The sequence below is a fragment of the Malania oleifera genome, chromosome 4 (genome assembly GCF_029873635.1).
Source record: "Malania oleifera isolate guangnan ecotype guangnan chromosome 4, ASM2987363v1, whole genome shotgun sequence".
Classification (NCBI taxonomy): Eukaryota; Viridiplantae; Streptophyta; class Magnoliopsida; order Santalales; family Ximeniaceae; genus Malania; species Malania oleifera.
In genome coordinates this window covers 87642182-87714270 of record NC_080420.1, presented here as the reverse complement: position 1 = coordinate 87714270, position 72089 = coordinate 87642182, and the positions used below count along the sequence as shown (strand labels likewise).

The window sequence follows — 72089 nt, the reverse complement described above, 5'->3', positions numbered from 1 at the left end:
GTCAGCCGACCGATGACTTGTACAGTCAACCGACCCTCACGGGTTGACTTTCATATGGCTTGTGTCGAACGACCGGCGAACCTCTCGGGTTTGGTAAAATTTCAGCACTAAAACAGGGTTACTTTCTAATTAAATAAATTATAAAATTCCTACTGTGTCCCTAACGGTCATAATTTTTGGTAATTTTATATATGCCTTTTATAAGCTGGATTAGCACTAAAATTAGGAAATATTTTCTCTTAAGCTTTTTGTGCTATTTCTTGCTATTTCACTCACATCCAAGCATACACTTTGAACTCTCTTCCACACATTATTGTTTTCACATTCATTTAAGAAAGAGAGCATAAATACTCACCTTCTTCATTTGCATATTGATTGCATCTTGAAGCTAGGTTGAGTGTTCATTATTGTGAGCATTTCAATATTTAGTTCAAAGCTTAAATTATCTCATTTTTGCATTGTTGAATATTGATTTTTGAGAGTAAGCTTGAGTTATTCCCATTGTATTTCATTCATAAATATCTTTTGGGAAAAACTTTTCATTTTATTGTGAATCTTTGCATCCTCATTGCAAGATTCAAAGGCTTGCATTGTGCTATTTAATAAACTCGTTTTTGCAAGCTTAAACTCTAGTATCTACTGTGCTTAATATTTGAGAAATATTGTTGAGGTATTGGGTTAGGGTTTTAAAGATCCTTTGATAAATACATTTAGTGAATATATTATCCTGATATCAAAGATCTTACTCTCACACACTCATATACACATATTGTTAAAAGATTGACATATAGTTTATCAAAATCTCATTAAGCTTAAATTCCCATCATTTATGAGTGTATTTGTGCCTATTGGTGTACATCATTTGCTTAGTATAGAAGCATTCTCTTTGTACACAAAATCTTTATTATTATTGTTGTATATTCGAAGTGTGGTCAGAAGAGGATTGCATTGGCCTGTAACGTGCACCGGATTGGTTCATATCCAGTTAGGAGAACTAGAAGCACCCTCCTGTAAGGTGTAGTTGTATAGATTAGGCTCAGCCCGGTTAATGTGAGCTGGGGCTTCCCTCGCCCAGTAAGGAGAGGGTATTGTAATCTGTGTCGCTCCACCCATTAAGTGAGCGTCAGTGAAATTCTCTTACTTGTGAGTTTGAGGCGGGGATGTAGACATTGTTGGCCAAACCTAGATAACATTTCTTGTGTCACTCCATCCCTACACTTTTTACTTTACAGTATTTACTTGCTCAAATTACCTGTTGACTCTATTGCATGTATGTTTGAATATTAAATTGTGATTAGTTGGGAATACTGGAACTTTTTTACTTGTGCAAATCATTCATCAATCCATATATCTACTGAATTCATACTTGTATAGATAGACTCTTGGTTGTGTATTACTGATTGCGATTTGAATTTGACTTAGGAGATAATTTTATAAATTCCCAATTCACCCCCCTCTTGGGGATACACAAATTCCATCATTGAACATGTACTAGCCAAGAGATTCTTTAAGTAAGTAGTTTGTTTTCATAGCCAAGCTCTACAAAGCCTTTAGATTGGCCCAACTCTTTTATCTAGCTAGGGTATACATCAATGATCTACTTTGAGTCCTTATCTTTTTGCTTTAGTGATGGACCAATTGACTAAGGGTATTCAAAAGGAGGTTCTATAGTGTATGTTGTTTGCAGAGGATATTGTATTAATTAATGAAACCAGGGACGGAGTAGAAGCTGAGTTAGAATTATAGAGAGAATCTTTGGAATCTAGAGGCTTTAGGATAAGTAGAAATAAAATAGAATATATGAAATGTAATTTTAGTAATGATAGGAGGAATATTGGAGACAAAGTTAAACTTGATGATGAAGAAATAAATAGCACTTATAGATTTTGATACCTTGGATCTATTATGCAAGCTGAAGGAGAAATTGAAGATGATGTAATGCATAGAGTTAAAGCATGTTGGGTAAAATGGAGAAGTGCTTCAAGTGCGCTATGTGATTGTAGAATACCCTTAAAATTGAAAGGGAAGTTTTATAAGACAACTATAAGACCAACTATGCTATATGGATGGGAATGTTGGGCGACGAAGAAACATAATATCCAAAAAGTAAAAGTAGACGAGATGAGAATGCTTAGATGGATGAGTGGTATAATATTGAAAGATAAATTACAAAATGAATATATTCGTGGTAAGTTAGGTGTAACTCCTATAGAAGAAAAGATAAGGGAGAGACGACTTAGATGGTATGAACACTTGCAACGTAGGCCATATAGTGCACCTGTGAGGAATAGTGACTTAGTTACTGTGGGGGGCAGTAGAAGGGGTAAGGGTAGACCTAAAATAACTTGGGAGGAGATAGTGAGTAAGGATTTAATATCTTTGAATCGATCAAAAGAAATGGTCCATGATCGCATAAATTGGCAGAAAAGGACTCATATAGCCAACCCCACTTAGTGGGACTTAGGCTTGGTTTTGTTGTTGTTGTTGTTGTTGTAATAGTAATAGTGCATTCCTAAGATGGGGGTGAATTGGGTATTTTTAAAAAACCTAAGTCAAATATGTCCTATTTAAAGCCACGCCAGTATTACGCAACCTAGGGTCTTTCTAAGGAATCTCAAATCCCTCAAATAATCAAGTATGCAAATATTTAAAACAAATATAGCATTCACAACTAATCAAATATTAGCATACAAGTGTGGAAAATAAATAGCACAGGGAAAGAGAGAACGACACAATTATTTTTACAAGGTTCGACTATACCAACCTATGTCCTAGCCCCAAGCCAACCCGCTTGAGGATTCCACTACCCTGCTTACTTAATTGGGCAGAGCAAAAAGTCATTTATAGCTCCTTACAGCGTGGAGTTGCCCTAGCTCCCTTAATCGAGAAGAGCCAAATTGTTACACACCTTACAGGATGGTGTTCTCCTAACTCCCTTAACAGGCAGGAGCCAAACTGTTACACACCTTATAGGATGGTGCCCTCCTCCTCAAGCGATACCCATGCCTGGAATACAATGATATGAAAATTAAAATTTTCATATAAAGATATGCTTCTCAACTAAGATGGGATGTACAATATAAAGCCAATGCACTCTTATATGATGGGATTCTCAATAGAGTTTTTAGTATTTCTCTCTCAAAAGTATATGTATATGAAATAATATGAGAGAAGATGATAAAACTTGATCTTTGATGTTATATGTAAAGTGTTCTATGAAAGCTTTCAAAGATCTTAAAATCCCAAATGAAATCTCCAAAAATATTTTACACAAGATAAGTGTGGGAGAATATAGGTTTAGCTTAAAATTAGATTTTTGCAATAAAAACAAGATGAGCTTTTGAATCTTGCAATGGGATGCTCAAAGATTCACAAGCTATAAAAAGTTTCCCCAAAAATATTTATCAACAAAATAAATAAGAGAAACTTTAAGCTTACTCTCAAAAATGATTTTCAAAATAAAAGATTAGGAGAGAGTAAATGCTTTAGAATAAATACTCAATAGAATGATTCTTCAACAACCTTTAAGAGCAATAAATTCGCAAGTAAAAGAAGTGAGAAATAATCAATGCTCTCTTTCAAAATGGATTTTTCAAAAGAATAAGAGAATGAGAGTAAAATATAGTACAAATAATTTGAGAGGATTTTCAAGATAATCAAGAGCTAATCAAATAAGCTTTGAGTGGGTTATTTATAGAGTTCTCTAAAAAATGACTGTTAAGGGACCTATTAGGCATTATTAAATTTGTTTTATTAAAATTTAATGACCTTTTTCAGCTAAAATTTTGCCCAACCTGAGAGGTACGGTCGACTAGGGAAGGCACCAGTCGACTGGGCCAAGTCGATTTACAAATCCTCAAGGTTTGATTAACTAGGGCTTAAGATCCGGTCTGCTGGATCAAGAGGTCGGTTGACTGGTATTTTTAGTTCATTTTTTGGGCTAGTCAGCTAGCCTTTGAATTCTGGCCAAAAAGCATGGTCTGGTCGACTAGGCTTTTCAGTTCATTTTTGGGCCAATCGGCTGGCCTTTGAATTCTGGCCAAAAAGCATGGTCCGGTTGACTGGGGATAAAAGGGCTTGACTTGACTAGGCTTTTTTAAAATGAGGTTCTGGCTATGTGGGCAAGGTTGGTTGACTGGGCCTTATAAAACATGAAGTGATTGGTCGATTGGGCTTAGTTAAATATATTGTTTTAGCCCTATTTTTTACCTAAAAACTTTTCAAACTTTTAGTGTGTGAGTATGACATTTTATGAAAAGTTTTTTTAGAAAATTTTTGGTTCCCTATGTTAGTCTATGGTTCTTTTTTGAGCATCAAATAACATCATGCAAGATATGCATATTACAAATCAAATCTAAGCCAAATGCATTACAAGTACAAAGGAGACATGTCTTCTCTTCTTTGCTCTTTGAATCTCCATCGATTACACCAGGCTATATATGCTTTAAGTCCCTTCTTGGCTTCCATCTTTCCTTTACCTCATGTGTATTGAATTGTAAACTTGTTCACATACTAAATACACACATAAGATACTTGTACTTTGTCATTATCAAAACAGAGATCAGACTCAAAAAGTCAACAATCTCCCCTTTTTTGATGATTACAAACATACACGAGTAAAATGGGTTTAGTCTGAAAAGGATCCCCTTTACAATATGCATAATTTATAGAAAGAACAATGTAGCTTAAGAATATCAGAGAAAGAAGACATTTCAAATTAATTATGCATTTCGTTTAAGCATTAAGGCACATATATGTAGCATTAAGGCTTAGACACTCATCCCATTTAAGATTTAAGATTTGGGATGGGGCCGCTATGTGGGTGGCTAACGACTCTTTCTGGAAAAAAAAAATATGTAGCATTAAGGCTCAGACACTCATCCCATTTAAGATTTAAGAAGCAGAGAAAGAACAATGTAGCTCAAGCATATCAAAGAAAGAAGATATTTCAAATTAATTATGCATTTAGTTTTAGCATTGAGACACATATATGTAGCATTAAGGTTCAGAAACTCATTCCATTTAAGATTTAAAAAGCAAGGAGTATAAAAAGCATTTAGATATTTTGCTAAGAAATCTCTCCCCCTTTTGGCGTCAACAAAAGGGTTAATCTAAGTATAATAGAATTTGAGCATAAAAAGTCCCTTAGCTTAAAATAGAACTCCCCCTTTGTGATACAAAAACTGGGCAAAGAAAATAGTCTTATAATTGTTTTGAAAAATTTGGCAATTTATGCACATAAAAATAGTATAATATGCCATTTGAGATTAAACACACACACACACACACACACACACACACACAAAACATTGTCAGACCAGAAACATCCACAAATCATTGCAGTTCAAATAATTTGCATAAGACGTGTAAAAGATTGGAGTTTAAAGCATACGACTTATAACGACAAGAGTAGGTTTGAGCATGATTTCAGTCTAACTAGTTAGCACATATTTCAACCATGCAATACCCCTTTTTTAAAAAAATTAATATTTTCAAACTTTATGACACTAAATTAGAGAATAGCACATGTCATGAAAGCATTTAGTTATATAGGCAAGAGAAAAGGAATTTTAGATTAACAAAAAAATTCTTGTCAATGAATTTCATTTTGAAAACACTTCCTGCCATAAAATATTTAAAAATATTTTTCCTTTTGATATTATCAAATATTATTGGGGATTATGCTTGTTGAAAAAAAAACTTTAACACAAAGGTTCAAGCAAGTTTCATTTTTCTGGTAAACACTTAAGCACAGAACAAAATTATAACCAGAAAAATCAATCATATAGATCCTAGTGATCAGACAATTCAAATGTAAGATCATATGACAATCCTGGAATAATTGTGCCTGAGCACTAATTTTGATTTGACTGTGGGCAAGAAATAATATATTGTGCTTTGAAAAACATATGCCACGGTAACCTATGAATCTAAGCTGAAAGTAGGGTGAGAATAAGAAACAGACTTTTACAACATCTCCCCCTTAAGAATTGAATGCTAGCTTAGATAAAATGAACTACTTATACTTATCAAATACTAATTCCACTAAGCATACTAGGTAGTACAAGCAATCATTTAAAATCATGTAAAGGAGCTATACTAGATAATAATTAATTCATATCAAACAAGCAACTAGTATAGTCTCCCTATGGAACACAAATGCATTAGAAATATAAACATCAAGGTATGCTATAGTGCTCATAACCTTGAGAACAATCCATATCTATACATAAAGCTATAAAAGTGGATATGATGTTCAGGATTTTTAGAAGAACCTCAATATTCAAAAAGCTAAATACGTAAGATGCATATGAGTTCCAAAGATTTTTAAATTAGACCCTATTTTCTAAGGGTCGAGCTTAGCTCCCTTGAATGTTCTCATGCATGCATTTTCAATCAAGGATGAAGATCAGATATCCACTCAATGTGCAATCATCCTTCAATTTGCATTTAGCACATAGATACTACATATTGCATGCCATTCAGAACTTGATAGCCAACAAGGCTATACTTAGATAATTATGCAATAATTGTGCAGTTCACACACGCATGCACCAAATCATAATTATTTTAGCATGTGGTTTATGGAATTTGATCATTTTAGGAAGAATCAATGCTAAAAAAATTTCGGCAGCGTGCCGTCTGTAAATAGAACATTTTTTCTTCTTACAGATAAGAGAGAATGCTCCAGATAGCCTAGCAGTTTCTACAGCATGCAATTCACAAATCACTACATCAGCCATGCAGATGACATTAAGTTTAGTCAGCATGCAACACCTAGACCAACTATCAACATGCAATACATAAGATACTGCATAAGTCATGCGATTAGCATTCAACAAAAGCATGCATTCCAGTAGTTCAGTCAATAAATTATATAAAATAAAATCATCCATCAAAGAGATTTAATCATTTAATACATTATGGATAGTAGGCCGCAATGCTATTCTTATAAAGACATATAGGCATAAAATATTATCATGAGAGCATTTAATTTATATAGTCATGAAATTACAAAGATAAATGCTCCCCCTCAGTTATGCGCTCAACTATCACCATCTTATACCCTTTTCATCTTGTCATTCTTCAAATACTTAGCCAAGACCACTTAATTTTCAATGACATAAACTTGACTTTGAATGCCTAGGCTTATAGGACCAGAAAGTCACAAGCAATGTCCCTTTAAAGAAATAAGCTTATTTTGCTACATGTGAAGGGCATAAGGTTTGAATGGCTTTCCATTTTAACTACTCGTGCATAGGTTTCTTAGTCATTTGTCTCTTCATCATGATTGAAACCTAGTGCAACCGTTTTAGCCATTCAACGCCAATCTAAGGATATGGAACTCTAAAAGATTTGATAGAAATTTGAGAGCTTGTGAGAGAAGTGAATACTTTTGAAGACTAAATTACTGTTGACAATATTCAAAATATCTTTGTGCTAGCAAAAATGTCCAAACCATTTAGGCAAAGAGCACTTAGGAGTATATGAATTTTATTGAACAAGCTCTTTAGTGAAAGCTGATTTGCCACAATTGGAGGATATCCTTTAAATATGATCACAAGATTGAGCAAGGATACGAACCAAAGATAGATGAATCTTAACCGGATTTGATCGTGGTTTGGTAAAGTTTTTCTATGGAGGAGGAAGCTAGAGCATGAACCAAAATTAGAGAACTTTTACAATTTTAGCACATAGGGAATATTTCAATTTTACCAATGAAAACTTGAAACCTTTAGTGGATGCCTCTAATTTGATTAAGAAAGGATGTCTTTAAAATAAGCATTGGGTATAATAGGAATTCATAATAATTGGTGCTTATGACTAGAGTGGTGACTAAAACTTGATCTATGTTTGAAATGAGTTTAGGGATAAATGATATATAGTATGAGACGAATTCCCTAAAACTCAAGTTTGTGCAATGGACATAATATGTTTAACTTAATATGTATTTAAACATAAATTAAGCATTAAGAATTATTTATCAAGCAAAGATGCTTTTGTCTATTAGGAAGAGGATTTACTCCAAGCATTCTTGTGATATATTTATTCAAAATATGATGATTCATGTTATTTATCTCAAAAGAATAAGGTTCTAGATATAAACCAGTTGAGCCTTGTTGACTCTATGAGTCCAATCCTGTTTTGATAATGACAAATCACTTGGCATTTGATCTGTGTATTGAGATTGTGAACAAGAAAAATATTTAGCATGCATGGAATGCTAGAAATTCATGGAAGCCATGAAGATTAAAGTATATACATCTTGGCACAATCCATGGAACTAAAAGAGTAGAAGAATGAAGATGCAAGCGGAAAGTTCAAGATCATCATGGGAATGAGTATTTAGAACTGAATGTATTTACATATTTCATATGATTTAATTCGAAATTCAAAATATACCCTAGACTGACCTTAAGACTCATGCATCTCATGAAAATCTTTTAGGGGTTATTCATTGACTTAGAGACTTTATTTAAAACTCCAAAAAATGATTTATCAAGAAGAAAAGCAAGAAAGCAAAAATGATTTTTGAAAAAAAAAAAAAAAAAACTGAAGTTGGACTGCCCAGATGACTGAGGATTACCCTCAAACGTCTGAAAATGCAACTTCAGATGTATGAAGAATTTCCTCAGAAGATTGAAGAATTAGTTCAGTCGTCTGAAGAATTAATTGCTAAAACACAGAACAGGCAAAACACCTTTAGATGTCTGAACCTTAAGTTCAGTCGTCTGAAGTAGGGACTTCAAAAGTCTGAACCTCAACTTCAGACATCGGACCCTGTGTCTAGTTCAATTTTTTCAAAGCTTTAAGAAACATCAGACATCTGAACCTTAGACATTAGTCATCTGAACTTGCGGGAAGTTTAAAATTTTAATCTTTAGCGAGAGAACACACGGGTTATACACTTGATCAATTTGATCCAATGCTCAAGACTTATCCTAAGGCTAAGTTTACCTATATAATCAACCTCTAAACCCTAGTGCCCTAACTTTTGGAATAGAATTGAGAGACTTGAACATATTGCAAAACGATTGCATTCACTCCAACTTATACTCATCAAGTTTGGGAAAATCATCTCAGCGAAACGAAGGGATTTCATTTACACATCTTGATAGCAAGCTTTGGTGATTGAGGTTTGGTAAACAAGGGATTGGTTTGCATTTTCAATATATAGATATCTTGAAGATTTTTCATATCTCATACTCATACATCTATTACTCTTATTGAAAAAGAAAAATCCTTGTGTTACATATAAATTTATTTGTGAGAGGATTTTCTAAACATTGAATATTTGGTGATCTTCAAGTTTTTATTTTCATTCAAAGACTCAATATTTTTGTTATTGCAAAATCTACTTGATTGAAAAGTCTAAAGGTTCTCAATATATATATATATATATGTGTGTGTGTGTGTGTGTGTGTGTGTGTGTGAAATATTGTTGTGACAAGTAGTGTTTAAATCTTTGCAATACTCAAAGTATTTTTTTTTATTCAAAGATTCAACTTCATAAATTCTTTGATAGCAAGAACTTAGATCTTCATAATATTCAAGACCAATTTTTTAATAAGATCGCATTCGGTATTCTTGCATCTAGTAAGTTGAACTAAAATCCTAAATTCTCCAAAGCATTTACTTATATAATTATTTTGGGAGATTTGATCAAAGGGAAATTTTGTGAAGCATATCATTCATATAACGATTATATCGTTACATACATACTGAGCTTCAAGTTTTATCATATGGATATATGTTAGGTTTTTCATTGTACTCACTAGTTTTGTTAGAAACAATGTTGAGTTATTTTGCAGATTTGAAATTCTATATTATAATCACGGTTCGGGTTGTGAACCAGGTGAGGAGGAAATTGTGCCTCTTGTAAGTAGCGGATGTAAGAGAAGCTCCGTCTTGGTTAAAGGAGCAGAGATTTAGTGGAATCCTTGAATGGGTTGCTCAAGGCGAGGACGTAGGCCGAGTTGGCTGAACCTCGTAAAAACTATGTTTGCCTTCTCTCTTCTTTTACTCCTTTTAATTTCTGCAACGCATTTCATTACCAATCTTGCATGTGTGTATGTTGAATAACTCCACACGCACTTATTAATTTTTTTGGGTAAAATAGAATTTATTGAGATAATAATTTAAATCAATTTCAAACCCCTGCAATTAATTTGTTAAATATAGAAATAGAGATTAATTGGCAAATAATCTTAAAGATTTTTAAAATACCCAATTCACCCCCCCCCTCTTGGGATTACACCTGAATTAACAAGCACATAACCTTTACTTTGAACAATTCAAAGGAATGATATGAAATATGTGGAGACAATGTCTCAAACAAGTAGAAATTAGCTCATTCCTTTTCAGGTTCAAAGATAGCATGCTACAACTAATAATTTCAAATTTTCACCAATTAATATGATATGTACGCTAAATGATTAGATTAAAAATATTTTCACTTAAAAGAAATCATATTGGCTTGATTTTTTGAGGTTCTTAGTATAATAATAGTATATAGTGAAGGCACATACTAAGATTTGAAATTTTAAGCACACACCCCTTCCCGAGCCTATAGTCATCACAACCCCTTTTATTAACAAATCCTAAAACCTAAAATCTAAGGAAGAATTAATCAATTATGCAATTCTTGTTGGAACCCATTATTCTTCAAGTCCTATGGGGTTTGCTTTCTTGATCACCCATATTACTTTCTTATCCTTGCCTTCGGCACCTCTAAATGAACAGTTATACCGAATGTGCCCTTTCTCTCTACAGTGTAAGTAAGTTATACGTGAAAGACTATGCTTGCTAATCCTACGTTTGCTTGATGAGGCATGACTATGGGATTTATAAGATGATTTTGAACCCTTTTTGAAAGATTTATTTCTTTTAATTCCTAAGGGTTTCTTTGACTTGTTCTTCTCACTTTTAGTATTTATCCTAAAATCTTCCTCCAAGCAGATAATTTTCAATATCTTCTCAATCTTTTTCTTCTCTAGAATAGCATTATAATTAATTTTTCTAATTGTCTTGCCAACTTTTTATTATCATTTTCAAGAATTTTTTCCTCTTTGACATCCTAACTAGAAACTTATGAGCAATAATGAATTTCTTTCGCAGTTTCTCACAAGATGTCATGCTCTTAATATCAGATGCACATAATTCACTACGGGATTTATCACAATATTTATCATCAGAATCATTGCATGCATCATTTACAATTTTATTGTTAGATTCAATAGATGATTCAACACATAAATCATCACATGAAACATTCAATAAAAGAGACTGAGATACATGTACCTCCTTATAAACTAATGAAGTTAAGCAACAAGTTGCTTTCTCCTTATCATTTGTAGTTGAACCAACTAGAGCACTGATCTCCTTCTCTTCGGATCCTCCGTATTTCTTATCGAGCTCTTCCCATATGTCTCTTGTGCATTTACATGCCATAATACTATGAAAAACATTAGAATCTAAAGCACAATATAATATATCCATGGCATTTGAATTTGCATGTATTAAGCTAATGTCATTTTCATTTATTGGCATACAATTTCGTTTGTCAATCATTTGCCAGGCCCTAGAGTCCATTGATTTTATAAATATGCTCATTCTTTGTTTCCACAATGTATAGTCAACACCACAAAATAATAGAGGCCTGACACATGATTGTCCCTCACCGAATGGGAATACACCAATGTGAGCCATTGTAATCTTTAACACAAGCGGTTAAGCTTTTTGCAGCGAGACTTTGATACCAATTGACATGAATGGTATATTGTGAAGTCTCGATTTTCATACCATTTTTTTAAAAATAAAATTATCAATAATAATTAAATCATACACATCAAACAACACATTGGCCACATCAACAACTCTAATACTGCTCACACGACCCAGCCTGCATTGGGTACTAGGTACACAGACATTTTATTTATATTAACCTAACAAAAGAAGACATAATATACATACCATACAGAATACAATTACCTAGAGTACTAAATCCATATCTACATACATGTATAACACATTTCCTAAAAACAAAACATCCTAGGGAAACACACACATCCTTGGTTCAAAGCACTCACCCTCTAGGTAATCCCCTTATCCTAATTTTGGAGCTATGCCTACGACAACCCCATGAGAAATCCGCTTTGCTAGACTTGTAGAGAATCATCCCTAGATTCTCGTGATGGTGTTTGATCATCCATTTGATTTAGGATTTAAGAAAAATTGAGGTAAGAGTGAGAATTTACCTTATCCCAGGAGATATGCCTACATCGCTCCTATGACAAATACGCTCCGGTAGAAATGTCGGTGGCAGAGAATAGAACCCAAGGCTACCTTCCGTTTTTGATCGGCGTTTGTTTGGTCGAGAAAAATCATAGAGAGAAAGAGAGATATGCGGAGATTTGATAGTGATCATGAGAGATACAGAGAATGGGGGGTGGTTCTCTGGTTTTTCAATTCATTCCTGAGGAAGTAATCTTCCTCAAGAAGTTAACAACAACAACAACAACATTTTTTGGGGCGTTACATTCTCCCCTCCTTAAAAAAAATTTTCGTCATCAAAACTTGTTGAATACAACCCCAAGACAACTCCATCATTAACCTAATAAATTTTGAGTTAATCTTTTAAACAAGTCCATTAAAACTGATAACTAACATAAATTGATGGATTATACTTCATGTTCTAATGCACCTTACTTCAGCACTAACACTCAACAACTTCAATTTTCATCTCCAAAGATCTAACACCAACATAACCCTAGAAGAATGAATAGTTAACTATCCTTTGATTATGACATGACCCAAAGATTTCATATTAGTTGTCCAGAACCCACATTTCCTGTTTAGCATATAACTGATGCTCTCATAATGTTTAAAAAATTAATCACAAATATTGTTCATGCTCTTCTTAAGTCTTTGAATACACCAAAAATCATCTATAAAATTAATATGAATTGATCTAAGGATGGTTGAATAACTTGATTCATCCTATCCATGAAAATACAAGGTGCATAGGTAACCCCAAATGGTAACACCACAAACTTATAGCAATCTTACTGTATACTCAATTCTATCTTTGGAATATGTAATTCCCAAATCTTAATTAGTGATAATTTAATTGCAAATCAATCTTAAAAAATTTTGGGATTTAATAAATTAATTAAATAATCCACCAACCCCTGGAAATCGATACCAATTCTTAATGTAACATGATTCAACTTCCAATGATTAATGCATAACCTTAAGATCTCGTTATGTTTCTTAGTGAATAGCACAAGTGCAACCACTAATGATATATTAGGTTGAACAAATTCCTTGTCGAGAAAATCTTCTAGTTGCACCTTAGGTTGCCTTAGTCGAGTTAATGTCATTCTATATGAAGCAGTTGACATAGACTCCGTCTCTAGCACCAAATCAATATTAAATTCAATCTCCTCTTAGAGGTAGCCCCGATAAATCATTTGGGAATAATATCTAAAAATTCGTCACCTATGGTAAAGAAGCTTGGGATTCATTAACTCGTATATTTCTTTCATTACTACTACAAACCCCAGACATGTGTCCAAATTCTATCCTTTCACAAACTTTCAAGATGTCAAATATGAGAGCTTGTTAGTTGGAAAGAAAACCTTCACTCCTTTTGGATCTCTGAGTGCTATTTTCTTTTAAAAACAAACAATTAGGTGTATGATCAATAGATAACCACCAATGGTTAGCCTATCTTTAAACAGAGAACTTGCAATAGTGACTCATACTCATCAAGAACCATACCTACTGGGATATCTCAAACCAGGATGTGTAATCATTTACCCGTTAGATCAATTGTATAAAAGGCGCTTCAAAACTCTCACCATAACTTTGTAATTCATTTGAGTAAAAATTATATGAACTCCCAAACATTCCCTGGAATTCTAATCACCCAATTTCTATTCAATGGCAAACTAATACACAGATTTACACTTTTAAATCAAGGTAAGGTTCTTTTCCATAGTTCATAGGGGGTCTTATCTAGGCTTGATTTTATGGAAAATTTTTTCATCACATAACATACGGTATTTACTGCTTCAGCCCAAAAATACTTAGGTAATTTATGCTCATTAAGCATGGTCCTAGCCATTTCTTGAAGAGATCTATTCTTCCTTTCAACAACTCCATTTTGTTGCGGAGTTCAAGGTGCGGGAAAATTGTGATTTATTCCATATTCATTACAAAATTTATCAACTTCTTTATTTTTAAATTCGCTTACTTGGTCATTTCTAATATTTAAACTCCATACCCTTTTTCATTTTGGAGTCTCTTGCACAAGTTTATTAACATCTTACAAGCTTCATCTTTGGAGGCTAAGAAGAGTACCCAGATAAACCAAGAGTAGTCATCAACAATGACAAAAGCATATTGCTTTCCTCCTAAACTTTGTATTCTAGTAGGGCCAAATAAATCTAAATGGATAAGCTCTAAGGGCTTGCTAGTGGAAATATGTTTCTTCTTTTTAAAACTAGTTTGTTTGCTTTCCTAACTGACAAGCATCACATATTTTGTCCTTTACAAACTTAGTGCTAGGTAGTCCTTTAACTAAGTTCTTTTTAGCTAATTTAGATAACAAATCCATACTAGCATGTCCTAGTCTTCTATGTCACAGCCAACTAGCTTCATTCATGGCTGTTAAGCATCTGATTTCTTGAGATATTAGATTTTCAAAGGTTATACAGTACACATTATCAACCCTATTAGTAGTGAATAAAACATCATGTTTTTCCCTATTTTCAACTATGCATTTGCCTTATTTGAAGATTATGTCAAAACCTTTATCACTTAATTGACTTATACTTAGTAGATTATATTTTGACCCATCTACTAACAAAACATCATCAATGGTTAAGGAGAGTTCTTTACCTATTTTTCTGATCCCAAAAATTTTACCTCTAGCATTGCCGCCAAAGGTGACATATCCACCATTGTTGGCAATAGTGTGGTGAATTTTGATGTCTCTGGTCATATGTCTTGAACACCCATTGTTCAAGTACCACTTGTCTTTTGATGGGATGGTCGTAAAGCATACTTACAAAGAGGGTTCAAGGTGTTACTTTTGGTACCCAAACCTTCTTAGGTCTTTTTATTTCAGGTTTATTTTTAGCTTTGACTTTCTTGAAATTAACATTTTTTTTTTCTTTTAAATGGACATTCAAACTTTATATGTCCCTTTTTATTACACAAGAAGCAAGGAGTATGTTCATAGGTATTTGTGGAAGATGTGTTGGCATAATGTTTTGATTCCTTTACGAAGTATCCCATATAAAGATTCTTTTTATTCTTGTTTTCAATTCCATTATATCCAATTCCTTCTTTATCTAATGACATTCTTTGAGTTCCAATCATCTTATCAAAGTTTTCCTTTCCTTTTGTAAAATTGTAGATGATTTTATCTTTATCCTCAATTTTACTTTTAAGGTTACTTATTTCTAAATCTTTCTTACTTTCACCATTTACTAGCAGTTTTACTAAATCTTAAGACATCCTGTTTATTTTATTTATGAGATCATCAATGTGAGAGTCTTTTTCTTTTTCAGCTAATTTTGAAGTCTCTAGTTGATTCTTGAGTATTTCATTTTATTCTTTCAAAGCTAAATTTCTTTTGGTTACTCTTATGAACCTTTTATGCGAAATAAACAGTTCAGCCTGAATTTCTCTATATGAAGGCATACTTTCACATGAGTCACTATAAGATTCATCACTAGATTCTTCAGATGAGTTAGTGTAGGAATTTACCTCAGCATCTTTAGCCATGAAGTAGAGGTTTGTCACTTCTTGATCACTTGATTCGTTTTCTGATTCACTTGAGCTTGTGTCATCCCTCCCACTTAGCAGCTTTCATTGTCTTCTTTTTCTTCTTCTTGTCTTTCTTAAGCAGTAGACAATCAAATTTAATATGCCCAACCTTTTTGTAATTATAACATGTAGGAGGTTCATTCTTGGTTTTTTTTTGCTTGTTTCTCCGTTATCAGATTTTGAGCCTCTGAATTTTCTAGTAAATTTCTTATTTTTCTTGAAAAATTTTCCAAGTCTCCTAGCAATCAAGGTTATGTCATCATCATCTGTTGACCTTATAGGTCATATCTCTATTTTGATTATGACAAATACTTATGTATTGAATGACTATCTAATTTATGTGCAGGAATTCTAAGTGACAGACCATAATGCACAAAGAGAAGATCAAAGATTGAAGATCCAATTTCTGTTGTATTGTATTTCATATTTGTTTAAAGGGTCTGTAATAGTAAATAGGTTCTCTGGTTGGTAATAAATGCATGCATCACCTGCATGATCTAATACGTAAGTTCAAACCAAGAATAACTAAAAAGCATCTAGAAAAACCTTAGGGAACACCCTTCGTTCGACCGACACCGGATTTTTTTGTTATCCCCAAAAAGACCTAAAAATGACCATATGACACTCATACATGCACATATATATATATATATATATATATATATATATATGGTCATTTGTTTAGGTTGTTGCATAGGGAAAAAGAACTAAAATGCACTGAAATTGCATGTTCGATTGACCGTACTTGAGAGTACAAAACCGCCCGATCGACCAAACCGGTGCCGGGTCAACTGTTTGACCATGGCCTGGTCGACTGTACTTCTTAGTTCATTAGTTCCCGATCGACCGAAACCAGTCTGGGTCAACGTGTTGACCGCAGTCCGGTCGAATGAGCTTCTGAAGCTCATTTGACCCCGATCGACCGAAACCCCTTGAAGTCAACAGTTTGACTACCTGGTCGACCGAACCTAAAATGTACTCCAACAACCTGGTCGACTGAGGGTCCTTGGGAGATGCCCCAATGGTTTGGTTGACCGAACCATCTAGTTTATTTCTTCTCGGTCGACCGAACCACGCTGTTTGGAAAAATCGCCCTTCTTGGTCGACCGACCATATAGTTCATTTCTTGCCTAGTCGACCGATCCTCTCGGGTTGCCCCAATGTTTTTACCGTGGTTAACTTTTTTAAATGGGGTTAAAATAATTAAATTGTATTAAAACTTTTCTAATAATTTCATATGTGTCCTTAACGGTTATATTTCATGGGGTGTCTCTAAATACCCCGTCATTTGGGAAAATTTGAGAGTGATTAGAAGATTTGATTAGGAAAAATTTTTTGAAAATCCGAAACCCTATAATACTCATTTTCAAGCTCCACACACTCAATCTTACCTTCCCATATTGCCTACATCATTTGTAAGTTGGTTTTGAGTGTTTGTCTTGATTGGTTTGTTCTCCTATCTTTGGATTGATTGATTTATTTTTATTGAGAGCTAAACCTTAAGGATTCTTAGGGGACTTTGTTAATAAGTCTATCCTAAGAAGACTTTGATAGATCTTCTAAGATTGCACCTTTATTGCAACATTTTGAGAAGATTGTATTTGTTTTTGGTTGCAAAATATTTTCAAAATACTTTCAAATATCTAGTATACTTTATCTTGATAAACCTTTAAAGAGATATTTGTTTGTGTGAGAAAAATCTTTGTTGCAATATTCATTGATTAATATCTCTAGTTGAATACAAAGGTTAAACTTTTTTTGCAAACCAAACTTATACATAGCTAGAGCTTCATATATATAAATATATACATATATATTGTTTGGTTAATATCTTTGTTTGAGCACTTAAATTGAATACATCTTGTGATACAAAGATTGTAGTGTTCGCACTCTCATGCACTAATTACAACGATAGCAAATCTATTTGAGAGACATCTTAGACTATATTGAGCTTACATATTATTTCATATTGGTGGTGTATGTGATATTGTGCGTAACTGGGTACATATTTGTTTTACATGAAATCATAATCACTGTACCATTTCATTGTATTTAAAATACTGTTGTATTTCTAGGCACCAGCTTGAAGAGGGAGACTAGCCCTTTGAAATAGTCCCAGATTGGCTTAGACCCGGTTAGGAAAGTTAGGTGCGCCATCCTGTTAAGGCGTGTAGGTTGAGGTCAGCCCCGCTAATTGACCTGGTTAAGGTTGAGGTCAGCCCTGTGCTAATTGACCTGGTTGTAATTGGTGCTGCTCCACCCTTTAAATGAGCTTTTAGTGGAATCCTCGGGCTTGCGGCTAGAGGTGGGGATGTAGGCATAGTTGGCCAAACCCCGATAACATATCGTGTGTTTATTTATATTTCCGCACTTTATATTTACCGCATGTATATGTTATTATGTGAATGATGTACTTGATTTAAATTTCTACATATCTTATATATCTGCACATTTGGAATTATATAGACCGACCCTAGGTTGTTTTATATGGGTATTTTATTTAACCTAGGTGATAAAATTGAAAATTCCAATTCACCCCCCCTCTTGGGAATACATCAAAGCTAACAATTGGTATCAGAGCTTCGTTGCACTTGACTTAAACATTTTTGCAAAAAGCTCGCAATGGCTCGATTTGGTGTATCCCCATTCGGAGAGGGACAGTTACATACTAGTCCTCCATTATTTTGTGGTGTCGATTACACCACCTGGAAAATTAGAATGACCATATTTTTAAAATCTATGGACTGGAGGGTCTGGCTTGCGACTACTAAAGAAAGATGTACACAAATAAATGAAAATAATTTTAACATGATTAATTCACATGCCATGGATTTATTGTACTGTGCTTTAGATATTGATTTTCTTCATGAAATTATGGCATGTTATAGTGCACAGGAAATCTGGGATAAACTAGAAAAGAAATATGGAGAATCCCACGAGAAGGAGATCGTAACTCCTCCGAATACTCCAAGATCAAATGATCATGAGGAGATAAATCATGAGCTAAAAATCAATGAGGAGGTATATGATTCTCACTCTCAGTCGTTTAATGATTATTGTGATGAATATTGTGATGTATCATATACTGAATCATCTGTTGAAAAAACTGTGAATGATTCATGCAATGTTTATAGTGAAAAATCTCGTGATGAATCATCTGATTGCATATGTGATGTTTTGGTTGAAAATGCATGCACTGATTCATATAATAACTCTTGTGTTAAATTGTGTGTTGAATCATGTACTAAATTGAATATGAAAAGCATGTTGTCACATGAAAAACTAGAAAAGACTTTATTGAAAATGCACAAGCTTCTAGTTAGAGCATCTAAGCATAAAATATTTTTGAAGAATGAGAACAAAAGAATAGCAAAACAATTAAAGGAGTTAGAAAATTATCATGCTATTCTAGAAAAGAAAAAGATTGAGAAAATATTGAAAATTGCGTGCTTATATGATGAAACAGATGATTATTCCAAAACGGCTTTCAAAACTAAAATGAGAAGAATAATCAGAATAAACCTTTAAGAATTAAAAAGAAAAACATTTTCAAGAAGGATTCAACCTTAATTCATATATCCCATAGTCTTTCCTCATCAAACAAAAAGAATTTAAATAAGCATAATTTTTCACATATATACAAAACATGCTTATTTCATAAAGTAAAGGGGCACGCGTGGTTTAACTGTCTATTTAGAAGTGCCAAAGGCTTTAGTAAAGAAATGGAGTGGGTTGTCATGAAAGCAAACCCCGTAGGTCCTAAGGAAAAATGGATTTAAATTAATACTATTTAATATTTCCTTAGTTCCTAGGCTTAGGTTTAGGGGGTTGTGATGACTGTACGTTTGGGAAGTGGCTTAGGTGCAAAATGTAGAAGCTTTGAATACACATCCACTTCCTAATGGACAAGACTTCTATGCCTAGTATTTAATTCAAAATGCTTAACCCATGCTAACATGAAATCACAAGTTTAGGCATATTGTTGTCCATTGCACAAAATTGAGTGTTAGGGTTCCATTTTATATCATATATTACCATACCCTAAACTCACTTTTGAATATGAAAAGCCTAAATCAAAATCAAGTCATCACTCTAGGCTTAAAGCACTATTGATCATAAATGACTAATATATATTGAGTGCTTCTTATAACTATAACCAAATTAGAGGCATCCACTAGGGAATTGGTCCCTTTGAGCTTAAATTGTAAATCCTTTAATTTTGGTTTAGTCCCTCCATAGGAAATCTGTACCAAACGACGATCATATCAGGTATAGATTCACCCTTTCTCTGGTTTGTATCCTTGATCCAAATTGTGATAATATCTAAAGGATACTTTCTAATCACCAAAGAGCATTGTTCACAACATTCACAAATCCTATATGCTCTTTGCCCAAGCATGGACATGATTACTAAGCACAAAAATATTTTTGACAAATGTCCTACTTTTGAATACTCGCTTGAACTTAAATAAAATGTTTAATCTTTAAGAGTATTCATTCTTTACTTCTCACACATAAGCTCTCAAAACGTTAAGTCATATCCTTTAGAACTTTATGTACTTAGAAATGAGTTAAATGGCTAAAATTATTTGCACTAGGTTTCAGATATGGATTATGAAATGAAGTTTGAAAGAAACCTATGCATGATCAGTTAAATTTAAAAGTCATTCTAACTCATGCCTCTCACACATGTATTAGATTCATAAGAAAATAGGCAAACATAGGCTTAGTACACTTAAAGAAATATCTATTGTGACTGTTTGGTCCTCTAAGCTTATTCATCCAAGGCCAAGCATATATCATCAAAAATCTTAAAACACTTGGCTAAAGAACTAGAAAATGAAAAAGGCATAAATTGAATAAGTGCATAAGTCAGGGGGAGCATTTCTCTTCATGAATATATATACATTAAATGCTCTCATGAATTTTTGTCTTTCATGCTCATGTGCCTTCATATGAAAAGCACTGAATTCCTACTATTCATTATGCGTTAAATGAGTATATCTTATAATGGATAGTTTATCTTTTGTATCATATGTTGATTATACTACTAGATTGCATGCCCGTGTTGAAAGTCTCCTGCATGGTGGATATAGTTGATGAGAATTGCATGCTGGCAGTGGATTATAGGTTCTCGCATGCTCAAATTACTATTTTGAATTGATTGCTTGAATCTATCAGGTTTTGGTGCATGAAATTTAGGAAATGTCCGATTTATAGACGGCATGTTGCCGAAATTTTGACAAGATTTTTCCCAAACCAAAACCTTGTGTTAAAGATGATTATGATAAAATTAACTTTAAAATATTTTTGAAGGATGAGTGAAAACTCAAGTAGATAATTAATCTTCATCCTAGCATAATCATCAATTATTTAGAAAGGCTCAGATCCATCCTTATAGGAAGTGCATAAATAATCCATCTGCATCACTTTCATTCATTGAATATCGAGGCTCTTGAGAATACCCAAAACATTATATCTAGTGCTTAAAGACTCATGTTTTGATATGGAATGTTCTTGGATCATGAACATTATTTCATGCCTTAATATATATCTTCTGATGCATCCATAGTCTATAGGGACAACTATACTAATCAAATGATAACATGTAATTGACAAATACTCAGTATAGTTGATTTTAACGATTTGGATTGATGGCTTATACTACTAAGCGTAATGAAATTAATCCTTGGTCAGTATAAGTACTTAAAGAATCTAAGCACATATTCAAATTGATAGGGGGAGCATCTAGAATTAAATTACTATCCTATTTTGCTTACCCATATGTTTAGCTTAGATCTTGAATGAATTCATTGTGGCATGTACTTGAATGAAAAGATTTTATTAAAAATCATAATCTGAAGCATGTTTATATTGCCACAAATGTTTGTTCTTGCCATATGATCTTGTATGTGATTGTTGAATTCTTAGGATCATTATGGTTTTGGTTTTCTAGTTCTATTCTAATATGCGCTTAATGGATAAACCAGAAAACTTGTACGTACTTGCTTTAAATTAAAATCTTATTTTTCCAGCAAGCAACCCCCAGTACCATTTTGCAAACATTAAAAGGGGGATGTATATTATAATTATATACATATATATTTATCTACATTAACTTTTGGCAAGATCAAATTTCAAAAAAAACTCTTTTTCCTCTTGCCTCATTATTATTATATACATACATGTATTTCAAAATTGCATAACTTTGTGTATAGTCTTAATTGACTATCGTGCTTTTAAAATGAAATGCAATATGTCATGCATATGCGCTGAATTTATTTGGTAGGATGAGTATATAAGAAATGCACTTAAGAGAACATCATCGTTGAGCTTAATTCAAGTAAGTCTACATGCAAATATACAGGGAGTTTAAGTCCCAATCTTAGGATAACTCAATAAGAATTTAATGCTTAAAATCTCTTGCATGCTAAGTAATATTAAGAAGAATGAACATATGATGAATGTACTTAAATGAAATTCATTCTTGAACATCAACGCACTTGTGTATGCCTGAGATTATATCGGTGAGTTTAAGCCCCATCCTTAAGAAGAGAATTATAACTCACCAAGCTCCATGGACTTATACTATCAATTGGTTTTATTTTTTGAGTCTGATTTGTTCCATAACTTATACTATGTTAAAAACTTAATAAACTCTCATAATTAATGTAAGTATAAGTAGATGCTTCCTAGACATTTCATAGTTTGCATAAATTTAGGGGGAGCTCTTAAGTGAAATTTACAAGTCTTAGCAACTGATATCATTGTTGTCATGTTTTCTTGCCTTAGACTTTGTGAGTGTTGATTATTTCTTGTGTGCATATTTCTTATATCTATAGCATAATCATATTGGACTTAATGAGTATTGATTATGATTTGTGATGGCCACTACCTTTGTCCATTTTATGATGATATTGAAATTTATACTTGATTGATGGACCAAAAAGGACTGTTTGAGTTAATTATTGTGGATAATTGAAAATTTGAACTCAATCAGGTCATTTCTATACAAATATTTTTGGGGAATTTTCTATTTTTCAAACGGCAAGTTGCCGAATTTTTTTCAAATTTTCCCAAACCATATCTTGTATATAAATGATATTTTCCTCTTATTTGCCTACATATACTTAACAGTTTATTTAGACCATTTTTGCTGTTGCCAAAAGGGGGAGAAGTAGGCAGGTATTTGTCATCATAAAAAAGGGGGAGATTGTTGACCTTATAGGTCATATCCTTGTTTTGATTATGACAAATACTTATGTATTGAATGGCTATCTAGTTTATGTGCAGGAATTCTAAGTGACAGATCATAATGCACAAAGAGAAGATCAAAGATTGAAGACCAATTTCTATTGTATTGTATTTCATATTTATTCTAAAGGTCTGTAATAGTAAATAGGTTCTCTGATTTGTAATAATTGCATGCATCACCTGCATGATCTAATACGTAAGCTCAAACTAAGAATAACTAAAAGCATCTAGAAAGACCTTAGGGAACACCCTTCGGCCGACCGACACCGGATTTTTTCGGTGTCCCCAAAAAGACCTAGAAATGACCCTATGACACTCATACATGCACATGAAAGTTTGGTATGTGATATTGTGCGTAACTGGGTACATATCTGCTTTTCATGAAAGCATAATCACTGTACCATTTCATTGTATTTAAAATACTGTTGTGTTTCTAGGCACGGGCCTGAAGAGGGAGACTAGCCCTTTGAAATAGTCCTGGATTGGCTTAGACCCGATTAGGAAAGTTAGGTGTGACATCCTGTTAAGGCGTGTAGGTTGAGGTCAGCCCTGCTAATTGACCTAGTTAAGGTTGAGGTCAGCCCTATGCTAATTGACCTAGTTGTAATCGGTGCTGCTCCACCCTTTAAGTGAGCTTTTAGTGGAATCCTCAAGCTTGCGGCTAGAGGCGGGGATGTAGGCACAGTTGGCCGAACCCCGATAACATATCGTGTGTTTATTTACATTTCCGCACTTTATATTTACCGCACGTATATGTTATTGTGTGAATGATGCGCTTGATTTAAATTTCTGCATATCTTATATATCCGTGCATTAGGAATTATAAAGACCGACCCTAGGTTGTTTTATATAGGTATTTTATTTAACCTAGGTGATAAAATTGAAAATTCCAATTCACCCCCCCCCCTTCTTGGGAATACATCAAAGCTAACATCATCTATTTCGTTGTCTTCTTCTTCTTCTTCTTCTTCACTAGAGCTTTCTTTAGCAGCTTTAAGGGCTATTGATTTCTTGTGTTTGTTATTTTCAGAATTTCTTTCATTCGTGGTCATCTTATAAGCAAGGAGTGATCCAATCAATTCATCAAAGGAAGTGTTTTTCAAGTTTCTTCCTTCGGTAATTGCAATGGCCATATTTTCCCATATTGGTGGAAGTCCTCTAAGGATTTTCTGGATCATTACTATTTTTCCCCAAGGCATTGAGGGTGTTTATTATGTGGGTGAACCTAGTGTACATTCTAGTGATGGTCTCATCAAGGTTCATCCTAAATGCTTTATACTCGCTAGTGAGTATATCAAATCTACTATCTCTTACATCAATAGTCCCTTCATAGGTTGCTTCAAGTTTATCTCAAATTTCTTTAGCTGATTTACATCCCGTAATCCTATTAAACTTATTTACATCTAGAACACAATATAGTGCATTCATTGCACTAGAGTTTATTTGCAGCATCTTTAAATCATTATCTATCATCTTTTTTTATTCTTTTGATATTTCTTTATTGTCTACGGTTTTGATTAGGACAAGATCATCATGTGTGACAACTTTCCAAGTTTTCCAATCCATGGTTTGCAGGTATATCCTCATTTGTTATTTCCAAAAGGTGTAGTTAACACTGCAGAAGATGGGTGGTCTAAAGGATGATTGACCCTCATCAAAAGGAGATACACCTAGGTGTGCCATAGGGATCTTTATGTAGCTTCTAGTTTAAGATTTACTAAAACCCCTCTTTGATACTAATTGAAAAGTGAGGTGAACTCCCAAGACGAGGGGGTGAATTGGGTTTTTAAAACTTGTTTAGAATAATATAATCCTTTTTAAATCTTAAGTTGATTTCAATCACACTTTTACAATCAACAACTCAACTCTTTATCAACCACCTAATTTAATCAATAATTATTGTAATGTAAAGATGATGTTACCAATTCAATTTTCTATACTTCAATGAATAACAATTTCAAATCAGATTTTATTTTCAACAATGAATAAGGATATAACTTCTATGGATAGTTGCAAATAACCAATCTGAAGTATCTTGTAAACTGGATAAGATAATCACACAATATTTAAATCAGCTATATATTCAACAATTTTAGCTTTCAAGGTTTTAGTAGAAAATTTAATCCAATCAAACTCCTTGATTCAAATCAGTGTTCAATAATATCCAAACTTCTAGCAAATATTAAAAACATCCACGCAGTTAATATGTTTGTATAAATTTAAAGAGATTTAGCAAGAGGAGAGAAACACTGGATTTTTACAAGGTTCGGCTAGCAGCCTACGTCCTTGCCTGAAGTAACCGCTATGAGGATTTTCCTTTCCAACTTTATTCTAGGAAAAGTTACAACCTCTCTATATTAGGTGGAGATCCCTCTCTAACAAGAATACCCCTTCTCGTTAGCCAATGATTCAACAACCTTGAATCGTCAAACAAAATAACAAGAGAAATAAGAAACATTCTTGTGTACAAGAAGAACCCTAAACAAGAGCAGATTAGTACGGTTGAATACCAATATACTTCAATCAAAATCAATACAGAAATATGAAGCTCAAGTAAATATCACGGGGGTTCTTTCCTAGATTGAAAAACTCAATTAAAAAAAAGCAAATAACTGTGAGCTTTTATCAGCAAAATCACAGCAGGTACTTTAACAAAAATGTTAGCAAGATAGCTTTGAAGAGTAAGAATTTAGCTTGATTGGTATTTGTAGGTGTGATTAATCTTTAGGTTTAACATGTATTTATAGATATAAAAACTTAATTTTCGTATTCACTAAGTTACTTGGAGTGTTTCCAAAGTTTTCACAAAGTTTGTGGGCCAAGTAATCAGTTTTGGAAGCTTTCCCTTGTTGTTTTAAATTTGAAAAAATGAAGGTCAGTCTACTATGATTTACAGGGTCAGACGCCTGATCCTTTATAATTCAACGAAATTTCAAACACAAAATGGGGTTCGTCGCCTGAGCCTATGAGGTTAGTCGTTTGATGCTATTATGTCTGCTTAATTTATTTAGCATAAAAATATCAGTCAACTGATCAAACATGGTTAGTCGCCTGAACTAACAATTTTCCAAAAACTTTGATTTTCAACACTGTAAACTTTTGATCTTGTAAAGCTTAAATGAAACTTATTTAAAAAATATTTTTTGGGGTTTTTAAAAATTGGTCTTTAAGTTAATAATGATTCCTAAGAGCTTTAACCATTTATATTGACATTTATGAAATACTTACATGAAACTTCTTAAAATTTATACATTCTAAACACTAAGTCTTCATGCTTTTGCTTCCATTCTTTGTGTCTATCTTGACTTCAAGCTTCAATAGCCTGTAGCTTTATAATATCTTCTTTCTTGGAGTATAAGCTTTCAATAAGACTTGTAAGAACTTGATCTTGTATTCACACACTTAAGTCCTGAAACATCACTTAACCAAATATGTTAAGTTCCTTTGATTTGTTATCATTAAAATAAGATTCATAAGCCTTGTTAGGCCAATAATAACCATAGAGGTGAACACTAGTAGAATGATTAGTTTGAGTGGGAGTAATTATCACATCTGGAAAGGAAAAATGGAGGACCTACTTTATTGCAAAAATTATCATGCTCCTATTCTTGGTGAGTCAGCCAAACCTTGTGATATAACTATTGTATTTTTGTGGCTCATATACACGATGGAGTGCATAAACGAGGAAGAAAACATAGTTGAAAGTCATTTGTGCTGAGAAGCAGCAGCAAACCATCGATTGTATGGCCAAATTAGTCGACTGTTTGATCTAGAATTCAGACAATTACATTGTATCTAAAACAGTCTGCTGATTGGCCCAATCAGTCGACTGTTTGCCTCGAGGCAGCGAGGCTGATTTTAAAATTTGAATATGAATGTTAACATGGTTGGGTGTTTGGAGGGAAACCTCCGAAGTGTTTATAAATATACCATTGTGGGTATATACTAGAAAAAGAAGAGAAAAAGATCATTGTGAATTGTATTGTGTTGTGTACTTTGACATTTTCATAGTGAAACCTTTGCCAATTGCTCCTGTAGATGTAGACTTCGCCAAACCACGTAAATCTTTGTGTCATTATTTTTGCTTTTAGATATACTTTGTGTGTGTGTGTTCCATATTTGTTCTTCATTATTGCTGCATGTTTAAATTCTGCTGTGCAATTCTGAGTTCATTCACAAAAATTGGTATCAAAGTATTGTTGTTATGGCATCAGACACTTCATTTGCAAAATTTGATGTTGTCAAATTTTATGGAACCGGAAACTTCAGTTTGTGGTAGAGGAGAGTGAAATATTTACTTGTGCAGCAAGGGATGGTGAAAACTTTGTATGGCGTTCAACTGGAAGGTATGGATGAGGCTAATTGGAGAGAATTAGAGACAAAAGTTGTTACTACAATACGATTATGTTTGGCCGATGAAGTACTTTATCATGTCATGGAGGAAGATTCTCCTGTAGCTGTTTGGCAAAAGCTTGAAAGCCGATACATGTCAAATCCCTTTCTAACAAATTATTTCTTAAGCAATGTCTTTATTGGCTTAAGATGGTGGATGGTTCAAACTTTAATCAACACATCAACGCATTTAATCAAATTATAAGTGATTTAATGCGTGTTGATGTGAAATTTGAAGAGGATGATAAGGTGCTGATGCTATTGAATTCCTTGCTAGTGGCTCACACATATGAAAATCTAGTTGCCACTCTTACATAGGGGAAAGAGACCCTAAACTTGGAAGAGGTGACAAGTGCCTTGTTGGGGTTTCATCAAAGGATGAAAATCTGCGATGAAAATTTTCACAGAGAAGGACTTGTGGTGAAAGGTAACCATGATTGTGGGAGAGGACAATTCAGAAATGGATCGAGTCAAAAATCCCAAACTCAATCCTAAACGAAAAAGGATATCTAGTGTTATAAGTGCGGTAAAAATGGGCACGTTAAACTGGAGTGTCCTGATTGGAAGAAATGAAATGCTGAAAAGCATGAAGGGACTTTAAAATTAACAAATGTAGTTTAAGAAGGAAATTTAGTTTGCAGTGATGGTGATGTACTTTTAGTTTCATTGGGGTCAGATCGCCTCGCGGACTCATGGATCCTAGACTCGACATGTTCTTACCATATTACTCCAAATAAGGAGTGGTTCAGCACTTATAGGCTAGTAAATTCAGGTTCAGTTCTTATGGGCAATGATGTCTCTTATAAAATCATTGGCATTGGAATTATTAGAATTAAAATTTTTGATAGTGCTATAAGAACCTTGAGCAATGTAAGACACATACTAGACCTACGGAAGAGTCTCATCTCACTTGACACTCTGGATTGTAATGGATTCAATTACAAGTCCGAAAGTGGGATTACGAAGTGTGCAAAGGTAATTTGATGGTGATGAAAGGGCAAAAGTTAGATGGAAATATTTATACACTGCAAGGGACTACTGCTGTAGGTAGAGTTGTAGCCATAGATTCTGAATTTGATGAAACCGTTTTGTGGCACATGCAGCTTGGGCATATTGGTGAACATGGTATGAAAGAACTTCACGATAGGAAACTCTTGAAAGATATGAAAACATGTAAGCTGAATTTTTGCAAGTTTTGTGTTCTTGGGAAACAAAATAGGGAAAAATTCAACACATCTATTCACAAAACGGAAGGTATGCTTGATTATATATATTTTGATGTTTGGGGGTCGGTTAAAGTAGCATCAAGAGGTGTACATGTTTACTTTGTGAGTTTTGTTGATGATTACTCACAGAAAGTCTAGGTATATTTCATGCAATACAAGTTTGATACGTTTGTCAGGTTTAAGTTGTGGAAAGCTAAAGTGGAAACCCAGATGGAGAGGAGAATCAAATGCCTCAGGTTAGACAATGGGACCGAGTACGCTGTTTTTAAGTTCATGGATTTTTGTGAGCAACAGGACATTAAGAGACATTTCACTGTTTGCTGGACACCTCAGCAAAATGGTGTAGCTGAAAGGATTAACCAAACTCTAGCTGAAAAAGCTCAGTGTCTCAGGCATAGTGCAGAGCTATCGAAGAACTTTTGGGCTGAGGCAATTTGTGTGACTAGTTTCTTAGTAAACTGATCAGCAAGGGCATCACTAGAAGGCAAAGTAGCAGAAGAGGTATGGACAGCAAATGCAGTAAACAATTCCGGATTGAAGGTATTCGGATGTCCAACCTATGCTTAAGTGTCTAGTGAGGAGCGATCATTGCTTGACGCAAAGTCTGGATGCTGCATCTTTTTAGGATATCAAAAGGGTATGAAGGGCTTCAAGCTGTGAGATCCAATGATAAACAAAGTGGTGATTAGTAGGGATGTAGTTTTCGATGAGAAAGTTATGGTAAAGCGTACCCAAGAATTTGATGAAGAGAAACAAGAGCCCGAAAATTGGAGCAGAGACGAACATGTTGTGCAGGTCGAGTTAGAAACTTAGGACAATGACAATGATCTTGATCCTCCAGTTGCAGGGAGTTCTGACTCGGGAACCCAACAAGTCGATAATATTCCTATACGAAGATCCAGACACACTATTAGACCACCTCCAAGGTATGGGTTTGAAGAGTTAGTATCTTATACTTTCATTACCAGTTGAAATGATCCAACTGCATTTCAAGAGGCAGTGCATGGCCAAGACAAAAGTAGGTGGATGGGTGTTATGATTGGAGAAATGGAATTACTGCATAAGAATCAAACTTGGGAGTTGGTGGAGCTTCCAATGGGAAGAGGGCGATAGGTTGCAAATGGGTATATAGGAAAAATGAAGCAATTTAAGAAAAGGAATGAGAGAAATTCAAGGCATGGTTAGTGGTAAAAGGGTACTCACAGAAAAAGGGAATAGATTATGATGAAATATTTTCACCTATGGTCCGACACACTTCCATTAGGGCAGTGTTGGGGTTAGTAGCTCATTATGATCTGCATTTGTTACGACATTTCTCCATGGTGACTTTAAGAAACAAATTTATATGGTACAGCCGAGGGATTCAATGAACCAAGGCAAGAACACTTAGTTTGCAAGTTGAAGAAGTCTCTATACGGGCTAAAACAGTCTCATGGTAATGGTACAAAAGATTTGATTCCTATATGATTAGGATAGGCTACGGAAGATGTGAGTATGACTGCTGCGTGTATGTGAATAAGCTTGATGATGGTTCTTTTATTTTCTTATTGTTGTATGTCAATGACATGTTAATAGCTACAAAATATTTAAATGAGGTAAATAACTTAAAGGATCTATTGCATAAAGAGTTTGACATGAAGAATCTTGGTCCAACTAAGAAGATACTTGGGATGGAGATTCGCCAGGATAGAACTGCAAGGGGGTTGTGGTTATCTCAGGGTGGTTATGTGGAGAAGGTGTTGGAAAGGTTCAGTATGGTTGATGCTAAACCGATATTTACACCTCTAGCGAGTCACTTTAAATTGTCTACTGCTGAATGCCCAAGTACGGATGATGATATCCAAGACATGTCAAAGGTCCCCTATGCTAGCGCGGTGGGGAGTTTAATGTATGTCATGGTGTGTACAAGATCAGACTTAGCACATGCAGTGAGTGTGGCGAGTAAGTTTCTTTTTAATCTTGGTAGACAACACTAAGAAGTCTTCAAATGAATTATCAGATACTTACGGAGTACTTCTAGTTATGGCATCATGTTCGGCAAGCAACATGATAGTTCGTCAGTTGTGGGGTTTGTTGATATTGATTATGCAGGGGATATGGATGATAGAAGGTCTACAATAGGTTATGTCTCTACCTTTGTGGGAGGACCTATATGTTGGAGGTCCTTGGTACAATCCCTGGTTGCATTGTTGACAACTGAATCTGAATATATGGCAGTTGCCGAAACTACAAAGGAAGTCTTATGACTTACCGGTTTGGTCAAAGAGTTGGGTATACAAAAAAACGGGGTTGTGCTATGTTGTGACATTCAGAGCGCTATCTACTTAGTAAAGAATCAAGTGTACCATGCTAGAACCAAGCATATTGATGTAAGGTTCCACAGGGTCTGGAAATTGATTACTTTAGGTGAACTTGTATTGGAGAAGGTTCATACATCTGAAAACGCAGCGGACATTTTGATTAAACTGGTTACTATTGAAAAGTTCAAGCATTGCTTGGACTTACTTTATGTCTCCAGGTGCTAGAAGGCAGACGAACCCAACCTAATGTTTCAAGGTCAAGGTGGAGCAACGAGCTATGTTTTCAGATTCTCCTAAGGGGCGTATACTTGCCAATGTGGAGATTGTTGTGTTTTTGTGGCTCACATACTTGATGGAGTGCATAAATAAGGAAGAAAACATAGTTGAAAGTCACTTGTGTCGAGGAGTAGCAAATCGTCGACTGTATGGCCAAATCGGTCGACAGTTTGATCCAAATTGTAGACAATTACATTTTGTTTGAAACAGTTGATTGATTGCACCAATCAGTCGACTGTTTGGCTCAGAGTAGCAAAGCTGATTTCAAAATTTGAATGTGAACATTAATATGGTTGGGTGTTTGGAGGGAAACCTCCAAAGTGTTTATAAATATATCATTTTGGGTTTATTCTGGAAGAAGAAGAGAAAAAAATTATTTTGAATTGTATTGTGTTGTATACTTTGAAATTTTCATAGTGAAAACCTTTGCCAATTGCTCATGTGGATGTAAGCTTTGCCGAACCACATAAATCTTTGTGTCATTGTTTTTGCTTTCAGATATATTGTGTGTGTGTTCCATATTTGTTCTTCATTATTGTTGCGTTTAAATTCGGTTGTGCAATTCCGATTTCATCCACAACAATAACTAATGATGATAAGAAATTGTTAAATAGGCAAGTATATGGTTATATCCAACAATGAATTGATGATAATTTCCACAACCATATGGACAATGAAATTGATGCACACTCACTTTGAACAAAACTAGTTGAGCTTTATGCTAAAAAAACAAGGGGAAATAAATTGTATATGATAAAAAAGTTTATGAATTTGAAATATAGGGATGGTACTCCTATTACTGATCATTTGAATGAAATGTAGGGAATTATAAATCAATTGGTATCTTTGAAAACTTCTTTTGATAATGAGGTGTGGGCTTTATGGCTTCTTGGTTCTTTATCAGACAGTTGGGAAACTTTTATAGTTTCCATCACAAACTCAGCCCCTAAAGGAATTGTATCTATGAGTTTGGTAAAAAGTAGTTTGTTAAATGAAGATACAAGGAGGAAAATAGCAGGTTCTTCATCCTCTTAGTCAAAAGCTTTTGTCATGGAAAATAGGGGAGAAGAAAAAGCAAAGGTCGTGGAAATCGTGATAAATCCAAAAGCAAGTCTCACTCAAATAAACACAGTGAATGCTTTGCTTGTGGTAAGAAAGGTCATAAGAAGAAATATTGCCAAAAGTGGAAGAAAGAGCAAAGAAAAGGAAAAGAAAAAATGACAAGAAAGATGAAGATAAAGATAGAGCTGCTATGGTTTCTAATGGATTTCTTATTGTTTGTGAGAATAATGAAATTAATCTTGCTTGCCAGGAGACCAGTTGGGTAATAAACAGTGGTGCCTCCATTCATGCAACCTCCAAAAGGGATTCTTCTCATCATATACATCAGGTGACTTTGGTGTTGTGAAGATGTGAAATGATGGCTCATCTGCAGTTGTTGGCATTGGAGATGTATACTTGCAAACTAACAATGGCAGCAGGTTAATTCTTAGAGATATAAGACATATTGCAAATATCAGATTGAATGATGTTTGAATTTAGTCTTTGTAGGGAAGTTTGATGATGAGGGATACTATAACACCTTTAGTGACAAGCAGTGGAAGCTCACTAAAGGCTCTATGGTTGTTGCTAAAGAAAAGAAGTGTTCTACACTCCCCCCCCCCCCCCCTTTTTTTTTCTCTGATAAAGATCTTGAGGAAGGCAGTATTTTAATCCAATTCATGATACAATGACCTAAAGGCCTATAAGCAGGCTGCTTGCATGTTCATTTTGATATTGGCTGTGCCATCAAGCTTATTAAGTTGTTCTTTTTGTAACTGACTTCCATAAAGTTCATCTAGGTTGAGCAAGAACTTGATTTTGGTGAGTATGTTTCTAATTCATTGTACTTTAGGCGGTTGTAGCACTCCTTTTTACTAGCTTAAACATGTAGCAGATTTGAGGAAATGGCCTATGAATTTGAATGTTCTCATTTTTCTTTATTACTAGACTCGAGACAAAATTTTGATATCCAGCCTCCAATTACTTGCAAGGGCCACTGAAACCATTATAAGACCCAGTCTTCTGTGTGGTACCTGTATAATAAATTTGACCAATGACTATGATTTCCAGAATACAAGCTATTGAGCAAAGATTAAATCACGAACTTGTTTGATGATCACTCAAATTCTTGCCATCTACTGATTGTTTATATTTGTCCTTCATGTTAAATGTTTATTTGGCCTGGCTAATTAAAGAGCTGCAGGTCTTTGAATTGTATGTGCTGTGATTGCTCTAGCTACATGTTGCTTCTCTTGATCAGGTTCTCTATGATCAATGGCATGCAGTAGTCAATATTGGTCGCTTGGGAAATATTTTTCAATGCCCTTGGCACTCTCCCCCATCCATTCTCTTTGAAAAAGAAGCATTTATGTTTACAATCAACTCAGCCAAAGCAAATGAAAAAAATTGATGTTTTATTATATTTTGCATTCCCAATTAGCTGTCATGTCACTGCAAGCTAGAAATAGCGGCCTTCATTTTAGATCTTTATGTAGATAATTAATGAGTCAAATAATATTTTCAATAGCAGCCATCTTCTTATGCATTTTGGATGGCCTACATTATCCTTTTGTTTTTCTTGGAAATCCTCGATGTAATTTAGGAATGGTACATACATAATGTTAAGTGATACCTCATTTCTAATTTGAGGTTGTTTCTCCACAGCTTTCTTGGATGTGAAGCATCCTATGAATGGCATGGATTACAGATGTAACAGCACCAGTTAAAAATTAGCAGAATTTGCTGCTTTTGAATTGGATGTGCAATCCCAATCAGACAATCTTATTCAATTTAGCCACTCAGTTTTCTGCTTGAAGAAAGTTTTTAGCCCTTCCTTTATCATGCAATATACAAGTTTCTTGGAGGAAATTCCATCCCTTCCCCCATTTTACCACTCTGGGTGAATTTTTATATTTTCTGCTGTCGTAGCAAAATGTGTTGCGGTATAACAATCAGCTGGACACCACTTTCTTGAATGTATTTTGCTCGGATAGTCTAGTTATTTTACAAAATGACACATTGTTTGATGAGGGGCAACCCGTTATCCTTCTGTGAAATGTTTAGTTAGGTGCTGCATCAGTTCAAATTTGAGTCAGAAGAGGTAGCCACATGGTATCCGTTTAGGAAACTGTTAACACTGCTGAATATTTTGAATGCTGGAAGTTGTGCATCATCGGGTTATGCAATCAGCCGACACTCTGACAGTTACAAGAAACAGCAGGTTATTGCTTATAAATCTCATCAAACTGTAGTTGATTTAGCTCAAATCCAACAGCAAAAGAGGTCGATCTAGTCACTTTACTGCTGGAGTGGAGAAAAAGGAAAAATTTAAGTTTAAATCTCAGTCTAACCGCTGCGCCCACTGAAACCGTGATACATTTTATGTAAATGGATTGCATGACTATTTAAAATTTTCAGAAAATAAGGTATTAGGTAAAATTGAGAATCACACCTTAACAGGATTTATCTCAAACCTGCATAATTATCAGTCCTACCCATCCTGAATGCATTTAGTTCTACCTCTGTTGAAGGGCTATAGGTGTTTTGTGATGTAATTGTCTTTGCTACTTAATTCTTTTGTTGTTCTGGTTCTCTTTGAAATATGAATTCAACAATCAATTTTTTTTGTCACCTGGATAAATATATGTTATTTTGCTTCACTCTTTCCTTTGGAAAATAAAATGCTTATATATTAGCAATCAACTGAAAATATTGTCTTCCTTTATAAGCAGAAGGAAGGGGAAAAATATGGTGTCCATGTCCTATTACTCATGCATTCCTAATTATTTGTCCTAAATATACTAGCCATCATTTTAAATATTTATAACAATTATGAATGAACCAAGGAATTATCTTAAAACTGCATCCATCTTCTCTTGCATCTCAGGGATGTCCTGTATGTTTTTCCTGGACATCATCAATGTAATTCTGTGTTTAAAAAAATGTGCTGTAATGTTTTGAATGGCACCTAGATTTCTAATTTGAGGTTGCTTTGTCCTAGGTTCTAGGACTTGAAGCGCTGTGTGATTTCCTTGGAAGAATTTGGTTGTTTTCTAAATTAAAATGTCGCTTGAAGGCCAAGTGGATTGTTTATTTGGGTGCTACATCAGTTTAAATTTGGTTGAGATGATGTTACAAATATCATGGAAGGGACAGATGTATTATGGGCTCTTCGGAAACCCTTAAAAGAGCTTAACATTTTGAAAGCTGGAAACAGTGCCTGGTCAGGCAGGCAGTTCAATCAGCTTACAGTACCAGACCAGTAAATGTTTATCAAACCGTGGTTTTGGCTTGGTTCTAACAATAAAAGAGGATCATTAGGTCCAACAGCTGTTACAATATTGTAGTTTGGTTATTATTTGATTACACAGCAGTTATTAGAGTCATGTAATGTGGATGGTATTTGATCGAGTTTACAAACCTGAACAATATTTTGATTGGGCCTTGTTGGGAATTAACAAAAAATTCCCGAAACGTGTGAGAAACGAAATAGAGAAAGAATACACGTCAAAGAAAAATCAATCGCACGCATAAGACAATATTTACGTGGTTCGACAATTTTACCTACGTCCATGGAGTTGTAGAGATTTCACTATTATCAGGAAGAAAATACAGAGTACGGCGGTACAATGCTCTCTCTCGCTCTCTCGCGAAATGTGACCGCTTAACCCTAATCACCCAAAGATAATGATTTTATATGCTGCGGATAGGGTTCCGAATGGGCTACAAAACTGGACCAAAAATTTTCCCGAAGGCAACGCAGCTTGGGCCCAAGCCGCATTGCTCATGGACTAAACCTTAGGATAGAAATCTCTCATTAAAGAAAGGTCGAATCATCATCCAAATTTAATGTAACTAGGCTTCACAAAAGCCCAACAGGCCTCTCTTCCTCTTGATTAGTTTTAAGCCAAACATGGATGGAGCTTTTAGAAATAATCCCAGCATTACAAACTGCAGAATGTGTCTCAAGGAGTGATAAAAGAAAACGATAGCTATGCTTCTATAGCATTCAGGCTTTTGCTTCTCTCGTGGGGGAAGTTTGGGCACTGCTGAAAGGGCTGACTAAGGCCTGGCCATGTATTCATATTTTTTCCATACAGAATCTTAGGAAAAATCAAATCTCTTAATAGACTGAAGCTCTGTCTAAGAGGTTAAACATTTACATTTGCATAGCTCTCTCTCTCTCTGAAGTCTCAACTTTGATTATTTTATATCTCTTTGTCAATTCATTGTGGAAATAAATGGCACAGCCTATAACTTATATGAGGATGATTTTCAGAACTTATACTCACCAACTGTATCACACAATGGAGCTATATTATCTTTTTGACATAAGCTTGGTTTCTATTAGTCTATGGCCTCGAATTATTTTCTGGCCATGATAAAACAATGGTTACAAATCCTTGATTGATGTTCTTATCGAAGAAGGAACTTTACTTTTGTAGTCTAAAGTTGGCTAGATGTTTTTATTTTTTATTTTTTTTGGGGCATGGAAGTTAGACATTACAGTGTTCTATAATGTGCCATGGGATACTTGACTTTCTAGATGTGTTTTGAGTTCAAATTGAATGAGTAAGCATTAAAAGGAAGTGTATAAACATCTGAATATTCTAAGAGAAAGAAAGTTTTAACTGAGCATAAACACCTGCATCTTTCTTCTCAATTCGTGGATGTTCACTCCCTAGCTGATGTTATTTGCTATCTTATTTTGCAGTTCAATAGTTTCATGGGGCTAAAGTTAGCTGAGTCATAGCCAGGTTTATGGATGACTCCTTGTCTTGATTGCAGGCTGGACACATAGTAGGATAATTATCACAAAAGACTGTTCAATTCTATTTAGTCTAGTTTAGAAAAAAAAAATAGCTTGAAAACAAACACATGTTTGAAAATAGGGTTTATGATCCACTAGATTGTGTTAATAAAGAAACTCGTGTTATGTTTAGTTTGTAGAATGAAGTAGAGTGAGAATGGAATAATTATTATATAGAAATATATTTTTTACAAAAAAAAAAAAAAAAAGGCATTATTCTAATATAAATGACCGCACAAAAGTTGGTACTATTCCAACTAATATAGAGTAGCAAATCTTGCAAATATCAGCTCTTTCAGCCAATAACCATTCTTGCAGACACCTTTTTTCTTGGGAGAACTCTATAGTTATTTAGGGTGTTATGAGTATGCCCAAAAAAGAAACAACACAATAATTTATCTAATTCGAAAAGTGTGCTTGTGTATATAGATTCTTGTGAAAATTAGTGCCTTGAAGTTTCGAATTTCAATATTAACATCAAAATTTCAATGCCCTTAGTAAAATAATATAATGACACTATATCCAAACTCAAAATACAGTTTCTGGACACAACATTAGACCTCTCATACACCAGGAAGGTTTTGCATGGATGATTAAGGACCCCTTCTTCATAAAATATGCCCCTTACAGAGTTCAAGTAGACAATCCTCCAGAAAATAAGTCATGATCTAACACACAAGACCTAACATAGAGCTTTACTTCATTATTTGGCATACCCAAATTTTATGGTTATGCTCATTGCCTTTTAGTCTTTGATATTTTCTGCTCCTTTTCTTTTTGGGGATTGTTGCAATGACTTGAATTGTGATTCAGTCACGCCTAAAAAACGACAGTGGACAAAACTTCATTCACTACCCCCCATCAACTCAAGTCAGAATCGGTATACCATGACCCTGCTTTTTGCCAGCTTCAACTCATTTTGCAGCAAATATTTGCATCTGGGAGAACTGCCAGAACTCTTAAAACAAGCCCATACATGCATGTGGTCTATAGGTTAAGAACATCCATATCAGTATGATTTTAGAAAACCATCTAGACCTAGATAACCAAATATATATACATGTCTTATGTTCATGTGCATAAATTACCATAGGATTCCAAATTTTCCCCACTAAAAACTGATGCAGATTGCAATACTGTACCACCACAAACAACCAAATCAATTCATCTTCCTAAACACACCGACTCTGAGTCCCTTACATATTCTTCTACGATGGAGGAACTCCCATCCTCTCTGGTCATGCTAATGCACGAGGTAGATGAGCCATCAGTTCCTGTAGAAATCCCGTGCAAGGGAATTGCTCTTCTCTTGGTCCTACGTCGTTGCCATCTTCTCAATGCCTCTGAAATGTCCCTTTCTTCTCCAAGTACAAGTTCGGGTTCCTTCGGTATTTCTTTGGTAAAACTTTGCTCACTATGACGGCTGTAAGCTAATCTCATGGGGAAGATGAGAGATCTGAAGCAACAAACAAGTAAAATAAGGAGCATAATGTAAACATACAACGATGCACACACATAAAATGTCCATTTCCAACTGTTCAGTAGTTGTTTTTTCCAAGGTAGCTTAGAGTTGATGATGATTTCTGCGTCGTATAGCTGTGGAGGAGAACACGTTCCCGCCCGTGGAATCATTGTTATTCTGATGGCTTCAGTTCTTGGGACACCTTCCTTGTACTTCAGTATCTGAACAGTAATCTTCTGGGTTTCACTTGTGATTCCTAGTAATAAAGGTATGCCCATAAGAAATGTCCGTAAGAGCCGTATTGGGAGGCTTCTAAATCGCAGCATGCATGGTTGGCCTGATCTTGCTATTACATTTCCATCTTTTGACAAGAGTTCTGCCATCATCTGAGGAAATAATCCATGAACAAGTGATCCACAGTTTATATCATGGCACATTTAAATTTATATTCAGTTAAACTATCTCAAAGTATGAAATGATCGATACTGCTCATTAAGTAATAAAAGATATGATCAGTCAGCAGCCTGGTATGTAGCAAAAACCTTCTGAGGAACATTGGCTTAGGATGCCAAAGAGGTGAAATAACAAAATTTAATATTTTAGGATGTCTGTGTTCATCAAAGCCCCACTAGTCCTTACTTTGGTTTAGGGAAAGCAAGATTCTAGAAATGGTACAGGAAAATTGCATTGCTTCGATGTTTGTTGCACAGAATTATTTGATACTTTATTGATAACAAGTGTTAAGACATTTTACAATGAATTGATTCTACTCCATTTAAAATTTTGTGAGGCCTTTTTTATGTGAAATAGACTGGTTTTACATATTAGCAATTATAACAAGCCCAACTACACTACAAATAAGTTGTAACAAATATATTCTTTTCTGCTACAATTGTAATTAAATTGTAACTACTTTTATTCCTTGATTCCTCCTGAAATTGTATGTATAAAGGCACTGCCATTATGAATAATATATAGCAACTGTTCATTGCTCTCAACATGGTATCAGAGCAGCCTTGACTAATCTGTCCACAGATCCATGGAGCTATCCTCTTCCTCCCTTCCCTCAGTGCCTTCCACACCTTCTTCTTTTTCTCACATTGTTCCAACCAAACTCACCACAGAGAACTATCTCCTTTGGAAAGCTCAAATTACAACCTACCTAAGGGGCCAGGATCTTTTCTCCTATGTTGATAGCTCACTTCCTTCTCCACCGGAATTCCTCCCTGGAATTGTAGAGCAGCCACCCAAAACTAACCCTCCTTTCTTGGCCTAGAGACGCACTGATCAGCTGGTCCTCAGTGTTCTGTTCTCCTCACTCTCTAAATCAATCCTGGCCACGTACTCTCTTCCTCAACATCTCGCGATCTATGGTGTTCCCTCTCCACCATGTTCTCCTCTTACTCACAAGAAAAACAATTTTAGATCAGTTTTCAACTCACCAATCTCCCTCATGGTGACCAATCCATCTCTGATTATTTTGGAAAATTTTGGCTTCTTGCTGACTCCATTGCTGCAATCGGTAATGCTTTGTTGATGGGGATCGGCATGCGTTACCCCTTTCTTTTGCAGATGTTCTGACACGTGGAAGACCTGCAGATGTCCACGTTTCCTTTGCCTACATGCTAACACATGGATGGTCCCCAGATGTCCACAATGTTTGCTAACTTTTGCAGGAACATATGGAAGTACTTGAAGAATTTTCAACATAAAGAAGACCCGAGTTTGTGATTTTGCAATTCCGGGCTCAAGACCCTAGTGGGCCCCACATGGACCCATTACCCATTGGGTCCCACATGGCTCCTCTAGGCCCCACATAGATTGGGCCTCCCTTTTGACTTTGTTTATATTCAATTAGAAGCCTTGCAAGACAGCTTGCTTGAATAGCAAGTTGTGCTGACTATTTATTATTTTGAAAGTTGTTATGCAGTAAGTTGTGCAATGTTTAATTATTATTAGTCTTTCCCATGCCTTGTCCCCCATGCTTATGGAGATATTCAATGTCTTGTCTCCTTGTTCTAAGTTATATATTTCCATTCTCCTTGTTCTAAGTTATATATTTCCATTGTAATAGCTGGAACAGCAGCTAATTTAAGTAATATTGAATTTCAGAAGACTTTGTCTTTGTAAAGCTGTTAGCTTTGTGATGAGTCCCTAAATATATGATTTTAGACCCTCATTTACCTATGTTTATCCTCCTTTTATTATATATTTACCCAGAGTTATCATCGTTCAGAGTTATGCAAGGTTTGTTTGTCTTTTCAGGAAAAACAGGTTAAAATCACGGAGTTGGGCATTACTAGAAGCCAAGGAGAATTTGGAGGAATCAATTCTCAAACTCAGACGAACTCCAAAAGCTTCAGAGCATAATTGGACAAGAAGATGATGTTCGACCATGTGGCACGACCAGCAAACCACAGGGGTGACCTAGTCTTCCACCGCAAACTCCAAGGTTCAGATTGAGATCTAATTGCTGCAAGGTTCGACCAAGTGACCACTAGGGCAACCATGTCAAGATGCTGAGATAGAATTGAATTTCTTAATGAACGAGAGTCTTAATGAAGTGTTCGACCAAGAGACCTTCAGGGGTGACCATGTTGAGATACTAAAATTTCCTGAAGATCGAGATACTGCAAGTCTCGACTATCAACTCGACCATCAAGCCCCTGAGACGCAACGAAGTCAAAGGCATTGGAGATTCGAATCCCTGACTTCCTGTGAGTCTCAACTAGGGCACACACGAGAAGGACGAAGGAGCGACTTGGTTGACAGTGACGATCTGCTGCACGAGATCTTCTGCAAACTTTCCTAAAATGCAAAAAAAAACTTTGTAAACCCTAGAGCCTATAAATAATCGCTAAGAACATGAGCTCTGGGTTCCTCTTTGGTCTCTCTTAGGTTAGTGATAGACTTAAGATGTCATTGAGAGCCAAGCTAAATTAGGAGTAGCATAGTTTTTCAATTTCTGTTTCGGTGAGTGCATGAAGTGTTTGTTGGCCTGTGACAACTAGCGGCATTCGTGTGTAATCCCTGTATATTATACGATCACTCCTTTTTTAATTCTCAGCTTTGGTGACAGACGTTCAAAATAATAAAGGGATGACCTTTTTACTCTCGCTTTCATTTACATGCTTTGATTTACTGCTTTCCATTTACTTGTTGTGTGTTTGATGAAGGAACGTGGAAAAGGATAAGCACTTCTACGTATCAGTCAGAGGGAAATAATAGGCTACAGAACCATGGAGGTGTTTGTCCATCATTGAGACAGGGTATACTCCGGTTCCCGACCATGCTCCGGATGGTTGATGCCCCCTTGCTACCCTGTGCCCTCGATCGCCCCTCTCCAGCTTTGGCCCGCTCAGGTTAGTACTTCTATGGAAGTCTAGATGAATGTAGATAGAGGCATAGCATCCAGCATCTGATTTAGACCACAGTATTTCTTTGTAAGAGTTGGGCAGCTCATAAATTTACTTGCTTTCCAGTAGTGTAGATTTACTTGCTTTCATTTAATCGCTTTCCAGTAGTTAGAACCAACCACCATTGTAAAATATCACATTTTACTTCTTTTTCATAACAAGGCCATAATAAACTAACTTGGAAGTGGTTTACTAACTACGCTTCAAGTCTCCGTGGATCGATACCCGACTTACCCACTTTCTACTGAACTTGAGGATAATTAGGTTTTTAAATATTATCTTTGGTAGTTAAAGACCCAAGCCTTGGCGAGCCTACCAAATTTTGGCACCGTTGCTGGGGACTTGGCTACGGTTATAAGCCAACTTCCATTTTAGAGTATTATAGCCTTGTTATTTCAATTTGCTCTCCTTTTATTTTCACTTTCTTACTTAATTTCTATTTCTTTTTTATTTTGTGTGTTTTGTGTGGAAGTCTGAATCTTTGTGCTTAAAAGTGTGTATGTTTGGTTTGTGTTCTTTGGAACCTAAGATAATTCCCATAGATCTAAAGATTGAAAAATTTGGTAGGTTCTTTAGGAAACCCATCCCTAATCAAAAGAAAGCTGAGTTGTCCAAACTTAAAGTAATGACCAAAGATAACCCAGTGGTTCCTGTTGAACAAATCCCGAAACCCCATGCTCCCCACCTACCTGTGGTGGGAGAGCAACATCTGAGGCCCTTTAGGGACTAATTTGTACCTAATGCATACACCTCATCGTCTTGCATCCGGTTCCCGGATGTTCAGGCGGCTCAATTCGAGATTAAGACTTCAATCATCTTGATGCTTCCCAACTTTAATGGGAATTCTAATGAAAATCCTTATTAGCATCTAGATGAGTTCTTGGAAATCTGTTCCACCATCCGCATCCCTAATTTTAGTGATGATGCTCTCCAACTTAGGCTTTTTCCATTCACTCTAAAGGATAAGGCCAAATATTGGCTGACGTTCTTAGAGCCGAACTCGGTGACCAACTGGGCCACCATGCAACATAAATTCCTTAAAAAGTATTTCCTAATCAGGAAGACTAACTAGATTCGGAGAGCTATCACGAGTTTCTCACAGATGGATAGGGAACTCATTTTTAGGGACCTACTTCGTAAATTCTCACATCATCAGGTCCCTAGGTGGCAATTAGCACAAACTTTCTATGAAGGGTTGGCTGAGAGAGATCGGTCTATGGTCGATGCATTGTGCGGAGGTACTTTCCTCACTAAGAACGAGAATGAAGCCTGGATTCTTTTTGAGAATCTGGCAAAAAATTCCCAGAAGCACATGGTTGCTACTCGTAGACTCCCTAATCCATCAACCTCTAAACCAAAAGGAGTTTATGAGTTGGCTACTGGCCAGGACCTAGCCCTTATCCTACACGCAATATCCAAGAAGTTATATCAATGTCTGTCCTTAGGACCGCAAATAATTGCTTGTGCAGAGGTTTGTGCGATCTACTCTAACCCCTCCCATACTTGCTACAATTGCTCGCATGTGCATTTTCATCATGAGCTTGTATAGAAAGAAGTGAAAGCCACCCACAATTGGTACGATAAGCCGTCCAACGACCCTTACTCAAATACCTACAACCCCGGGTGAAAGAAGCACCTTAACTTCTCCTGGAGGCCACAAGTTTCGGGTTTCCAAAGCCAAAGACCTCAACAAAACCCCAATGGTGTGCCTGCACGCCCTTATCAAAACTTCCAAAGTCACCCGGACTCAGCCCCCAAACCTACACCCGTTCAGCATCTGCCTCCACCTCAACCCAAATATGATTCATTTCAGAAGAAGGTGTTGACAGCCTTTAAACGAATTGAAGCTGACCGTTAGGTTGACCGACAATTCCTTCACTCCCACTCTCAATCAATTGCGAAGCAAGAAACCGCTATGGGACAACTAGTTGCTACTTTAAGTTGAAGGGATAAAAGTAAGTTTCCAAGTCAACCCATCATAAACCCAAAGGGGCAATATGAGGTAGAATGTGAACTGGACGCTGAACCCTCCTCATACTCTGAGCAAGCCCAGGTGGCAACCACATCTCAAAATGAGGGGCTGACAACTGACCAAGGCAAAGAGCATATGAGTAGAAGGGAAATTCAAGAGGAAGACCTGGAAGGACCCAACGAGGATTCATGTACTCTCTCTTCCTCTAGTCGGGCACATAAACCATTGAGTCTCACGCCCACCACTTAACGAACCACACCTTAATTCACTCCCCATAGGGCTTTTCATGGCTACTTAGTGACACATCCAGCAACCCCACTTGCTCCCTCTATATTTAGGAAAGAGGCTTCCACTGAGTCCATCTGGGATATGTTTAAACTAGTGCGAATGGATAAGCTCCTCTTAGAGAACATAAAGCAATCACCTGTGTTCATAAAATTCCCTAGGGACTTGTCAATGCAGGAGACAGAATCAAGGGTGCATATGGAGGGTTCTTCGCGAGGGGTAACACCACATTTATGGACCAGACCTCCAGTGATCTTCATGAGGTCCGATTTCCCAATCCCCTGCCATTCAATCATTTCCAACCAACCATACCATATAGCCCACCGTCAGAGGTTCTTGATCCTCCCATCATGGCGCCTCTAGTTCCCTAGCTCGATATGAAACCACTGACATACCCCTTCCCATCATATCAATCCCTTCCACTACATTCAATCCCTAACCAACCTAGACTACTCCAAGCTCTTCAGCCATAGCAGCCTCGACCTCCACTTTCACCCTGCCAGCTTCAGCACCTACGGGAAACAGCACCTACTCGAGATCTTGCATTGGCCAAACCGTGATAATTTCATCTGACTCGGATTTTGAATCTGATTCCAACTAAGAAAGTTGTTGGGTCTTGTAATATGCCTCTGCGGCATTAGGTCAATGAGTCCACCATGTTTTGAATACTTGCACTATAGTGTCTAGAATGGAATATGAATATGAACGGTGCTTTTGTTTGATAACTGTCTTTTGTGCTACCAGTGTTTTCTTGCTTGCATGTTCTTTAACATATGTTTTGCAGGACACTGTTTGTTTTTCATGGCAACATGCAATGTCTTATCACTTGCCCGAGTCCTATTTTCTTCCCACAGTTCAGTGAGGACACTGAAGTTCTAAGTTAGGGGTGGGGGGATAATACATTGTATGGCACTATTTCACACACAAATGACCCAATTTTTAAATTTTGTGCAGCTAATTACCAGGGAACCATGATAACATATTTCATAACTTATTCATACACCAATATAACTTAAGGTTACATCCATAATTCTTTCAACTATATGATTCCATTATGCCCACCAACAATGTAGCAAATCAGTTGTACAAAATTTGCACAATACGAGTAATAACTCGACATCACTCTAAGTAGTTGACTAAGTGGTTTGTTTGGGTTAATATTACAATGTAAACTCTTGTAGGTACATGGTGCTTCATGGGGCTAGGAACACACTCACATATGATTTGTAACACTAAGAGTCCTTTGAGAGTATTGAGAGAACAACCGTGGAGACTATGACACCTTGTGAGATATTCGAGTCATCTGTTCATTTCTCGAGTTTTGATGTCAAACTCTGAGTTTACAAAACTCAAATATCCTCCTTTTGCTAAATTCCCTTTGTTAACTAATCTTTGTCCTTATATTCGCTAACCTAGAGGTGACATCAAGTGGGGAGTTATAAACCTGGGTCTTATAGCTTACTCAAGACATAAAGTCAGGCCACCCTTAGAAACTGATTTTTCCGCAGACTCCTTCTGAGCTACACTCCCATTGGAAACATGAAGACAAAATGATGATTGTCTTAGCTGACTACGTGAAGAAGAAAAGAAAAAAGAGAAAGAAAGAAAAACTTGAGCAGAGAAGAAGTAAAAACGAAAAATTATATACCTGCTCCAAGTAAAAATAAAGAGGTCAAGTTAAGGACACGACACTACAAAAGTATGAAGAATCTTCTGACCAATGCACCTGCTGAATTCATGCAAAGCTTGGGAACAAGTTCCTCTAGGGTGGTCTTGATTGAATGTGGTGGGTAAGTGAGAAGATGTTAGGGTGAAGAACCCGACACCTCAACTAAGGTTGGATCATTTTATTATAAGACTAGTCACTCCATACATCTCGCGCCAGTTATTCACATATGTGGGACGTTTGATCATGACACTCTTCCTCACATATGAGAGCGAACCTATCTTTCTGAGTGAATTCTGAGGGAATAATCCAGTGAGGCTGAGTCAAGACAACCATTCTGTACGTACCTTCGAGCATTCTGAGTGAAACAAATCATACAATGCACACATGCCCCGCTAAGTGGCCTATGCATTCTTGGATTTACACGATAATATTAACTTTGAATTATAATCATGAGTTAATTTTCTGAGAGTAGTATCTTTAAATGGCTATGTTGTGTTGATTTTACATGATTGAAATGCTATGGAGTGTGTGTGTAATGGAAGTCATGTATGAAGTAATTTGTATGCAATAAGGTTATATTTATGTATACATAATGGTGTGAGTATGTTACAGGTGTTTCCACTTTTATTCTCTATACTGGTGGGAATCGCCTTGGAAACCCTCACGAGACTAGAACTTGTCCACTAGGATCAACCTAGGGGTTTAAAACTTTATTCCCTACAGTAAATGCAATCATGTTTCCCGCGAAAGAGGATGTAGGTAAGATTTGATAACTTTCTTAGATTTTGCTTTGCTCGAGAACTAGTAAAGTGTAAGTTGGGGATTGTGATGAGTCCCTAAAATATATGATTTTAGAACCTCATTTACCTATGCTTATCCTCCTTTTATTATATATTTACCCAGAGTTATCATTGTTCAGAGTTATGCAAGGTTTGTTTGTCTTTTCAAGAAAAAGAGGTTAAAACAGGTTAAAACCACGGAGTTGGGCATTACTAGAAGCCAAGAAGAATTTGGAGGAATCAATGCTCGAACTCAAACAAACTACAGAAGCTTCAGAGCATAATTGGACAAAAAGATGATGTTCGACCATGTGGTGCGACCAGCAAACCACAGGGGTGACCTAATCTTCCATCGCAAACTCCAAGGTTCAGACTAAGATCGAATTGCTGCAAGATTCGATCAAGTGCTCAACCAAGTGACCACTGGGACAACCATGTCAAGATGTTGAGACAGAATTGAATTTCAAAATTATTGAGAGTCTCAATGAAGTGTTCAACCAAGATACCTTCAGGGGCAACCATGTCGAGATACTTAAATTTCTTGAAGATCGAGATACTGCAAGTCTCGACTATCAACTTGACCATCAAGCCCCTAAGGTGCGATGAAGTCAAAGGCATTGGAGATTTGAATCCCTAACTTCCCTCGAGTCTTAACCAGCGAGCGCACGAGAAGGACGAAGGAGTAACTTGGTCGACAGCGACGATCTACTGCACGAGATCATCTACAAACTTTTCTAAAATGCAAAACAAACTTTGTAAACCCTAGAGCCTATAAATAATCGCTAAGAACACGAGCTCTGGGTTCCTCTTTGGCCTCTCTTAGGTTAGTAACAAACTCAAGATGTCAATGAGAGCCAAGTTAGATTAGAAGTAGCATAGTTTTTCAAATTTTGTTTCAGTGAGTGCATGAAGTGTTCGTTGGCCTGTGACAACCAGCGGCATTCGTGTATAATTCGTGTATATTATAAGATCACTCCTCTTGTAATTCTCAGCATTAGTGATAGATGTTCGGAATAATAAAGGAATGATCTTTTTACTCTCGCTTTCATTTACATGCTTTGATTTACTGCTTTCCATTTAGCTGCTGTGTGTTTGATGAAGGAATGTGGAAAAGGATAAACACTTCTACATATCAGTCAAAGGGAAATAGTTGGCTACGGAACTGCGGAGGTGTTCTTCCATCGTTGAGACAGGGTATACTCTGGTTCCCAACCGTGCTCTGAACGGTTGGTTCACCCTTGCTACCCTGTGCCCTCGATCACCCCTCTCCCACTTTGGCCTGCTCGAGTTAGTACTTCTATGGAAGTCTCGATAAACGTAGACAGAGGCATGGCGTCCAACATCTAATTCAGACCATAGTATTTCTTTGTAGGAGTAGGGTAACTCATAAATTTACTTGCTTTCCAGTATTGCAGATTTACTTGCTTTCATTTAATCGCTTTCCAATAGTTAAAACCAACCACCATTGTAAAATATCACCTTTTACTTCTTTTTCATAACAATGCCATAATAAATTAACTTTGAAGTGGTTTATTAACTACGCTTCAAGTCCCCGTGGATCGATACCTGACTTACCCACTTTCTATTGAACTTGGGGATAGTTAGGTTTATAAATATTTTCTTTGGTAGTTAAGGACCCAAGCCTTGGCGAGCCTACCACTTTGTTCTGGTCTTAGTGATTAAGTGGCGAAAGGCTGCGTCCATTATCCTCGGAGATCAGGTGGTGTGAAACCACTAATTATCCAACACATCTTTACCATCTTGTAGCTTTTCACGCCATTATACATAGCAGCAGCAACACCTTCACTTGTTCAACTGAAATTTTAAGGATTTCTTGGTTGTGCTTCAGATTCGTGGTGATTTGTGGTAAGTTATCTAGAGTTTCCCCATGGTAATATCCTTCTTAATCCTTCCCTAACTTGGTTAAGAATTCTTGTTTAAAATCCCATAAGTTTTAGTTGCACAAAAACCTTGAAAAATAGCTTGAAATTTCAAAACTGTAGCAGGTCAGGTGACTGACCCCAAGAGATTAATCGACTGCCCTTTTACTGACTCTCGGTATTTTGTCTAAATCTCAGTCACTCTACTAACCCCATTAGATCAGTTGACTAACCCAGTTCTGTTAACCTAGAAAACTACATTTAAAATTCCTCGAGCGACTGACCTTTAATATCAGTCGACTATAGACACCTAGAACTTCAAATTTTCAGTATTTATACACATATTTGCGTGTCGTTAGTGGGAATATGATTGTGATAACATAGACTTATATTCTTGAATGATCGAATAGCATCTTCATAGCATATTACTTGATTCTTTTGTAAAAGAATTTTTTGAGATTAGATTTCGAATCAAACTATATATATTTTCAAAATCCTTGGACATATGTGATAAAGCATGATTTATTCTATGTAAGTTTGGTTGATTCAATTCTATTTATAAAGTGTTTCTTATGTATGTATTGGTTGAGGGTTGAAACCCATAGGACTAGGTTACCCTATGTAGTCTTACATAATTTGTCCGATAAAGAGCTAGTTTCCTACATCTTAAATGGCCTTAGTCCCTCCTATGAATCATTTGTCACCTCCATTAGTACCAGAGTAGAACCTTTGTCCACCATGAATTGTATCAAATACTTCTCATTCAAGAAAATCACCTCTCTCATGTCTCCACATTTACACCTCATTCTCTTGAACTCTCTGAAAATTTTAGCTCTACTACTGGTTCACGAGATCGCCCCTTTCACTGAGCTGGGAGACAGGGTCATGGCTGTGGGAGATACTCTTGTCATAATCATGGTGATCACAATGCTTCTTGCAACTCACTGTAGTAGTCCTCATTCTCTTGACCAACTTTTGAGATTTGCAACAAGTTTGGGCATGTGGCACTCTAGTGCCGAAACAAATTCAATCACGTATATCAACATGATTCTCCTCGCAATTTCTCAGCAAATTTCACTGCCCCTGGTTCATCTTCAGACAATGTGTGGTATCCTAACTCTGCAACCACTCACCATATCACCCATGATCTGTCGAACTTGAACCTCTTTTTTGAGTAGTACAGTGGTGATGACACCATCAAGGTTGGCGATGGCTCTAGACTTCCAATTGAAAACTTTGATGATTCTTCTCTTCATACTTCTTCCTCTCCTTTTCTTCTCAAAACCTTCTTCATGTTTTGTCCATTACCTAAAACCTCATTTATGTTCTTCGTTTCTACACTAATAATAACTGTTTCTTTGAATTTCTCTCCTCTCACTTTTCTGTCAAGGATTTGCAGACAAAACAAACCCTCCTCATCAAGCCAACTTGTCATGGATTATACATATTTCCTTCCATCCTTCTAGCCTCTCCTTTCACTCATGTTAGTCAGCACGCTTCTCTTCCATAATGGCATCCCCGATTGGATCATCCTTCCCTTGCTCTCATCCATCGTGTTCTACACACCAATTGTTTGAAGCATTGCTCCTCAAAAGGCTTCTTCAAATGCCCGGTTTGCCCTCTTACAAAATCATGTCTGCTTCCCTTTCCCTCAAGTCGGGTAATGTATCACACGTTCTTGGAGATAGTTTGTTCAGACCTTTGGGGCCCATCTCCATTTGTATCTCATTTGGGCTATAAATACTATGTTTCATTTATGGATCACTATACCAGATTTTTGTAGTCATTGCCTATTAAAAAAAAATCAGATGTCATTCATATATGTTCCAAATTCTTACCCTTTGTTGAGAGATTGTTTAACACCAAATCAATTACCTTACAAACTAATGGTGATGGTGAATTTAAACCTATCTCCTCTATGTGTCAAAAGCTTGGTATTCAGAATGGACTCATTGAACGAAAACACCGTCATATTGTTGACGCTAGGCTTACTCTCATGGCCCAAGCATCTCTCCCTTATACTTATTGGGTCGATGCCTTTGAAACTGTTGTTTACTTAATAAATTGTCTACCCATTCCAACTTTAAAACATCACTCTCCTTATTCAATGGTGTTTAATCATGAACCTGATTGCAATTTTTTGAAGGTGTTTGGTTGTCTTTGTTGGCCCAATCTTCGTCCATATCTTCCCAACAAATTTAATTTTCGGTCCACTCCTTACTTATTTCTTAGCTATAGTGCTTGTCACAAAGGATACAAATGTCTCAATCTCTCCAAAAGCATACTTTACATATCTCGTGATGTCACCTATGATGAATCATCATTTCCTCTTGCCCATTCTTGGCCCATAATCCCTACCCAGTCCATCTCCTCTCCTCCAATATCCTTACCCATTCTATCCCCTTCCCTGCTTGGCCTAGCCCCACACTCACCTCCCATAAGCCCCACTCCAGCTATCTCTTTCTATTCTCTCCCAGGTCCTATTTAAGTCCCACACATGTCCTCCTCCATACCTTCTTCCCTCCATATCTTCACAATTTGTTAACCCCTCGCCTACTTCTCCCTCCATTCCTCTTACTGTTCCACCTATTCTTGTCCCTCCTCGATCCCCCATAATCACTAGAGCCCAGACCAATTCTTTTCACCCCAAAGTATTTTTTTATGGTACTGTGCCCTACCCAGCCCGCCAGTGCCTCATCACCATGGTTCATGTTCCTAATGAACCTTTAAGCTACATGCTCGCTTCCAAATTTCCAAATTGGAGTGTAGTAATGGCCCAAGAATTTGCTGCTCTGACAAACAACTAGACTTGGTCGCTTGTTCCTCCCGATCCCTTTTCAAACATTCTCAGGTTCCACTGAGTCTATCGCACCAAGACCAATGCCAATGGTTCATTTCAGTGTCAAAACGCTAGACTGGTGGCCAAAGGCTTTCATCAGCAGCCTAGCCTTGATTATTATGAGACATTTAGTGCCATGGTTAAACCTTCAACAATCCTTCTCATCCTGTCCATTGCTATGTCATAGCATTGGGGATTGCGCCAGCTAGATATTGAGAATGCCTTCTTACATAGGCACCTTACTGATGATGTCTTTATGCAGCAGCCTTAGGGCTTTGTGGATCCTGCTCATCCTATCTTTGTGTGTAAGCTCCATAACGCAATTTATGGGTTGAAACAAGCACTACGGGCTTGGTTTGATCAACTTAGTTCATGATTACTTGAGTATGGATTTCCAGTTTCCAAAGTTGATCTTTCACTTTTCATCTTTAACACTGATGTTGCTAAAATTTTTCTGCTTGTCTATGTTGATGACATTGTCATTACTGCATCTAATTCCTCTGCTATTGATACCTTGATTTTTGCCATGAGTAATGCTTTTCCTATTTGAGATCTTGGAAATTTATCCTTCTTTTTGGGTCTTGAAATTGATTATACTGTGGCTGGTTTGTTCATCTCCCAACCAAAAATATATCAACAACCTACTCACTCGCAGCAACATGCTTTAATGCAAACCCATGTCCTCACTTATGGCTGCATCACTCAAGATTTCCAAATTTGATTCACCTGATTTTGATGATCTAGTTCTCTACAGAAGCTTATTTGGAGGTCTTCAATACCTCAACTTCACCCGACCATATATCTCCTTCGCTGTAAATAAGCTTTGTCAGTTTGTGCACACACCCAAAATGACTCATTGGAGTGCACCTAAAAAGGTCCTACAATATCTCAAGAGAACAATCAACCATGGTTTATTTTTTACTTCTCACTCAAGTTTTGTTCTTCAAGCTTATTCTGATGCAAATTAGGGTGGTTATCTAGATAATCGATGATCAACCAGTGGCTTTTGCATCTTCCTTGGTAACCATCTCATTTCATGGCTCTAAGAAACTGAAATCAGTAGCTAGATCATCCACCGAAGCTAAATACAAATCCTTGACATCCTAGGCAGCTAAATTAATATGGCTTCAGTCTCTTCTCAAGGAACCTGGTTTGTTTTTACCTCAAGCTCCTAAGCTCTGGTGTGATAATCTTGGTGCTACATACCTCTGTGCCAACCCTATGTTTCATTCAAAAACCAAGAACATGGACATCGACTACCATTTTGTTTGGGATCATGTCACTATCAACACACTCAGAATTTCCTTTTGCAGCTCCAAAGATCAACTTGTAGACATTCTTACCAATCCATTAGTTATCGAAAAGTTTAATCATTTTACAACAAGTCTCAAAGTGGTTGACACCCTTTTGGGCTCAATGGGGCATATTAGTAATTATAACAAGCCCAGCTACAATACAAATATGTTGTAACAAATATATTATTTTCTGCTACAATTGTAATTAAATTATAACCACATTTATTCCTTGATTCCTCCTAAAATTGTATATATAAAGCCACTGCCATTATGAATAATATATAGCAGCTGTTCATTGCTCTCAAAATTACTTGCTTCATTTATCTGCTACCATAAAAAAACAGTTCAAGAACAATTGGCATTTTCTATTGAATATGATAAAGGCAAAGTGCATAAATCACTTGAGTGGTAGTTTAAGAAGGGGCTAAGCCTTTGAAACTAGCATTGCTGCCAATGGGAAAGTAACCAACTAGTAGAACATTGTTGAAAGGTACAAAAACCTTCAAAAACCAAGATTTTTGCCAATGGGAATGAAGGAAAACGCAAAGATGAACTAGTTGTGCCTAAATGGATCTGTTGTGTCAAGATGTCATCATGCAGAAACATTAGATGGTGATAGGAAGAAAAAAACAAATAATAACAATAATGGGCACACATGCACACACACACACACACACACACACAAAATTAGAAGGCTTTACAACAAAGAAAAGTGAATAAATTAATTTTTAAAAAAATTGTAAATACTAGGTTCACTCTTCCTTGGTAAGTGGACCAGCTCATGATGATGATTCTATAAAAGTGAAATCACTTTATGTGAAAGAAAAGAGGCTTCAATAAGCTTTTAGCTTTACAACAATACTTATGGCTGTTGATTTGTGAATTTAAATGGTCATACCTCTACACTAGGTTAGCATGCATACCTTTTTCAAGCATATATTTGAAAACAGAATGAATTTTTTGTATTCCTTGAATAAATTTGTACAGACCAATATAAAATATTTAGAATACAATTGGAAAATTTAAATATGGAAACAACCTCCTACCAGAATCTCTCTTAATAATATACAATCTTCTACATTTATATACTTTCTAATTTACTCAAGATATACGAAGATACTCAAGATTTCTACACTCCCCCTCAAGTTGGATCATAGATATTGATCATCTCCAACTTGCAAATGAAATCATTAAAGGTCTGTTGGACTAACCCTTTAGTAAAGATGTTTGTAGTTTGTTCCTTGGTAGGTACATAAGCCATACATATGGTTCCTTCTTCAACCTTCTCTTTGATAAAATGTCAATCCACTTCTACATGCTTAGTCCTATCATGTTGAACTGGTTTGAGAGAGATATTAATGGCTGCTTTGTTGTCACAATAGAGTTTGATAGGGAATTTCACCAGAATTTGTAATTCTTCCAAGTTTTTCTGTATCCAAAGTCCTTCACATATCCCTTGTGCAACTCCCCTGAGTTAAGCTTTAGCACTACTTCGAGCCACTACATTTTTTTTTTTTTGGCTCCTCCAGGTTACCAAATTTCCTCATACGAAGGTGCAATATCTAGTGGTAGACCTTTTATCTACCGCCGATCTTGCTCAATCTACATCTGTGAAAATTTCTACTTCCTTACTTTCACATTTCTTGAAGAAGAATCTTTTGCTCGGAGAGCCCTTGAGGTACCTAAGGATTTTGTACAAAGCATCTACGGTGAGTCTTTTTCAGTGAATGCATGTGTTGGCTTACCACACTTACCGCAAATGCAATATCGGGTCTGGTATATGATAGGTAGATTTGTTTACCAATCAATCTCTGATACCTCTCCTTTTCAACTGGTATTATTTAGTCTTCGACTCTCTTTACTACTTCAATCGGGGTTTCACTAGGTTTGCATCCAAGCATGTCTCTTTTCGTTAGGAGATCCAAGATATACTTTCCCTGAGAGACATTGATACTCTTTTTTGATCTAGAAACTTCCATTCCCAAGAAATACCACATTTGTACCAGGTCTTTAACTTCAAACTCAATAGCTAGGACTTTCTTTAATATTTTCATCTCCACTATATCATCTCTAGTTAGGATTATATCATCAACATACACTATCAGAATTGTTCTCTTACAACTTTCAGACTATTGGAAGAACATAGTGTGATCTGATTGCCCTTGTCGATATCCTTGGTTCTTTATCACTTTTGAAAATATGTCGAACCATGCTCTGGGAGATTGCTTGAGTCCATACAAGGACTTCTTGGGTTTACATACTCTATTTTCTTCACTTTCTTACTGAAACCTAGTGGTATTGTCATGCAGACTTCTTCTTTTAACTCGCCATTTAGAAATGCATTCTTAATATTGGGTTGCTGTAGTGGCCAATCTAAGTTAGTTGCCAAGGATAAGAGGACTCGAACTACATTCAATTTTTCCACTGGTGCAAATATCTCCGTGTAGTCAACATCACAAGTTTGTATAAACCCTTTTGCAACGAGTCGGGATTTATACCGTTCAATTATCCCATCAGCTCTATATTTCACTGTGAAGACCCATTTGCAGCCTACTAGCTTATTTCCTCTCAGCAAATTTATAACATCCCAAGTTTTATTTTTTTCTAGGGCCCACATTTCCTCCATGATAGCTTCCCTCCACTTAGGAATTTCTAGGGCTTCTTGAATAGTATTTGTAATTTTCATCCTGTCAAGGTTAGAGGTAAAAGTACGATACCCTGTAAATAGAGTTTTATAAGACATGTATTTTAACCAGGGATGTAGAGTACTTGACCTAGTTTGTTTTCTGACTACAATGAGTAAATTGATGTCATTGGGTGCAGACTTATCAGAAGGAAGCTCATGGCCATTTGTTGCTTGACTGGGACAGGGTGTGAACTCATAATTGCTCGAAGCTATCACCGGTTCCAACTCTCTGGGTGCCTCAGGTATGAGATTCTCCTTGTACTTTGTTTATGGCTTTCTTGAGTAAACAAGTATTTCCTTATTATTTTGTTTTTCTGCATCTCCCCCTAAGTTTAAGTGATTGTTTGCACATGGCAGGTCAGAAAATGATGCAATGGGAGACTCAGTAGATGGCACAAAATCAATAGTAAAGAAATCAAAGAACCGATCTTCACTCCACTTCTCCCCCTAAAGGGAGGGCTTTTAGAAATAAGGAGTGGTTTCAAAAAACGTGACATCGAGGCTAACAAACAATTTTTTTGTTATAGGATCATAACATTTGTAGTCTTTCTGAGTATGAGAGTAACTAATAAAAACACACTTAATGGCATGAGGTTCCAATTTATCCCAATTGTGAGCATAAACATGAACAAAAGCAGGACATCCAAAGATTTTCATAGAGAGATTAGAGTGAAGCCGAGAGTTGGGAAAGCATTCCTAGAATTTCTGGAGAGGAGTGGCAAACGAAAGAACCTGACTAGGCATTCGATTAATGAGATGTGTAGCTGTTAAAATGGTATCACCCCAAAAATATTTTTCCATATTCGTAGTGAACATCAATGCCCGAGCTATTTCAAGAATATGTCTATTTTTACATTCAACAACCTCATTTTGTTGAGGGGTATCCACATAAAAACTTTGATGAACAATATCATTTTCTTGAAGATAATGTCTCAAGATATCATTGAAATATTCCGTGTCATTATCAATACGTAAAATTTGAATATGAGTCTAGAATTGTGTTTGAATCATGGAGTGAAAACTAAAAAATATATATCAGACTTCATTTTTATCTTTTAACAAGTAAACCCAACAAATACGAGTATGATCATCAATAAAAGTAATAAACCATTTTGTATGAGGGCAATTAAGAGAGCATGAGGGCCTCTATAAATCACTACAAATCATAGCAAATGGGCTGGATGGTTTGTATGTGGACTTTGGAAAGGAATTACATTGGTGTTTTGCAAGTTCACAAATCTCACATTGAAAATTAAAATACATTTTATTTGAACAAATGGAAGGAAATAAATGTCTCAAATACTAAAAATTTGGATGACCCATCTTAGAATAGCATGATAAAATCTCACTATCTCTAGAAATAGATGCAGAATCACAAAAAACAGTTTTACAGTGTCCACTCGTGTTTTCCATTTCAAAGTAGTGAAGTCCCTTACATGCCTTAGCACTTCTAATCGTCTTCCCTGATGATAGGTCCTGGAAAACGCAGACTGCCAATCGTTTTCCCCGATGATAGGACTTGGAAAACACAATGAGAGGAAATGAATTTAGCAGAGCAATTGGAATATTTTGTCAACTAGCTAATGGATAACAAATTGCAAGACAACTTAGGGACATGTAGGATAGATTTTAAAGTTATAGAATCAAATATTCAAATACTTCCTTTGCATGCAATCGATGAGAATGATCCATCTGCAATTTTAACTTTCAAATTTCTAGCACATGGTGAATAGGATGAGAACAAATGATAAGAATCAGTCATATGATCAGAGGCACCCGAGTCGATTATCCATGGTGATTTGTAATGGGATATAGTATTTAAGATTGTCAAAAAGTTACCTCGGTGTGCTAAAGAACTAGTGGAAGACTGACTCAATGCTTAAATGGTAGAGAACAGTTTATATAGTTGTTCCAATTGGTCTGGACTGAATGCGCCACTTGGAGTGGTATTGTTGTTTTTCTTACCTTGTGATTTCTCAGCTGAATTATCAATAGTAGCCTAATAGCCATGATTTTGTTTATTTTGTCTCAACTTCCAATCTGTAGGTTTTCGATGTATTTCCCAGCAAGTATCTTTTGAATGGCCCGGCTTACGGCAGTGCTCGCACCAAATTCTCCTTTTATATGTCTTTTGCCCAGATCCCGTAGAAGCTTTCATGATTAGGGCTAAGATCTCAGGCCCATTATTTTTCGAGGTTAGGGCTAATATTTCAAGCCTAATATTTCTAATCGGTGCCTTCAACATCACATTACGATCGTTTTCCTCATGCCTCACCTCTGCGAAGACTTCTTGAGTCAAAGATAGGGGCATCAACCAAGGATCCTTCCTCGCACATCATCCAGGTTGCGATTGAGACCAGCCAAGAACTCAAAGGCTCGTTCATTCTCGAGTCACCTTTTATAGCGGATACTATTGCCAGAGCATTCCCACTCTTCCTCGACACTTAGGTTAAGCTCCTGCCAGAGGTGTGTCATCTCCATGAAGTAATCGGTGACATCTCGCTCACCTTGCCTCATCTGCCATAATCGAGCCTTTATCTCAAAGATCTGTGAGTAGCTCTCGACATCAGAGTACGTCTCGCAAACAACATCCCAAACATCCTTCACCGTTGGTAAGAACAAATAAATCTTTCCTGTTTAGGGCTTCATCAAGTTTACAAGCCACGCAATCACCATGGAATTCTCGGATTTCCTTTTGCTAGTAAGGTATCCTAACCTCCCTTTGCCTTTAATCACAAATTTGATGGACTGAGCCCATTCACGGAATTTTTTTCTGTTCAATCTCTCCACCGAGAGTGGAAAAGCAGAGTTTTCTAGCCTATTCGAACCCACGATGGAGGTGGCTTCAGAGTCGCTGTCAAGAGTTTCAGAAGAGCTCGACCCTCTACTATTGACAGCGCCGTCTATTATGTCGGGAACCCCACTTGTGCTAACCACCAATACTACAACTAATGTTATTGAAAATATAAAGAACTAGAGCAAATGCAGAAACAAATAATAAAAGACAGTAAAAAGAATAAGACAAAAATTTCATGAGATTCGGTACAGAATTACCTACTCATTGGGCGCCGACAATCAATCCACTACTTCTTGATAAAGTACAACTTTGAGGTGTATTTTATAAATGGAGAGTTGAGCTTTTTATATAGTTTCAACCTCAAGTCCAAAAAACACTTCTCACCAATATGGGACAAACAAAGAAAAAGTTCAAAACAACTTTTTCTACCAATGTGGGACAAAAAATAACAAATCTCCACGTTGACTATAAATTCAAAAAAAAATTTAGTCACTAACATTTTCTGGAGTTCCACATCATCGGCACCTTCTAAAAATATTCATACTTGCAGGATATTGATCAAGTCCAAACAATGTTTGAACTTAATTGTTGTCACAATCTTGATCAACATATGTGCAGGATTTTTAGCTGTAGCAATCTTCAGAAGAAGTATCTTGCCTCCATCAATAATATCTAGCATAAAATGAAACCGAACATCGATGTGCTTCGTTCGTGCATGGTAGACTTGGTTCTTTGCCAAATGAATAGAATTATAGCTATCATAGAACACAATAATGTGCTTTTGAACAACTCCCAAATTTTCAAGTAAACCCTGCAACCAAAATAGCTTCCTTAACAGCCTCTGAAGCTGCCATGTACTCAGCTTCAGTTGTAGACAAGGCAATGGTAGACTGTAAGGTAGACCTCAAACTCACTGGACCATTAGCAAATGTAAAAACATATCCAATAGTTGATCAACGTTTATCCAAATCATGTGCAAAATCATAATCCACATATCCAACAACCCGCTGTTCAATAGTATTATTTTTCTTAAATATTATACCAACATTAATCGTATTCATAATATATCTTAAAATCTATTTCACAACTTGTCAATGTCCTTTACCCAGATCATGCGTATACCTGCTCACCATACTAATAGCTTGTAAAATATCAAGTGTAGTACAAACCATTGCATACATCAGACTACCAACAGGACTTGCATAAGGAACTTGTGACATATACTTATGTTCCTCATCTGATTTAGGAGATAAAGCTGCACTAAGTTTGAAATGAGGAGTACGAGGAGTGCTTACTGGTTTTGACTACTCAGACATGCCAAAACTCTGTACTACCTTCTTCAAATACTGTTTCTGAAACAAACTAACTCTTCCTCCCATTCTATCTCTACGAATCTCCATGTCAAGTATCTTCTTTGCTTCATCAAGATCTTTTATCTCAAACTCTTAATTTAACTGACTTTTCAACTTGTTGATTTCTTCCTTGTTCTTTGAAGCTATCAACATATCATCAACATACAAGAGTAAATATATAAAAGATCCATTTTGTAGTCTGCAAAAAATTATCAAGCTAACGACAAATCCATGTGAAGATTTAGTTTTGAAATAAATTAAAACAACCATGCACTTGTCACACCAACCTTATCTAAAGGACAATCTCCATAATAATAATAATAATTGTTATTATTATTTAATTATGAATAACAATGAAAGCATCATAAAAGCACAAACAAGCTTTTTAAGTACTTATGAGAGAGAACTTAATTGTCGAGCACACGGCAAATTCATGTCAAAATTAGTTTTGAGCTAAATTAAAACAATCATACACTTGTCACACCAACCTTATGTAACAGCAATCTCCATAATAATAATAATAATAATAATTGTTTTTTATCATTTATGAATGACCCCTCTTCCCCCATTCAAGCAATAGACCGTCCTAGAGATCATAGCAAGAATGATGAAGAAACCCTTCTTTGGTCATAGGCGGAATTAATTTATCAAGTTAAAAGAATATTAGCATGCTTATATAGTTATGATGGCTTCAAAAGAATTGTAGCACACATAAGAAGATTGATTATTGGCATGCCAAGAAGCCTCATTTATAAATTTAATGATATTCAAGAAGCAGATGAATAAGGTTAGTTAACAAAGTTGGCTAGGTGTTTTAAATGATGTTAGAGTCCTAATAGAAGTCCATTTCTCAATTGATGTCACTGGTGAGATATGGCGATAAAATAAAATAATTGGATTGCAAAGACACCAAATTTTGGAAAAACACAAATTCCCCCTTCCAGACGTAACAATATTGAAAGCATGACAGGACAACTAGTATTTGGAAGTGAAGTGGACCACAAACAAGTTTTTAAGGTACTTATGACAAAGAACTTAATTAATTATCTAGCACATGGCAAATCCATTATGTGAAGATTAAGTTTCGAACTAAATTAAAACGATTAACTATGCATCTGTCACACTAATCTTATCTAAACAGCAATCTCCATAATAATAATAATTGTTATTATTATCTATGAATAATAATGAAAACATGATAGAAGGATAATTAGCATTCAGAAGTAATGTGGACCACAAACAAACTTTTTATTTTCATTCATGCCCCACCACCCCCAAAATATTTATGAAAAAGTTGTACTCCTAGTCATAGATATATATATATATATATATATATATATATATATATATATATATATATATATTTATATATACGGGAAACCTAGCAATGATTTAATTAATAATATTTTACCTGAAACATCCCAAGGCCCCTGTTATGATTAGGCCTGGCAAAACGGGTAATGACCCGTCGGGTCACCCGGATCCGCCCGTTTAAAACGGGTTCGGATTTGAAGAAATTAACCCGTTTAATATTTGGGCGGGTCACGGGTTAACCCGTTTATAAACGGGTTATCCGGGTTTGGGCGGGTCACCCGCCGGGTGACCCGTTATTTTGAATCCTTAAATCTTAATGGCTTATTTCCAAATTCCAGCGCCAGCCCAGCTTGCCTTCAGCCTTCACTTCAGAGACAGAGACTCACGCAGTCACGCTACAGCCTACATGCTGCACTGCAGTCATGACTTCACGCACACGGCACATGCCTTCGGCCACCCTTCGCCTTCAGGCTTCACGGAATCACGCTTCAGGCTTCAGCAATTCTCACTTCTCAGTACTCATACTCAGTAAACAGTAAACCTAAGGGCTCTAAGTCTCTCACCCACGCCACGGCTCTCGAGCCTCCACTCTCAAGCTCTCACCCTCTCGGCCTCTCCTGAGTCTCCTCAGTCCTCATCTCTGACCTCTCAACTCTTAACTCTCACTCTCTCAAATCTCATTCTCTCCTCTCCTCTCCTCTGGATCTGGTGCGCTGCAACGTGCCGGACGGCCCCGATCTGTCCTCTCCTGAGTCTCCTCTCCTCTCCTCTGGTGTGCTGCTACCTGCCGGACCTGCCGGTGCTGTGAGTTGCTCGAGTCGTCGCCTCCAAGTCTCCTCCAGGCTCCACGGACCAGTGACCACAGCGACTGTCAGTTACTATATCAGCTCCAGAGACCAGAGGTGAGTTGCAGAGGTGAGTCAAGATTTTTTTTATTTTTTAGGGTCACTGCCTTACTTACTGTTATTGATTTATTGGCTTGTTGGCTGTTGGGATGTATTAGGGTCTCTATTTTACATTTTAAAAAAAATTGTATTCATTAAAGGGATGTATTATTTTTTACATTTTATGTTCTTTTCATTTAGAAATTAATAAATAAAATGCAGTTTTTTTAAAAAAATAAATGTCATTTTATATGAAAATTTTAAAAATTTTAAAATAAAATATATATATTTTTAAACGGGTGACCCGTTACCCGCCCGTTTATTAAATGGGCGGGTTAGGGTTGACATGTGTGTGATCCATTTAACATTGACCCGTTTATGACCCGCCCATTTATGACCCGGCCCATTAGTGACCCGCCCAAACCCGGCCCGCCCGCCCGTTTTGCCAGGCCTAGTTATGATCAGACTCGGGCATTAAAAGAACCACAGAAACACAGAAAGTGCGCCCAACTGGGACAGCTATCTTCTTATTCCTCATCTTCATTCCTCCATACCCAGAAAATGATAAGACCGCGTTTGGATTGATATCTGTGTAATCAAACATAAGCCTCTCCCTCACATGCAGGGGCTCCTCCACCCCTAGCCGCACCACCCCAACGCCAAAAGCAGCCGCCAGGACCAAGAGCATCAGCAGAAGGACCAACACGTACGCCGCCCCCATAAACCCCAGCCCCAACCGCCGCAGCAGGCGGGCGCCGCCTCCGGCAGCGGCAATAGGGGCTCGAGCGGCCGCCGACCGGAGGTTTATTCCAGCGTCATGGGCTCGGCGAATGGAGTGGGAAGCCATGGAGAGGAGAGAGAAGAAGGGTAAGGAGAGAGCGAATAAGAAGGCGTAGATGGTGTCTGATAGGAAAGAGATTAGGTTTGTTAACAACAGGGGAGATGGTTTTAGAGCTGTGAAGTGGTCTTCTTGTTCTTCCTCCATGGGGGATTTGATTTTGGCTGTGTGAAATGTGCAGAGAGAGAGAGAGAGAGAGACAGGATTTTGTGTTGGTTGCATGAGAAGAAGCAGTGTTGTGGTGGCAAGACATCGTGCAGTGCTGCCAGCTGTCGTTCGTGACAGACCTCTTTCTTTTTTATTTTTTGTTTTGCTTTATTTATTTATTTATTATTATCTGGGGTGGGTTGGGGTGGGGTGGCGTGGGGGGAGGAGAGGTTGGATCACATGCAAAATTTTCATTGGACAATTTTAACGAGTGAAAAATAGAATTACAAAGAAACCAAGTCATTCACGGGGGATTTAAGAATTTGATGTAGTAAGAGCTCACTCAAATTCATTTATTTTATAAATAGATAGTAGTCAAACCCAATTTTCAGATTTATTTTATAAATAAGTTAAACCTTGACAAATTTGATTTGTTTGGACTCATAGTTTGGTTAAAAATTTAATTAAACTTAATTAATAGTTTAAATTAGGCTTGTTCATAAATTCATGTAACAAACTTAACCGCAACAGTAATCACTATAAAAAAAAAAAAGTTATTAGTGATGGTTTCTAATAATAGCAAACCGCCACTAATATTTATCAGTGACAACTTAGTGACGGTTTTATTTTATCACTAAAAGCCTAAAATCGTCACTATAATTTACAAATTTTCTCAACTGAAAATTATCACTAAAAGTCCAATTATTAGTGACGGTTGTAAAACCGTCACTAAAAGTATAAAATAATTAATTTTTTAAAATCATCCATTATTTCTTGTAAAAACTTATAATTACATTTCTGCACACATAATATTAAACCATAATTACTGGAAAAAAAAATCATAAATTGTTCAAAATTCATATTCAAATTGTTCGGAAACAAATACATGATCTGCTCAAATAACCCAAAAAAAAAAAAGCTACATCCAACTATAGTGCTCGACATCATCTTCATCTTCTTGTGATAGCCCGAAGACCCCACAAAGTAATAATTATACAAAAAATTAGCATATAATTTTTTAATATATATGTATGTACTATAAGTAGAAATGATTTGATATCAAAATGATCAGACATAATTAAACAAAAAATGATACAATTTTAAATAGCTAAGTTTGATCAGTCAGATTTGACCCCACTCGGTGGCTACCTTCTATGCCCGACTTGGACACTTGAATGCTTAAAAACAATTAAGTTTGCTAGGTTAACTTCTAAGCACATAATTTTCAATTGGGGAAGAGTTTTTAGGTACCGTCAATTTTGACATGTCAAACTCAATGTCACAGATGTGTTGAGACTAACTCTACTCAATTTGGGCCTCATATTCCCGAGTTGGACACCTAAGTGTTTAAATCCACTAAGTTTGCTAAGTTTATTTGTATTCTAACTTTACTTCTAACTACGTAAAAAGCTTTCGAGGGGAAGTTTTTGGGCACCGTCAGCTCCGACACATCAAGCTCAATGTCACAAATGTGTCAGGGATGACCCCACTCAGTTTGGCCTTCATATGCCCGACTTTGGACCCCTGAGTGCTTAAATTCATTAAGTTTGCTAAGTTTGTTTATATTTTAATTTTGCTTCTAAGTGCGCACAAAACTCCCAAGAAGAAGTTTTTGGGCACCGTCAGCTTCGACACGTCAAGCTTAATGTCACAAGCATGTAAAGACTGACCACACTCGATTTGGACCTCGTATACCTGACTTGGACACTTGAGTGCTTAAATTCACTAAGTTTGCTAAGTATGTTTGTATTCTAACTTTGCGTCTACATGTGCGAAAAGCTCCTAAGGAGGATTTTTTAGGCACCGTTAGCTCCACCATTTCGAGCTCAATGTCATGGGCATGTTGGGATAGAATCCAGTCGATTTGGACCTTGTACGCCCGACTTGGACACCTGAGTGCTTAAATCAACTAAGTTTGCTAAGTTTGTTTGTACTCTAACTTTACTTCTAAGTGCACAAAAAACTCCTAGGGAAGAGTTTTTGGGCACCGTCAGCTGCGACACGTCCATCTCAATGTCACGGACATGTTGGTACTGACCCCACTTGGTTTAGACCTAGTATGTAAGAACCCGCCCCGAGATATGTAGATTGAATAATGAGAAAGGGTAGAAAGTCTAGGAAATTTCATGTAAGTACTTCAAAGAATTTTAATAATGGATGCATGAAGCTTTTAGGTAAATTTATTGGACCTAAATACCTTTGAACATACTTGGAAAATATTTTTATAAGGTCAAAAATTGATTCAAAAAGGTTAGAATCAGTTTTGGAATAAAAGCACCAAAAAGAGGATTTCTCAAATGTTGTCAAATTTTCTACATTTGCATTGATGTACATATTTCTCCATCAAACAATCTTTATTTTAAAACATGTTCAACATGAAAGTTTTATTATTTTCTCTTATCTTTCATTGGACACCAAGATCATAAAATTTGGAGTTATACAGAAAAAGTTATGACTAAAAAATTGAAGGATGCTCGAAACTGACAACATGACAGACAACTGCCAAGAACTGGACAGTCGACTGCCAGTGCACTTTGAGGCATCTGTGTGGGTTTGGACAAACGACTGCCACCTTTCTGCCCCTTTGTTTTAACTAGACAAACAACTGCCCAAAATGGACAGTCATCTGTCACGCGGTTGTTTTGAATTTTTCATAACGGTCAAATTTTTTAAATGGGGTTGTTTGGGGCTCAAAACTTATGGAAACTTGGGGAATACTTCAAGCCTCTTAGGGTTCAAGTTATACACTTTAAAGTCTATAAAAAAATCTTAAAAGATCATTGAATCAACAAAACCAAGAATTCAAATTCTGAAAAAATTCAAAGTCTCTCTCAAATTGCTCTCAAATTCTCAAGGCTCTCTCTTGCTCTCAAGCTCACATATTGTGCACAAATTCATTGAGATTTTGTTGATCTTCTTCCACCGGAATTGTGCGAAAAATTCTAAATCTTTCAATCATTGAAAGAATTAATCAGTGATATATTTCATTGAGCTTCAAGTTATATTTCATATTATGATTTACTTTGAAGTATATTAGTCGTGTTGTAATTGTTGTACTAACCAGCTCTTTGAGGAGCAAGTTCTTTGTTTGCATCTATTTGATTTGTATCTTGTAGATTGACGATTCCAAGGGTTGTTTGGATCGTTGGCTAAGCCAGAGGATATTACTTAGAGAGGCGGGCTCTAGCCTAGTTAAGGAGTGACTGGACGAGGGGATATCGTTTGGAGAAGGCGGGCTCTAGCCTTACCCAAGGAGTGTTATAAAGGTTTGTTCCGCCCGTTAAAGGAACAGGTTTAGTAATCCTTTGGTAGTTTGTCAAAAGCAAGGACGTAGGCTGGGTATAAGCCAAACCTCGTAAAAATCTCCGTCTCACTCTCTCTTTCCTATTCTTTATTTTCAGTATATATTTAAATTGCGTGGATGGTTTAAATTTGAAAATCATATAAACTACGTATATTTGAAAATAAACCTTAAAGTTTGATTTTGATTTGGGTTGTCGAAACCGAAAGGGAGTACGTTGGTTGAACCATTCTTTGCGAAAACCATACGGGAGTACGTTACTTGACTAAACATCCCAAAGATAAACTAACTTAAGAGTTTATTTGAATTCTAAAGTTTAGAAAAAGCAATTGGATCTCATATTGAACATCACATTGAAGAAGCATTTTCATTTATACAGGGCTTTGTTCAAACTCGCATTTACTACAGGGCTGAACACAATACAAAAGTTGAAAGTTACATATACCATTAATATATTGTGATTGTATGGTATAAAGCTTGAGATTGAGTAAACTATGTTTATATTTCAGAAAGTGCTAAATCTTGAATGATTTCATCAATCTAATAGTGCTGAAGTGATTTTATATTTAACAATTAAATTGGTTGTTGGTTTGAGCATTGTGGTTGATAGGCTTGACTAGTTTAATTATTTGTGTAGTTGAAGATTGAATGTTTTATTCGTTGTCTTGTTTATTATTTAAGAGAAACCAAGTTATTGTTTGATTGAAAAAATAGATAAACGAGTCAAAGAATTGGTTAAATATTAAAAGAAGTTAAGGACTTTAGAAAAGAACTAAAAAGAAAGTTTTAAAAGCCAATTCGCCCCCCCTCTTAGGAAGCTACTCCTAATTTCAACTGGTATCAGAGAGGGGTTATAGCAACTCTTAACTATAAGTTATAAAAAGATATAAATGTCTAACTTAGGCGTAGCTCCCTTTGGAGAGGGATAATTATCAATTAGGCCACCAATCTTTTGTGGTTTGAACTATACTTTCTGGAAAAAGAGAATGCAAATATATCTCCAAACTATGAATTGGAAAAAATGGGAGGTTGTCATGGAAGGTGACCAAATTCCCACTAAGATAGTTGATGGAAAACAAGTCCCTAAGGAGAAAATTGATATGACAAACTTAGACTATAAGATGCTGCAAGTAAATTCTAGTGCCATGAATGCTCTATATTGTGCTTTAGGTGCCAATGAATTTAATAGAATAATAGCTTGTAAATCAGCTAAAGAGATATGGGACAAGCTAGAAGTAACATATGAAGGCACTTTAGATGTTAGGGATAATAGGATCAATATGCTGACAAGTGAATATGAAGCCTTTAAGATGAACCCGGATGAATCCATAACTAATATGTTTACTAGGTTCACTCACATAATAAATTCCTTAAATGCACTAAGAAAAACCTACACTACTTATGAAATGATAAGAAAAATTCGTAGAGAGCTACCAATCGTATGGGAACCAAAAGCCACTGCCATAACCGAAGGAAGAAATTTGAAAAACACTTCCTTAAATGAACTTATAGGTTCTCTCCTTACATATGAAATGACAATGAATGAAAAGAATGAAAAAACCAAAGTCCAAGAATCAATAGCCTTTAAAACCTTAAAAGAAAACTCAAGTAGTGAAATGGATGAAGATGAAGAAGCCTTCATATCTAAAAAGCTAGCAAGGATACTAAGAAGGAGAAACAAATTCAAGAGAAGAAATCAAAAATCTGAATCAGATGAATCAGAAGAAAAAGTTAGCAAGAAATCAAAGAATAAAACTCCTACGTGTTACAATTGCAACAAGCTGGACATATAAAACCAGAATGTCCACTGCTAAAGAAAAAGTCTAAGAAGAAAAAGAAAAAGGTCATGAAAGCCACTACTTGGGACATGATGAGTACAAGTAGTTCTGAACTTGAATCAAGTGACCAAGAGGTTGCTTATACGTGCTTTATGGCTTGGGACGATAAGGAAAGCTCTTTAGCCAAATCCTTAGATAATTCTTGTAGTAATTCTTCAAATGAATCCAATGATGAGGGTATGTCATCTTATGAAGAACTAAAAAATGATTTATTCAAAGTGCATAAGATGTTGATCAAAGTAAATAAACATGCTTCATTGAAGAATAAGAATGAAGGTATAATGAAAGAATTAGAATCCCCTAAGAATGCTGAAAGGGAAAAGGATTCAAGGATCAAGAAAATTGAAAATAAGTATGATGCTGCAATGAAAGAGTTAGAAGCTAAAACTCTTGCTGAAAAAGAAAACGACTTGAAAATTAAAGAATTAGAATGCAAGAATGAAAAAATGATAGAAGACCTTAGATCCCTATCCTCTACGGTATATGAGAAATATATATATATATATATATATATATATATTTCTAAATTAGAGGATCAAATAAGAAAATTATCTCTAGATTTAGAGAAATCTCAAAAGAAGGTTGATAACAATAAAGAGATAAGAGTTAAATGATCCCAAAAATCAAATTAAAGATAAAGAAAATATCATTTATAACTTTACAAAAGGAAAAATAGACTTTGACAAAATGTTAGGCTCCCAAAGAATGTCTCTAAACAAAGAAGGCATTGGATTTAATGGAATTGAAAATAAAAAGAAAAGGATTCTTTACATGGGTTATTTCTCAAAAGCCTCCAAAGATAATGCTACCACATCTAGTAATGCCTACACTAATACAATGTGTTATCAATGTAAGAAAAAAGGGGCATATAAAGTTTTAGTGTCCATTTAAGAGAAAAGGAGTGAAAACTAAACAAATATGGAGACTTAAAGAAACATCCTTTATCAAACCAACCGAACCCAAGAAAGTATGGGTACCGAGATGATAGACTAGCTCATAAACGAAAAACTCCATGGATTAAGTCATTCCCCTTTAAAAATTGAGAAAGTAATTTAATTCATGATCAACAAATGAGCTTAAGAGCTTATTATAACAAATTCAAAAATGTCATTGTTGGCAAAATCATAATATGATTCTTTACAAGGCTTAAATTAAGAAAATATTAAGGAATAATCAAATTGAGCTTATTACTTAAGTACCTTGATTAAGAAGAAGATATTTGAGAATGAAAGCTTACATGCCTATATGATAAGCTCCCTACCTATATGATATGCTATATGCTACATGCTTATAGGCCTATGCTACATGATATGCTTGACTTATATTGAAAATTTATGGCTCACTATGTTGAAAATTTGAGCATGAGATTATTGAGCAAAAGCATGAATTTTGATATGAGACCATGCATGTTATTGATGAACTACATGGATAGACTTACTGCTTTCTATATTGATATCCATGATCTATGAGAGATATAATGGTTATATTGGTATCCATGAGTTGTGTATAATGTGATAATGACTTTGGTATCTATAAAGTCTTTGGTATCCACGAACATTTTTTGTATCACATTTTAAAAATTTTAATTGGTATCACAATTTTACAAAGCTCATTTGGTATCACAATCTAAAAGTTAAATTTGTTTTTTAAGCATGACAAGTATGATTATATCTATAAGCATAGTATGGCATTGATGATATTAGCATGATATTAATATTTGATACATGATGTGAATCAATGTTTCAAAACATGGGATGATAAAAGCAAAATTAATAACAAAACTGAATGTATTGAATTCAGGAGGAGTGTTATGTCATATTGCTTATATTTTGATTGTTTCCCTATTAATCAATTCAGAGAATTTTCAATTGGTATCATGAATTAAATTTTCAATTGGTGTCAATTTTTCAATTGGTATCATGAATTTTAAATATATATCATGAATTCAATTTTAAATCGGTATCATAAAATCAACAATTGAAATCTTGAATAATGTCAAAGGAAGAAAAAGTTGTTAGTAAAGATATAACTATTAAAACACACTACACATGTTATATTGAAAAATAAATTGAGTGTGTACACATATATTGATATGTATGTTTGATGACATGCTCAACATGTGATTTTACTTGAACTTAATCATTTTTTTCTTTTTGATAGATGTCAAAAGAGGGAGACGTTTTAAAGCAAAAATTGAGCATAGTATTGCAAATTGCAAAAATTGAGCATGAACATAATATATATCAAAAGGAGAAGTATTTGATAGTGATGAGCATGATTATAAAAGAGGTTTTGAAATTGATATTGATCTTGCAAATATTGTTAAGATGATGCTTATTGAAAAGGTGAGTCTTTTTAAGGCTCACTCTAATTTTTACTTCTTGTTTGTCATCATCAAAAAAGGGGAGATTGTTGGCCTTATAAAGCTTAACATCTTATTTTGATGCTAACAAACAAGTGGATCTTAACATGCTATGTTAAGTGATGTATTTTCAGGACTAAATGAAGAATGCAAAGTTATAGAGTTCATGAGAGCTTGTACCTCAGTTAATGATGATTATATCAAGCTGAAGCATGAATTTGAAAATTTTAGAAATTTCGGCAATATGCCGTTTAAAAATAGGACATTTTCCCAAAAATACTGGTATAGAAATGACCTGTTTGGAGTTTTAAAAATAACAGTTTATTCACAACTACTTAACCCAAACAGTCAAGTATGATCAAGACATAAAACATAAAGATGATTATCAATTAAGCAATATATATATATATATATATATATATATATATATATATATGAAAAACATGCCTTTCAAATCACAAACAAATTCATAAAGTCTAAAGCAATGATAGGTTTAGCAATTAAGTACACAATCTATATAACTGGTCATTTAAAGATTTAAATGACATGAAAACAAAATTAGACCATAAATATGCAAAAACCATTTCAATTGAAATATATCATAAGACCCGTGGAAGATATGAATTTAAAACACATGACATATGATAACAGGTAGAAGGTTTAAGCGTAAAACAACCTAACTAGTTTGCATGCATTTTTATGTGAAATTACCAAACTAGTTTTGCCATTTAAAAACATATAGTATATAATAATAATAATGCAAATGATAAAGAGTTTAGTTTTGAAATTTGATCTTGCCAAAAGTACATGTAAATATATATATATATATATATATATATATATATGTATATAATAATAATATATATATCCCCCTTATAATGTTTGCAAAATGATGCTGGGGGTGCTTGCAAAAAAAAATAATTTTAAAGCACATACAAGCATAATTTTTTTGGTTTGTCAATGAAACACATGCTAAAATATAACTAGAAAAACACAACCACAATGATCCTAAAGATGTCAAACAATTTAAAGCAAAGATCATATGACAAAATCAAATGATTATGGCAAATCAACATTGTAACGACCTGAATTTTAAATGAAATTTAAATAATAAAGAAAGGAAAATTTGAAAAAGGGAAAAGAAAGGAAGCTGCCAAGCTTCATCGACGAACACAGGGTTTCGTCGACGAAGGCTTTAAAGATTTCATCGACGAACACAGGGCTTCATCGACGAGAAAATACCGAGAGAGGTTCTGAGGCAGCCTGAATTTCGTCGACGAATATAGGGTCTCGTCGACGAAATTTGTGAAGGACTCGTCGATGAAGGTCAGGCTCGTCGACGAATCTCGCTGCTTTATAAATATGGAAATCCGGGAAATATCTCATTTTTTTAAGAAATCTCTCTCTCTCCTCTTCGGCTCTCTTACTCTCTCTTCGATTTTGGGCTGGTTTTACGCCGGATTGAAGATCTGAGGCTACCACGATGCTCCTGGCGAAGTTCCCTACAAGTTTGCCGGAGCGGATCGTTGGGGAAACGAAGTTGGAAATCATCCCTAGGTTGAGGTAAGGCTTTTTAAGCCAAATTAGACTTTGAGGTAGTTATAGAAATTGATGTACGCATGAAAATACAGATGATTAATACTGAGATTTTTGAGTTTTAGGATATTGAGTAGGAAATCCTACAGGGGTCAGGCTAAGATTTTAGGAGGCTTTTTCAGTAGCCAGGTAAGAGAGTAAACTAAAACAGTTCTTTTCCATGCAAACTATTTTTGATTATGAGTAGATTTATTTTCAAAAAAACATATGATATATTTGTTTATTATGAATGAAATGTACG

The 72089-nt window shown here is 35.8% G+C and overlaps 1 protein-coding gene across 1 annotated transcript; it reads right to left on the bottom strand.

Moving 5' to 3' along the window:
- Positions 1–37809: 37809 nt before the first annotated feature.
- On the bottom strand, positions 37810–62821 carry LOC131154509 (seipin-1). The gene is made up of 3 exons (XM_058107320.1): positions 62234–62821; positions 60980–61013; positions 37810–38984 (listed from the first exon to the last, which is right to left on the bottom strand). The coding sequence occupies exons 1-3, from the start codon at positions 62749–62751 to the stop codon at positions 38301–38303; spliced, it is 1236 nt and encodes a 411-aa protein (XP_057963303.1). The 5' UTR covers positions 62752–62821; the 3' UTR covers positions 37810–38300.
- Between the last annotated feature and the right edge of the window lie 9268 nt (positions 62822–72089).

Bases quoted from the DNA above. Each gene is read 5' to 3' on its own strand.
- LOC131154509 (XM_058107320.1), bottom strand. From the start codon at position 62,751: ATGGAGGAAGAACAAGAAGACCACTTCACAGCTCTAAAACCATCTCCC. The intron at 61,014-62,233 runs GTCTGATCATAA...CCGTTTTGCCAG, and splicing joins GTGGTTCTTTTAATGCCCGA to GCCTAATCATAACAGGGGCC. The intron at 38,985-60,979 runs GTAAAATATTAT...TTATTTCCTCAG, and splicing joins GGGGCCTTGGGATGTTTCAG to ATGATGGCAGAACTCTTGTC.